The sequence below is a fragment of the Anguilla rostrata genome, chromosome 18, assembly GCF_018555375.3.
Source record: "Anguilla rostrata isolate EN2019 chromosome 18, ASM1855537v3, whole genome shotgun sequence".
NCBI lineage: Eukaryota > Metazoa > Chordata > Actinopteri > Anguilliformes > Anguillidae > Anguilla > Anguilla rostrata.
Genome location: NC_057950.1, coordinates 31,306,044 through 31,378,132, shown reverse-complemented (window position 1 = coordinate 31,378,132; position 72,089 = coordinate 31,306,044). Strand labels below are relative to the sequence as shown.

At 41.1% G+C, this 72,089-nt stretch overlaps 1 protein-coding gene and 2 long non-coding RNA genes across 4 annotated transcripts; 1 reads left to right on the top strand and 2 right to left on the bottom strand.

Moving 5' to 3' along the window:
* Positions 1-21,540: 21,540 nt before the first annotated feature.
* LOC135245059 (uncharacterized) lies at positions 21,541-22,945 on the top strand. Of its 2 annotated transcripts, none has more exons than XR_010327137.1 (3): positions 21,541-21,654; positions 21,760-22,018; positions 22,730-22,945. It is a non-coding gene; the product is annotated as an uncharacterized LOC135245059 (long non-coding RNA). The 2 variants fall into 2 exon arrangements; XR_010327136.1 differs by having other exon boundaries at positions 22,461-22,945.
* Positions 22,946-25,639: 2,694 nt separating this feature from the next.
* On the bottom strand, positions 25,640-36,568 carry LOC135244783 (uncharacterized). The gene is made up of 4 exons (XR_010327057.1): positions 36,525-36,568; positions 28,631-28,763; positions 26,717-26,919; positions 25,640-26,499 (listed from the first exon to the last, which is right to left on the bottom strand). It is a non-coding gene; the product is annotated as an uncharacterized LOC135244783 (long non-coding RNA).
* A 2,107-nt stretch (positions 36,569-38,675) lies between these two features.
* Positions 38,676-68,850, bottom strand: abcc2 (ATP-binding cassette, sub-family C (CFTR/MRP), member 2). The gene is made up of 32 exons (XM_064317344.1): positions 68,410-68,850; positions 66,477-66,650; positions 65,812-65,958; positions 65,361-65,501; positions 64,692-64,814; positions 64,154-64,209; positions 63,582-63,807; positions 61,912-62,099; positions 60,722-60,899; positions 57,720-57,974; positions 56,929-56,994; positions 55,953-56,090; positions 54,969-55,115; positions 54,551-54,635; positions 54,214-54,280; positions 53,740-53,866; positions 52,759-52,935; positions 52,418-52,585; positions 51,837-52,020; positions 50,522-50,669; positions 50,268-50,364; positions 47,366-47,585; positions 46,287-46,441; positions 45,637-45,792; positions 45,073-45,272; positions 43,974-44,100; positions 43,587-43,688; positions 43,059-43,202; positions 41,607-41,765; positions 41,114-41,280; positions 40,003-40,197; positions 38,676-39,296 (listed from the first exon to the last, which is right to left on the bottom strand). Exons 1-32 carry the CDS (start codon positions 68,449-68,451, stop codon positions 39,167-39,169), a joined length of 4,689 nt encoding a protein of 1,562 aa, XP_064173414.1. The 5' UTR covers positions 68,452-68,850; the 3' UTR covers positions 38,676-39,166.
* Positions 68,851-72,089: the final 3,239 nt, after the last annotated feature.

Here is a 72,089-nt window from a genome sequence, read left to right as displayed (position 1 = left end):
TAAAGTAAATCTGATAATAATGATAATTTCCCCTCTGCTATACATGTGGTGTTTGATGATGCAAAAATTGGTAAAAATCAAAGATCAGAAGCACGTCAGATGTTCTCAATTTTACTGTAATTGAAGCACAGGAAGATGTAGTGACATGCTGGTGGAATTAGACATCAATTTCCTCTTAGACTAGCATGGACATGCACAGTTCACAAAGTACAAGGACTTACAGTGGATAAAGCTGTAGTTGTACTTGAGAAAATATTTACAGTAGGACAAGCCTATGTTGCATTGAGTCAAGCAAGAAGTCTCAGCAGACTAATTATTAAGGATTTCAGAGATTCAGCTATATTTTGCAATGATAAAATTGAGGCTGCTATGAAAACTATGCCTAAATTTGTTTGAGATGAACAGTTTCAGAAAGCCTACCACTAAATTCACTATAGTGCTTCATAACATTCAAAGTCTGAAAGCTCATTTTCTGGATCTTCAAGCGCATAAAAAAACTGATCAGTGCTGACTGTATTTGTTTAACAGAAACATGGTTAAGTTTTGACGACATACAAAATCCACCACAATTGCCAGGCTTTTTGTTTTAGCACAATCCAAGATTTAATTGCTATGATGTCAGCAAACCACTTTTTGCTAAATTAACACAACAGCGAAGTGGTGGAGTTGGAACATTTCATTCTGAAACAAGTCATGTTAATGTCATCATTCCACAGACCTGTAATTTAGAATGTATACATCTTGCTGTCCCACATATCAGTTTGACTGCTGCACTTTTGTACAGACCTAATCTTATACTGCAGACCTGTTTCAACAGCAGCTCCTGAAAGTGCTCTCAGATCTGGAGAAGTATCCAGGACTAAAGATGCACAATGGCCACTTGGACCAACATTGGCTCGGGAACCCAGAGCCCACCTCTGCATGTGCCTGCCCCCATGAAAATTATCCATTACACATTGTTACGTGCCAGGTTTGTTTTTTTTCTGTCGGACTCATTATCCCGTGAGGTCTGTTACGGGTCACTCCGCCATTGGTGAAGAAGGAAGAGTGCGCCGTTTCCCCCCCAATCCTCTTCTGCGGACCTGCCTGGCGGCCAATGAGGAACAGACCCACACCTATAAAAACCTAACACTGTCAGTTACACCTCGGTGTGTGTCTTGGATTTGAATGTTCGTTCACTTCTGTATACTCGTGTGACTTAGTGCTATTTTTTTTGACTTGTGTAAACGATCGAATTTCTGAAAAGACTTTGAGTTTGGATTTGCGTCTCTGGTTTGGTTGCTGGTTTTGTATATATATATTGGGAGTGGGATTTAAGTAGGTGTTTGTTTCCTTCACTGTCACTGTTAGTTTCACTTGTGTATATATATAGATACGGGCATGTACCACCCTTATATGTTTTTGTTCAGTTTAGAATAGTTAGAGTAGTTACTAAGGTTCGGAAGATTTTCGGGTTCAGTAAGTTAGTTTCTTTTATTTCTAGAATTGTTAATAGCTTATATTTCTGTTTGTTATCTTCTTTTGTTTGGTACCGCCCAGTGTTTCCCCTCCTGTTTGTTCACTGTATAGATAATTGTGTAAATAAACTTTAATCTTTAATAATCAGTCATTTTGTTACTCCCCTGCACCCCGAGACCACAACGGGGACGTAACAACATTATGAAGCTGCTGGTCAGTGGACTGGCTACTACTTTATTTTATAGCTTTATTTGCCTTTGTTTTGTTTCCATCTTTGTTTTTAAAATACAAGTGTTAGCCTATGTCTTTTTGACATCTCAGATGAAAGAGGTGTTACCTAGACGTATTTATTCATTCACCATATGTACAGTAAATTAATAAGAAATTAAAGAAACTAATGTATTCAATACCTAAAGAAACTAATTTGCTACATTAAATAATTACATAAATTCTGTATTTATCTATACATTTTAATATTTTAGGAAACTTTTGTTTTGTTGCTGGCCAGCGAGTTATCTATTTAAGTATCTACTTATTTATCTATCTATTTATGTATTTCTGCACCTTTATTTGCCTTCCTTTTGTCTTTGAGATCACAGATGATAGAGCCCTTACCTACATTAATAACAAATAAATTAAATAACTAAATTGATTAAATGACATTAATTAACTAAGTTAAGTAATGAACTAAATTACTAAGTAATTCAATTCTGTACTTTTAAACAGTTTAAGAAACTTTTGTATGATGTCTTACGTGTGTTGAGGGTGCTAGCCATGGGGCTATGCATTTATTTATCTATATATTATTTATTTATTCATGACATACAACTAGAAGAGTGCATTCAGTAGAGTGCAGATCTCCGCCAGGCATGTTAGCTTTGCTGATGCAACAATAGAGGCTACACAATCAATGCAACCACAGAAATACAATATTACATGTTTTTACCATGTGCCACTGGAAATCCCAAAAACACTGATTCAGTGAATGCTAAAGGTGGTGACATGTTAGCTAATGTCATTCATATCAGCCATGATGTGTTAGACAGAGCTAACGTTGACGTTATAGTCTGGCACTTTTGTTTCAAATCTGGACAGGAACAATCTGGACGGGAACAATTCCAAAAGACCAGCGATGTAAAATATCAATTTCAGTTGTTGATCACTTGCGGCCCCTTCCGGCCGGTTATGAGGAGTGTGGACAATGATGGAAATTAATTCAAATAAAATACTTGTCGTTGACCGATTTGCAAAATATTCAAGAATTCAGGTCATTGACCTGCTGTCCGCATGCACAACAAATATTAGGCTGATCGGCCCAGTAGTATACGAGATTGACTGCGGACAGATGCACACACAGGCATGCACACACACACAACCAAACGCATAATCCCCTCCAGGCTCTCGCCTGGCAGAGATAATTAATTACCTAATTTTGTATTCATCTACATCTATTAACTATAAGAAACTTGTTTATGATATCTTTCAGATCACAGATGTGAGAGGTGTCAACCAATATTTATTTATTCCTTCATTATTTGGACACCGAATTCACGACAACATTCTGTACTTATGTATGCATTTTAACATAAGAAACTTTCGTATTGTTTTACCTACCAAGACCAAAGCCTGGCAATGATGCTCATTTTGCCAGCACCACATGGTTACCTGGAGCACTACAGCTTGTCAGTGCTAGACCTACCAGTCAAACCATGGGGCATTCATGCTCCTACTTTTGTACTACCAGTCCCACAAGCACCATCCTTGGGCCTGAAGGTCTTCAACTCTGTAGTACCAGATCTGCCAGTGCTACCCATGTACCTGAATGTCCTCAACTCAACACAGCCTGATGTGCCAGCACCATTCAGGGGCCCAGGAGATCTTGGCTCATCGCTGACAAACCCACCAGCACAAACTTGTGGCCCCTACCTCAGCACTACCAGTTCTGCCTGTGATCACTTCAGGTCTGGAGGTGTTCTGCTCAGCAGTGCCTGTCCTGCTAGCACCAGCAACATGCCTGAAGGCCCCCATGTCATGTATGGCCAACTCACCAGCACCACTCTGGAGCCCAGACTAAACACTGTCTGATCCAGTGTTCCCATTTGGTTGCCTGGAGGTCGCTCCCTGGTTGTAGTCATTTTTGCCAGCACCACCTGCAGCCTGCAAGCCCCTGACACTACATGGCCTGACCTGCAAACACCACCTGGGTACTGAGATTCCCAGCTCACCACACCCAAACCTGCTGGTGCAATCCTTGGGCCTGGAGGTCCCTGCCTTCCTGCTGCCTGCTGCCTGACCTGCAGAGGCCCCTGGTTGTCCACTGCCTGTTTCTTGACCTGCAGTCTGGAAGTCACTGGCTCTTCCCAGCCAGTTCAGTCTGGCGCTTGATGGTCCCTACCCGATTACCACCACCAATGGCATCAGCCTTGAACCTGGAAGCCCCAGCCTCTATGCAGGCCGTCCTACCCATACCACACTAGTGTCCAGAGGGCCTTTATTAACTGTTGCTAGTACCTAGGCTACAACATGCTTATACATAAGCAGTGTCATAAAATGCAATGTGACTCCTTGGGACATTGCAACAAGGAGTTCAATCTTGGCATATTTGAAAAAATCCAAAATTGTGGGAAAAAACTGGCATACATACTGTATTGGCTGAATAAAACATGTCCCTGATCATTGGCGTAGGAACCAGGTGGGACAGGTGAGACGTGTCCCCCCCCAATGTTTGTAAAGAATCGAATTGTCCCCCCCAACCATAACTGATCCCTCTCCCATGTAAAGCTTTCATACAATAAAGGCTGCAACAGCAATAAAAGATGACTTCAAAATTTTGCAGAAAGGTCTGTAACACCTGTAAACAAGGCTCCAGAGTGCGACCAAAAATCTGTCAAGTGCGACTAAACATTTTCATTGGTCGCACCGGTGCGCCTGACATTTAGCAGGTCTGTCTGTGTGTAGCGTTATTTTCTTTCCCCACCCACATTCTGCGAAGACCCGCCCCTACTCTGCCTCTGGTTGGCTCTGACCCTGATATTCTTCTTCGCTGAATGCGGATGGGGAAAAAAAATAAGTGTGTATGTGTGTATTAGTGATGCGTGTATCGCATTTATATCCACGGGCACCGCGGTTTATCTGCGGATCGGGCAAGCCGAGTCACAAAAATGAACATTCTGATTAACAGCGGATGGGTTGCAGGTGGGTGAAATAATACATGATTAATGAGGTAAATATTAATTACGTGAACATGTTTTAAGATTCATTTTTCGTCAGGCACGAATTAGCAGACTAGACTCTTTGCGCCAATTGCGGTGTCCATTTGTCTTAAGCAGCAATTGAGGCAAAAAAAGATACGAGAGAAAATTTAAAAAAGGAGAATTAAAATAAAAAAAGGAAGGGCAGAAAAGTTCCATGTGGGAGCGATTTAGTGAAATACTTAACCATGACGAGTCAAGTGCTGGGTATGTCATATGCAACAGCTGCGAAATAATGGGAAATAGTGGTAGTGTGTGATCGGTGCATGGTCCTTTAAATTAAAAATAAATAATTTGTTCGGGTGGGTGGGAGCAGCGCACACTTTTGAGTTTGATTTATTTATTTGAGTTTGTCAAACACTTTAAACAATTTAAAATGTGTGTTGAATAAATGACTTATTTATAACCACATTCACATTACATAGCTATATTTTCAAATCTCAAGTCAGCTTTTAGCACTGACTTAATGTAAGGCCCTATGGAATCTGTGTTATAGCTTTATTAAATTCTCAATTCTGCAATTCCGTCGGTGATTCTGTTATCATAGAAACTACAGGGCCCTACCTTAATGCTGCCATCAGTCTTGTCACTGGCCCGCGCCGGGCCCCCATCAAAAAAAAGACACTTGGCCGCCGGCCCGCGCCGGGCCCTGTCAAAAGATAGCCTACTTGCCACCGGGCCTAACAACTTTTCTGGGGGAAACCCTGAAATACATACAATAATGAATTATTACACATTTAGGTACTGTACCGCATTGCGTGACAATATTTTTGCATTATTTTTAAATCTGATAGCAATGTTCCATCTTAAACCTTCATAAAGGGCTTGTTTATATGCTTTATAATGGACAAAAAGCATTTTATTCATTTTTGGAGAGATTTTGGATATGTTTCTGGACCCCTAGATATTTTAGACCACTGTACTGACGGAAAACTTGTAATTCTCACTTGAAAATGATGCAACAGTGAGTTTCTTGAGACAAAATATTTGATTTGCAGTGAAATGCGTAAATTTACAGCAATGCAAAATTTAGACATTTTGTTTAGATTTGGCGACGCTGGGTACACTGCTTAGTTTTTGCTTCATGAATCTATAGTAGTTCTACATATCCACGCTTGGATTTTATGAACTTTTGGTCAAAAAGTTTTTGATCCAGCACATGTATAGTTTAACCTGTTGTATAGATGCAATTGCATTGGTATTGTAAATTGTACAAATGTCTTGCTTCATTTAAGCCATTTTTCAAGTCTCTGTGGTGTTCACATCTGGAGTTATAAGGCTTTAAATAGGGTACCCCTAAATGGGCAAGGATTGGCAAGATTTGGCATGTGCGCTAAGGGGTTAATGTGTCCCCCCCAATGTGTAAACGAAACCTACGCCACTGTCCCTGATTATAAAAGGACCCCCATTTTTCAACACCTGTTTTTGGTAACAGACTTTTTGAAGATCAAATATATATATATATATATATATTTTTTTAATCATTTAATTTAATATCAATTTAATAAATCACACTAAATAAAACAAGGTATGGTGATATATTTTCTACATCTTTTAGATGAAATTGCCACATTTAAATAAAAATAAAAATCATATTTTCAAATGTATATTTTAAATAAAAATAAAAGTAAACTAGTCTACTGGGATTTCTAATACAACTGAACAATCTCCTAGTTAAAGCAACCATTCTACAGATAGCCTAAATGGCAACATCTGCTGTTGTTAATGTATAATGACATTAAAAAGTCTAGTCATCGAATGTAAGACAACCCCACTTTTCAGATATAATTTCTGAAGTAGAAAAAAAAACCCTCTTACATTCAGGCCAATATGGTAAGTCCAAGTGTTTCTTCAACACTATTTAGTGTATTAGTTGTGGCAGTAGGTCAAAAGGTGCAGGAGATGTGCCTATTTTAAGTGCTACAAACTGATTGTATCTTAGCAGCCATTCCATTTGGACATTGAACTATGTGTTTATTTCCCAGTTAGGACCTGCCATGTAATGACGTAATGATCTACAAAAAATTGGTCGTAATATCATAGTTCTTTGTGTGGTCTGTGCCTTGTGATGCCCATTGGAACAAAATGCCATTAAATCTAAGTACATGGATACATTGGTGTTTAAACCTGGTTTTCAGTATAGCACCCCAAAGTGGCCAAATTTCACTAAACTTGGTGTGTGCCACCCAGGCCTCATGGTAAGCATGTGTACCGAGTCTTATGCCAATGAACAAAATCATTGCAGCGATTTGGCCACTCTTCCTTTATGGCACCTTCATGGGCAAATTTGTGGGTACACTGACCATATTGTTCAACCTGGCAACTATCCTTTAACAACTCTTAAAGTCAATGGTCCAAAGAGACACAAAACCTCATTGTGCCATAACTCTAGGAGATGGTTAAACGTGTTTGACAAAATCAAAGACAGATGAAACACAAAATGGCTGACTTGGAGGTTTCATAAGTTCCCAATTAGGATCCTTAACTCTGATGAAGCACAAGAAATTTAATGGAAATATCTGCTTTCGTGCCAAAGTAATGGGGATTTAAATGTTTTTTTTCCATGGTATAGTGCCCCCAAGTGGAAAAATTTCATGAAACTTGGTGCATACCCAGTATTCCTAATACCAACAAAGTGTACCAAGTTTGGCATCACTCCAACAATGCACTGCTGAGATATGACTCACTTCCTGTATTGGAATCTTTTACCATCAAATTTCATTTGATGACTGTGGCTATATCAGTTGACCCATCACGATTCCTTTGACAACTTTTAGTCAGAACCCGCTCTTGATGATTCATGCCAAATTTGATGGTTATACGGTCAACAGTCTAGGACTAGTTTGCAAAAGTAGGTTTTTCGAAAAATTCAAAATATGATTTTCTTTTTAAAAATCCAATACAGTGGATGAGTATATTCAATTCACCATGACCCAGGGATTCAGGGGACATAAGGATCACAACCCTAGGACAAACAGTTCAAAAGTTATAAGCAAAAATGTACCTTGAAACTTGGCCTGTTGGTGGCGCTACAGAGATTGATGGATTGCCCCAAATTTGTTACCTGGATACATTGGACTGTCCTTTATCAATGTGCCCAATTTCATTAACATCCACCAAGGGGTTCTATGGGCTGCCATAGACTCCCATGGTGGAAAGTATAATAATAATAATAATACTAACAATTAAAGCCGCAAGCGGCGTTGGGAGGGGTCCAAGCATTGGCACTATCGCGGCCCCTATGGAGCGATTTTAAAATGGCTTTGTCCTCATGATCATATACCTTCACCCAACATATCTACTGAATATCATAAGCAATGGATTGGAATATGTGTCTGACGTAGTAAAATATTGATGACTTATGCCAATTTTGTGCTAAGAGACGCTGGCGGATGACTTAGTTGTGTCGCCATGGATGTGTCCTGGCCGCTTCCCGTGAAGGTCTTTACTATGTTGTAAAACTTAGATGGCATGTCGTAACACTTAGATGGCCCGGTGTGTGTGTACAGCTGCAGCGCTTCCATGCCGCAACTAAAAAAGGCGTCACACTAATGTTGTCACGATACCAAAATTTTGACTTTGATACCGATGCCAGGTTTAGTATCATGATAATTGATACTGAAACAATACTGATTCAATACTCGGTACCTAACGATACTGAAATTACCTTAATTGATCAGAAACGTAATGTCCACAAGGGTTGACCTCATTTTCGGTTTATTAACAACCTTTAAGTTGAAGCCTGTTCAGCATATCAATAAGCATAGGCCTATAGTGTTACAACACTAAACCATAGAAAACTATATTAAATATATTTAAAAAATTAAACAATTGCAAAGTAAATTATCTTTAAACAGGTCTTTCACTTTTAAATAAATCTAAAAACAGCATATTTCAATAACAATAGAGCATCTTCCTATAATAAAATTTTTACAAATTAGAACACCTATTGCTACTGAAGTCAACTGAGTCTAAGCTTGCGCTGTATCAACCATGAAGAATGCACAAGCGCAGGTCACCTCACTTGGCAACCTTAGTTGCTACTACCATCTAGCGAAGATTCTGACAAATTACACTTTTCATCCTCTCAATCAGTAATGTGGGAGACAGTTCCCTGGCGTTTACATTTGACACAAAACTACCGAACGTCGGAAAATTCTAATAGCGAACCGTTTTTTATTTAATTTAAGTACCGAAAAAGTGCTGAAGTTTCGGTATACCGTGCAACAGTACGTCAGGCACATATTCCAATCCATTGCTCAGCTTAGCAAAGAATGCACATTTCAGAGCGCCTCAGAGACAGATAGAATAATAACACAAATACACATTTCAAATAATAAATATGACATTGAGAAAAAACTAAACAAAAGACGAGATATCAAGTCGCGACCTACGCGCAGAGCAGCCTACCGTTTTATTTATGTAGACACTGGCATAAGAAAATTTTCGGTTACGCGGACCTATAAAACGCTATTCCAAAAGCAAAATCAGACATGTTATACATCGTTAGAAAGCTTATACTCTCACCTACTGAATAAATTAATTGTCAATCAAGCCAAATTGCACTAAAAAGGGCGACAACGCCGTAAGCAACAGGTGTGGTATTACGCACAGCTATTTTTGAAGATAGCCCAGGCGTCACAAATGCGTGTAGCCTATTCTTCACAAACGGATTGTCCAAGACAATATATCCACTCATTCGCAAAAGGGACATCTCTACGCATAAAACCAGTGTTAAGAAAACTTTGTCTCGTTTATTTCGTTATTCGGGTTTATCATGTTGCTATGGAATATTACATTACATTACAGGCATTTGGCAGACGCTCTTACCCAGAGCGACGTACAGCAAAGTGTATAACCATAACCAGGAATAAGTGTGTCGAAAACCCTAGAGAGAAATACCGTTCCAAGTGCAGGGAACAACCGCATAGTTCAACTTGGACCCAGTAGGTTAAACTGATTAACACAAACAAGAACAGCAACAACGCAGTCTATGCAAAAATTCAAGCAATAGTTAAGACGAGTGCATTAAGTCACCTACGAAACAGCTACCTAGTTACAACACTAAGCTTACAGTCAATTTAGAGATTAAATTGAGAATATGATTACTCTCAGCATAATGACGGATTCAAAGACGAAACAAACTCACCCGATATTGTCTTCAGATGGATCCATGCCAAAGAAAAGTAATGATTCGTCCTCTCAAAGCTTTTTACTAACTTTTAGTAGCAAAAAACGAAATATCAACTCTCCATCCATGCTAACTGCTTCCTACGCTCAGAATACCGTATTATTTATTTAGACATTGGCAGAGTACACCATAAATTGCGTATTTTGTTTATATTCAATATTAGTAATTGCAGCGAGAAACTGCAGCTGTAGAGACAAGATAGTCTGTTATGTAATGGTAGCAACGGAACGAAGCAAACTATATATGTATTACCATCATTGTTTTATTATACCAGCGTGTTTTCGCGCGTTTGCACAGAAACTCAAATACTATCAATAAAATGGTTTAGCTATGTCTCAGCATAATGACAGATTCAAAGACTAAACGAACTCACCCGATACGGTCTTCAAATGGATCCAGGCTCAAGAAAAGTAATTATTCATCCCCTCAAAAAGCTTTTACAAAAAAACTTTTGGTAGCCTAGCATGCATTCTGGCTGGCACTGTCTTCCATTGCCTCCCCAACGTTCAGACCCTCCCCTCACTGATATGAACTAGACCCTACGGCAGGGGTCCTCAATCTTATCCAGAAAGGGGTGCAGGCTTTTGTTCCAACCAAGCAGTTACACACCTGATTCTGCTAATCAAATACTAGAGTCTTCTTTGCAAAGGATCTTGATTAGTAGAATCAGGTGTGTAACTGCTTGGTTGGAACAAAAGCCTGCACCCACACCGGCCCTTTCTGGATAAGATTGAGGACCCCTGCCCTACGGTGTCGGATTACTTGCGTCGCCATGGATGTCGCTTGCCGTAAAAAAGTTTACTAGATGTCGTAACACTTAGATTTGGAGATCCAGCTCTTCCGCACCCCACCTAATAATAAAGTCCAAATGGCGGGAAAACAATATGGCAGACATACGTGGTCCCAATGGCAAAGTTGTAGGGCACATTTACATGCATCGGTCGATGAAGTTTTGTGTTGATCTGACTTACGGTGTGGGAGTTATGACCTTTTAAAGTATGACCCTTTGTTATAGCGCCACCATCTGGCCGACATAGGTGATTTTTAGTGCCTGAGCAGTGGGGGGCCATAGGAACCCACCTGCCAAATTTGGTTGCTCTAGGACTTATGGTTGCTGAGCCTCAGACACTTTTAGCGGAAAAAAAAAAAAATAAATAATAATAATCCTAACAAATACAATAGGGTTCCACCAGCTTTGCTGCTTGGACCCCTAATAATAATCCTAACAGATACAATAGGGTTCCACCAGCTTCGCTGCTTGGACCCTAATAATAATCCTAACAGATACAATAGGGTTCCACCAGCTTCGCTGCTTGGACCCCTAAATAATCCTAACAATACAATAGGTCCACCAGCTTCGCTGCTGACCTAATAATCCTAACAAATACAATAGGGTTCCACCAGCTTCGCTGCTTGAAAAAAAAAAATATTCATAAAAATACATGTTTGAAACTGGAAAACTGATTTTTTTAAATTAATTTTTTATAGATGGCTGGAAAAGAAGAGTAAAAGCAAGGTGTGGAGTTATTTTGATTTCACGCACTTAAAGATGGTGTTAATATATACATTTAATATCATCTTTTACTTTTTCTATCTAAAAGTTCTGTGTGTTTATTTTTATTTGTTTGCTTATAAGTTAAATGTTCTTAAATATAGAAACTTTAATAAAATATAAGTTTTTCAAATTGAAAATGTTGCACTTTGACAAAATATCGGTCAAAACATCGGTAATCGGTGGGCTAGGATTCTCCAAAATTGGGATCGGCATCGGACCCAAAATCTCTGCAGGAAAATCTGGGTTTGACAGCGTTCAAGAGCAGGTAAGTGTTTCATTATGCCTTTATATTTTTAACTGAATGTATTAATGCAACAATACTGGATGCCAACCGCCATAAAAAGCTAACAAGAACTGAATGTATTGCAGACCTTTTCAGTTAGTAGTATTTGCAATGTAATGTTGGAGTCCTACTTTCAGCATGCATGTTTGCAGTTCTAGCTGAATGTTGCTACAGCTTTAAGTTAGCCGGTGAAATGGCGATGTTCAGACTTGGCGTCTGTTTGGGACTAATTTGAGTTTAGTGTTCTGTTAGATAACATATTTGCTAGTTTGAGTATTTAGCACTAATAGCCCAGTGCAAATGTAATGTAAGACCAGCTAAGATTACCTAGCTGATCTCGGCGATGGCCTGTTTAGTTAGCTAACAATTGAGCTAATTCGACATGTATAAACGGTGCTCCGTAAAGCACCTTTATGTCCTTTTAGCTAGCATTGTTGCCGGCGCCTCTTTTGAAAGCTAACATATGTGGCGCTCTTTTGAAAGCCGTAATTCACCTTGTGTACGTCCTAATGAGATAAACATGCTGGTTAAAATATGCATCATAAATATGATATAAAATAGTGGTGTGGTGTTCATTTGGTTTTTGGTATTTGACAAACTGGAGCTAGCAAGCCTTTTCAAGCTAGCATTGTTGGCGCCTTTTTTGAAAGCTATTTTTGCGCTCTTTTGAAAGCATTTAGCTAAACATTATTTCCATTAGAAATACAAAAACAACTTTTTTTCCCCCAAATCCTCTAGCACTATTACTCTATACCTGGTGTAATCGTGGCCTTAAAAAAAAAAAAAGACAAATACATTTACTTGGTCCAATTTCATATCCTTTCAGCTCCTACACATGGCCTTATGACTGTTGCCCCAGTGAAGAACCCGAGGTCCAGCCTTCCCCACAAGACATGCCTGAGACAAGAGTGACTGGATTCCAAGTAGAACAATGCATGGGAATGCCTGTGAATTTGGGCTGTGTGATTTGGAACTGTATAGTATATAAGACTCTATTGAGCTCTTAAAACCTTATTAAATAGCTAACATGGAAAGCATTTTTGAAAATTAAGTTACATGAAAAAATGAATGTGACATGTCTTCTAGGGTGATTGCAAGCCCTTAAAGTCTTAAACTGTCTTAAATTTATTTTTGTTCATAAAATTGTCTAATACATCATGACAGTTGAATATATCATAGCGTATTTATCTGTGGTTACAATGCGTTTGTATTTGAATGGTAAAAGTCCGCAATGTGTCCTTTTCTTGGACCAAAATAAACACTAAACACAAAATAGACAATTGTAAAAAATGTCAAGTAGCTAAGAGTACAACTTGCCTGTGCTTACTTGTGGCAAACCGTCTTAAAATGTTATTCTAAGAAGCATTTAAAATGTCTAAAAAGCCTTAAATTTAACTTGCTAATGCCTGCAGACATCCTACTTTAATATGTGGGGGATCCTAACTGAAATGTAGTTCACTGCTTGAAAAAGACCAAAATACTCAACACTGTTATAATGTTGACATCATTAGTCTATGGTTATTACTGTCCTAAAACTACAACAATGCAAGACAATGTTTATTTTATTGACAAGCAGTTTTGGGTGTTTTAATTTAGTTCTTGTGCACTTCAATCTGTTGACAAAGAAATTGTAATGATGGTAATGCCATCATTTTATCAGAAAAATACTCTGGAGGATGTAGTCATGATATTCTGTCAATATGCTGCAGTTGATGCTTATGATGGTGGTGGAAGTGATTATGGTGATGAGGAGGTACTGTATATTATACTAGCACATGCTTTGGGGGACCTGCTATGGACATTGCACTAGTGCAACTCACCCTTATGTTGTTTTTGTATCTAGTTCTGTATGTTTGTCTCATCTTCTGTACCATAAGTATGCTTGCTGCAGCACATATTGCCTACCTAGAAATGTAACTTGAACCCGATCTCAATGGTATTCTATAGACGCTTTCAACGGTAACGACAAACAAACATTACTGCGCATGTGCGTTGTTCTGGCCCTAACTTAACTTCCAGCAGACTTCCGCAAACAATCAATAACAACAGTCCCTTTTAGACTATTTCTGATAACAAACAAAATAAATAACATGTAAATTATGTTAGCTAGCTAGTTAAAACTGTCAAGCCAGTATTATTTGGGGTTACCAGTCAAAGAAAAGAACCATTACTTGGCCAAACTCAAATGCGAACGTTACACTACCAGAAAAAACAAGCAACAGAAACAGATAACTGTTGACAGTATTGCACCTTGCGGAGCATCATACATTCCTTGCATAATCCATAACTATTCTGGTTGCATGCACATTCTTGTGTAAAAAGTGCACTCTTTCTATTACATTGCTTAAAAATGATGATTACATGAGACACACAATGGGGCTAGTGCTGGGCAGCATGTGTAGCCAATGCAACTACTATAGGCATTTATTTGTATAGCATGCATTGATGGAAAAAAACATCGTGGCTCTAATAGTTTGGGTCATCTTGCTAGGTTACCATAACAAAAAATGATCAGGCAATGTAACATTGTCAAGTCATTGGAAACAGGTATCATAACGTTCGTTCAAAACGTAGCTATAGCGTATCAACTACTAGCATTGATCTAACGTTTCTGTGTATAATTTATACAATGTTAGCTACGTTTAGCTAGCTAGTTAGCTACAATCAATTTAGTTAGCTAATTGTTCATAACTATTGAAGGCTTGTTACTGGTCAGCTAGCTATTAGCTATCGCTTATCATGAGTTTGTTACCTGAAACAAAGTCAGTGCTACAGTGAGAGCACCTAATCGACAACCTTCGTTTGACAGACAGGAAAACGTAAACTGATTTGCAACTATATATGAAATAGGTGAAATATCGGTAACAACCTGTACCTAGTTAAGTAGTCCTTGTTATCCTACCGTGGTTATTTTTTCAACACTTTCACAATTTTTTTCTGCGCCGGCAAATAAGTCAGAGGTGGTCCAGCGCTAGCTTTTGGTTGCTAAGGGGACGTGTACCCACAACCCTATATAAATGAATGTAACTTAAATTTGCTGGCATACTGTATAAGTGTCCTGTCTTGCGTATTTGAGGTTAATATGAGAAAGGGTGGTCCCTATCAGCACGTCTAGGAATCCTTACATATTCACTGTTGTAACTCAAGTCGCAGGACGCAAAATAGCCATTGGGAAAGCAGTTTGAAAGTGTGAAGCAACGTCTGCGCCATTGGCTTTACTGGGTCACAACGAGAATTACGAGCGTGTTGCTTGTCTTAAAGTTGATATCGTGAATAAGGCTGTATTAGTATTACTAAATATGTATGTATGAAGTTGGTTTATTTATTTATACAGTTTGATGTGTAGTTTTACAGGACTTACATTTTAAAGTTACAATCTCAAAGATTTCGGTTTCGTTCTCTTTGGCGGTACCAATGGCGAAAAGAAGTAATTGCAGGTGTGTTTTTGGACCTCACTTCCCAGAGATCCAACCGGATCCAACCAGTGTCGCCTGTGTGACGTCAGTCATTTGGCACCTGGGCTACGCCGACTATAACACTTAGCCTACTATTTACTGAATAAAAAATGGTTGTTAAAAAAGTAACGTTATGTACACACTCATTCATTGTCTAACATTAGGCTAACTTATGCTGCCTTTACACTGCCGAGCTGGGTTAAAATGCTGTAGCAGACCTGGGGTAGAATTAGCGATGATCAATGTCCACAGGCGTTCTTTATCCACCTTTTGCCCGGTATGAACATCTTTACCCTGCAGAGAAGAATTTGCGGGATTCGCTGCGGCTCCTATAATTATGTATCTCGTGCACACTAAACAGTCTCTCGTGAATGATTGTTGTGATGTTTTTGAAACTGCCTTGCAAAATGTTACCGCTGGTATTTCTGGTTTTGCTAGCAAACTGTTCGAGAATAAAGCGGAGCTGGGTGTTCAATTAGCAATCAGAACAAGAATAATAAAACAAAAACAAAGGAGATTTCATCAAAAAAGGACAAGGCTGAAGGACCATATGAGGAAACGTAATAAAATAACGCTAATCCATACTGCTGTATTCTTTTATTTAGTTTTCTCCAGTTTGACATCTTTACACTGAAACCATAGCTGGCTCTGCTCCACCTATACCCCTGGTTAATGCTCTGTGTAAAGACGGCTTTATTCCGATCATTATAATATATTGATGAACTTGATGGCAATGTAAATAACGGTAATGTTAAGGCCAATTCAGATCAATGATTCGCAACGAGACAAAACAGTTTTAGAATGTTGCAGAGAAAATTGCAGCAGTGTGAACTGGTTAGTTGCAGAGCTTCTGAAGCCGTTGCCTGGGGTCTCAAAAAGACCCAGGCCTTGTCAAATCGCCAAGTGCAGTTAGAACGTTTACAATCAGACGTCTTGGAATTTTGCAAGTTGCATCCAGTCTCGTTGCGAATCATTGATCTGAACTGACCTTTAGTTAGCTACATTGCAACGTTGCAACAAGGCAGCATTGCATTCGAGAGACGTTTTGCGAGGTCGGTACCAGTCGGTAGCATTAGCTAGCGTTTTTTTCTAATTGTTAGCTGACATTAAATTGTGTTAATTACATTAGCTAGCTAGCTAACGCAACGTTAGCTGATATGAGATGGATACTGTGCGCAACGTTGTCTAAACTAATGTTGCCTTTCTTGACATGGTCCGGTAGCTAGCGTTAGCTGTGCAAATAGCTAGGCTATGTAATTTAGTAAGGTTACATTGTCATCAAATGTAATACGAATCAACATCATCTACATCAACAAATAATGACCTCTCATGTTACACAAAAACTTTTAGGGTTCCAATAATAAACAAACACAGACCGGAAGTTAACTTAGGGCCAAGCGCACAACCTTGGCTACGCGCGCAGCTCCGATGAAAGCGTCTATACAATGACAATAAAGGCTTTCTATTCTATTTGGGCTTGATGTGTGTACACTTTTTATTGCTGCACTGAGTATCTTTGAAAATAAATTTTGATTTGAATTACAATAAGATAAGATATGATATGAAAAAAATGATATGATAAGATATGAATTACAGAAGCAATGGCATTTCATTGGTAGGATAGAATGGAGATCAAAATTACAACACCATGATATACCTTTTTTTAATACACAAAATCTAAATGTATGGTCAGGGTTTATTAAGTAAGTGACCAACCGGCAATGTTGCGGAAAAGGTAAATAACGTAATAAAGAAGTTTAAACAACGTGTCAGCGACGTAAATCTAAAACGTTACGACGGATGACTGCCTGGCGACGTAATCACAACGTCGGGGTAAGGTTATTCTATTACATTGTCAAACGTAAAGTTGTAAGGAGGTAATTGTTACGTATCCACAACGTTGTTTTGCGACGTCACAGCGACGGGGCGCTGGTCTCACGTTTTTACGTTAATACTAGCCTAGGTAATTTGATAGCCTACGTAACGGGGACGTTAGGAGACCATACAGAGGGCGTTAATAGTACGTCGCCACAACCACATTTTGTTAGTAGGGTTAGCAATTAAGCTGTCCAATATTATTTAAAACACTGTAATATGTATACAATATAGTATATTTCAATAATAATGTTCTATTAGCTTCAATACGTTATACTACTAAGTTCCAATATTGATATAATCCATGCAGGAATGGCTACTACAATATAAAACAGCTTAATTTAACAGCAGTGAAATTACCACCGCGTTCACCTTCAATGCAATTCAATACAATTGCAAGCACTTTGATTTGTCTTTAGCCGGAAATAGTAAAGAATAAAAGAACCCTGTTGCAGGGCTGATCGAAATGTGCTTACTGTGAACGATGCAGAGATTCTCCCTTGTTGCTAGAGGTGCTTCCGTGCTTTTCCGGTCACAAGGAGCGCTGTCGGGTTTCCCGGTGCCATAAAACTAAATGCAAACTGAAGCAACACTCTGTAGCAATAGCAAGCTAGCTAGCTCCGGTAATAATTAACAGATGCTCACTGATGCGGATTCCACTCGAATCGCTCTGATAACAACAACACTTTGACAATGACTTAGATTAATATAACGTTATTCTATTAAAACCTGCACCTTTACTAGCACTATTACAAGCACTTATGGATGTAGCTAGACGCTACAAATTGAAAACAAACGCACACAACTGCACTACAACCTTCACACTGCTCTGACGATAAGGAAAGAGAGAGATTCTCATTGCTCACGCGTCTTTTGATACAATAATCCCGCCCTCCTGACCTATCATAATTGTAGAAACGTGTTGTCTTGTTGTATTGACAAATCAGAGGTGCAGAAAAGAAAACTTAATCCAGTTAGGTTGTATGATCGTGTATAGTGGGCTGTGCCCAGAGACTGTAAAAAATATGGACACAGCTACTGTGACGTCACCCATTGACTCTCCGTGGGTCTCTAAAACACGTTTTGAAGCTCAATGGCGGGCGCGGCCATTTTCTCGATTTGGAGCCAAAACCATAGAGTTAAGCGGTCTTGTGATTTTTACATTTTGATTGACAGTCCGGTGCGGAAAAGCCCGTCAACCTGAACGAGGCTAGCTGACTGTCTGCCGTTATGTTTTAAAATATATTATCAGATGTTTACGGAGTTTAATTTCCATCCGTGACTGTACTGTCATGTAATCATGTTATATGTATGACATTAAAAATACAATTAGGCTATGTTCAGTTATCTTCAATTCATGTTTCTCAGCAAAACGAATATGCTTAACTAGCATATCAGCTTGCCAGTGAGCTAGGTAGGCTATCCGTGGTTAGCTCACGCATTAGCAATATGAACCACAGGGGAAGAACATTGACTACACTGATGGTCAATCAATCGGAGATGTGTAGGCTACTGGTGATTTGACTAGGCTAATTTTCGTATAACTGTCTGGTAGATCTGCTGTTAACCGAGCAAGTTATCGTCGTAGGTTTTCGCCAGTCAGTTAATGAGCCAGTAACTGCTACTACTAGCTACTCCATAGCCGTTTGTGGTGTTCACTTGCTGGGTGACGCTAGCTGACCGATCGTTCGCAAATCACTTTCTACCGAATAAAAATTAACACTGTCAGCGGTGATTAACAAATCTACCAAGTATTTTAATAACTGATCTGCAGGCGTGTAAATATGACAACGCACTTTGTACAGCAAGTTTTCCACCTGGTGCATGAAGACAAAAATAATGTAGCCTACGTTGAATTTCTAATTATTATTAGGCTATCATTTTTTTCTTGTAAATCATCAAAACCAATGGAGAAAAGCCAATATACGCAAGGAGCCCCCAGAACCGATTCTGAGAACCACTGTCTTAAATGCCTAGCTTGTCGGTCTCTAAAAACATATTCCTTTCTAAATGCCAAGATGGTTAATTTCGTTATATTCTGTGTGTGTGATTTCATCGTGTGTTGTATATTCAGCAAATGAACCTTGAGACTCTTAATTCGCTTCGTGAAACTGAAAAAGTGTTTATCCCAAAATCGGGATTATAGTAGCTTTGTCACATGCTTGAAGCATGGCCCAGGTAGACATTTACGGAATGTACACGGCTGACAAGCCGCCAAACACGTCTGACAGATTGAATGTTTGCCGGTTAAGGTTAGCTAGCTAGTCAAATGGCTTGGTAGCCGAAGTTGCGAACTGTTTTAGCATAGGCTACTACTGGACTACCAAATATAGCAAGCTGATTACGCTTTCTGCCAACTAATTATTTGGTTAAGTAGGCTAAAGGAAATAGTAAAAATGACTCGGCTACCGAAAAACTTAAGAGGAGGATTATTTTATGGTCGTCTAGTGCAGCTGTAAATAGCACACGCCATAATTAAATCACCACGAAATGGGATGCCTGCATTTTCAGACTTAGCACAGGCGGACCGTAGCCGGAGCCGCAATGGCAAGGCCAAGAAGCGCCACCGCCCACCCCAGTTACCATAGACTGTAGCCCCTACTGTAGCTGAGTCCCCCGCAGTAATCCGGAAGTGACGCAAGCTGTACCTCATTGGTCCAGAACAAATATTGGCACTGTGCCCAAATGACGCAATAAATCATGAAATCGACCCATGGACAGTCATAAGACCAATAAAATACACCTATTATGACTATTTGTTCTTTTGAGAAAAAATTATTGACTTTGTATTTTGATCGCATTTGTACCGTAGACTTACATGGAAACCGGATATGAAAACACCTATACTGGAGCCATCCGTAGTGGCGCTAGTGAGCAACCAGGAACTACAACACCAGGAAATGAGCTTCAAAAACGAAGTCTGGTTTTGGCCGCTCGGCTGTGCCTTTCAAACTTAACTATTTTAAATGTGAGAACTTTATTTAAACTATGGTTTCTCAACGGGGGCGCTGGTGGAGGCACGATGGATGAGAGGGGGTCGTTGTGGCCATTACCGGGGGCGTTTGCCCAATATTAATGTTCAATGAGCATATTGCAGGTTGGAGATCTCAGTGAAACTGCATTTAGCTTTATCATTGCCATAGATAAAGCTAAATGCAAACTGAAGCAACACTGTAGCAATCGCAAGCTAACAGGTGCTCACTGATGCGGGTATTCCACTCGAAAATGATAGTAGTAGTAAAAAAAATGTGTAGAAAAATCATGTAGTCCTAGATTTTAATTTTTTAAAAACTATATTTATACATATATACACTACACTACAGTGACTACTGGAGTCGTTTTGGTGAGAGAATTTTACTTCCACGTCTAAAAACGCCAAACCAAAAGTGACGTAACAGAATGGAGAGCGGTTAAATTGAACAATAAAGAAGAATGGATCTCAACGCTAATCTCTGACACTGAAGAAGTTGTGCTTATGCAAACGCACATGACAGACCACAGCCTTATAATTATGAGCCTGCTAGGCGTCCAAGAGACCAGGAACAGACCAGGGTTAGAAGGAACAACGGTCAGAGGAGAGAAATTGAGTTGTGGTGTGAGGAGAACCAGTGGAGAACTGGGCGTCTTGGTGAGTGACCAGCGTTAGCTTATAGATATATCCACGTTATATAATACCACTAACCTATTTAAAGACACTCAATTAAAAAAAATAACGTATATAACCGACATATTTTGAGCAGTAATACTTACATAGCAATGATGAAATATTATGTTTTCGTTAGATAGAGACAGTAAATCAATGATACACTATCCGCTTCAGTCTTCCTCCAGAAAACGATGTCAGCTAGGTCTGTCAGCAAACAAATGGCTTCGCTATGCCCAGAAGTATTTTGTTCAGTGTATGGACTGGAGCTACATTGCGCATTCCGCAAAATGTTTACCTCATCGTTAAACGTATGAATCTTTTTGTACAATTTCGTTTAATTTTATTTTCAGGAGGCCTTCATCTTATAAATTTATAAAAAAAATAAAGCAATACAAGTGGTCCATTTTTCATGACAACACATAATTGTGCAGAACGTTTGTGTGTATTAATTTAATTAATTAAATAGTAATTCGTTTCAATATAGGAACTTACTTATTAAAAGCACGTAACAGCTTAGAAATCCACGGTGGTGATAATAATGGTTGTAATTTATCTCGTAGAACAAAACGTGGACCTCGCCTAGACTTACGTTAACCACAGACCTTCTTTTCGGCAAAAAATTAAATCCCTATGGGAAAAATGTAAGTTTAAGTCGGAGCATCTGTATTAAACGACTAGGAAAAGCTCATGCAGGAATGCACTGGCTGAATTATTGCAGGGTAAAAGTCAATAGATTTGGCTCCCTCTTGTGGAAAAAAACGCACTCCTAACAGAGTAGCCTCTCATCCGCTCACCTGCCATTAATCACCATTTAAGCGCAGAAAAACGCAGATCTCAGCTATTATGCACACTAAAATCAGAGTTGAACCCGATTAAGGCAATACTCCAACTAGGGAAGTTCTTATGTAAACAGCTTTTTGATTATCTTAATTGTGGAAAGGTATGAATCTGAGAAAACATTACTGGATTGATACACCAATTTTAATGCTGCGCCCAATTTGAGGAAACTAAGTTTATGTATTTTGCTTTGTTTTTTGTATTTCAGAAAAGCTCATGCAGGAATGCACTGGCTGAATTATTGCAGGGTACTAGTCAATAGATTTTTCTTCTCTTGTGGACAAAAAACGCACTCGCAACAGGGTAGCCTGTTGTATGCGCACCTGCCATTAATCACCACTTAAGCGCAGAAAAACAGCTCTCGGCTCCCTTCAAATGCGCACTAATAACCCGAGCTGAACCCGATTAAGGCAATACTGCAACGAGGGAAAATTCTTCTGTGTACCACTTTTATTATATTCATTATGGTAAAGTATCAATCTGAGAACATTACTGGGTTAAGACGCCAAGATTGTTGCTCAGTCCTTAGAATTACTGACGGACATAAAAGTATTATTTCGCCTTTCTAAAACTGCGCGTGCGAAAGATCACCGGAAGCAGTTAACTAGATGTTGTTTGTATATCTTTATGTCGGAAGAAAGGATCAAAACAGTTAAAAAAATAAATAAATAAATAAATAAATAAATAAATAAATATATATATATATATATATATATATATATATATATATATATTAAGGTTGGGGCACTGTGGGTTAAATCGATGTTTATACGTGGTAGGAAAACACAGATGGGCTATGTGGGAGTGTGGCATGCCTGAGACAGTTGAACATGTTAATATACGTAAAAATACAGAAAAGAGACGTTATTGAAAGGTGTTTCAGAATTAGGACTTTTCTTTCTTCTACAGGGGAGTCCAAACATGCTTGTGTTGAAATCGTTATGTCACTATTGTATAGCAAAACGCCGATCAAAGCAGCACAGGAAAGAACATGTCCATGCATTACCATAATATGTAGATTGTTTACATATCTTTGATTATGAATTCGTTGTATTGCACTTCCTATTTCTCCAGGTTAGCGAATCAATAGGTGTCACCGTAATCTTAATTTGATTTTGTATTTGTATTATTTATTTATTTATTATGCATGTTTAAACTGAGCCCAACTTTGTTTGCAGGACGCTGTAGTTTACGGGGGTGTGCATCAGTGGAATTGGTGCAGGGAGCTACAGGTGAAGGGTTTGCTTCTCTCTGCTGGACAAAAAATGGCATTACAGCAGAGCAAGTCGGGTTTAAAAAGTTCTGCACTCCTTCGTTATGATCAAAAATATTTTTTGTATGAAGATTTTTAATGCTGCGCACAATTCAGAATAATAAATATCTACTGAAATTAACTGTTCTTATTGTGTATTTTTTATTGAGCAATGACCGCACATATTTCAAAGATTAATGAAACTGCAGAACATACACTGAGTTATCTTTCATTAAATAAAAATAATGTGCATTTACAAGCCCTGTCCCTAGCACACATCCACAGCACTTTATGAAAGCAGAGGAGATCAGTGTTCTCAGAAATGTAGTACCGGCTAGCTTAACCATCTCATTTTTAATCACGGTGAAGGAAAACATTCAAAGGCATCATTTTAAACCAACTAATTACCCGCAGGCACACCTTTACCCCAGTAATTAGATCATCTGATTGGATGGGACTTCAAATCACTTGTTCAATACACAAATAACAACAGCACAAGCATTTCTTACATATAACAAAAGCTTCACAAAGTAGCTTACATACGATAAGCTGTGGGTTTATATTTCGCCACAGCCTCTTCTACGTGTTTTAGGAACATAATTCTACGTGTTTCTACATTTTAAAACACTTTAAAAGAAAGCAAACACATATTAGAGTTTTTAATGAAAGTGTTTGTGTTAAAGCTATAAGCATGATGACTTCTCTTGTCTGGCCTTGCCTGTCTGCTCAAGAGGGAGAGCACCTGCTCTGGATCTGTGACTCAAGGCTGACCTCTTCCTGTTTGTCTGTATAAACCTTGATGAGCTCTGTGGTGCAGGGAACAGGACCTCGCTCCACAAAGCAGAAGGATGTAAGTTCAATTTCCCTCCCTCTCCTTTCCCCCCATCCCCTGAACCCTGCCCCCTGCCCCTCCTCCCACAGAGACTCCAAAACCATATCAAAGATAATTGTGTCGTGAAAATTGTCGTCTTTGGATGCAGAGTTATTTGGTTAATTCAGAGCTCTTCCCTATTTTTGTCCCTCTGGGCTCATCTTCTATCCAAAAAATCACCGCCAAACTCGTTAATCCCACCGTGGCTTAATGGTAGTGTCTCCGCCTCTGGCTACAGAGATACAGAGTTTGAGCCCAGCTCTCTCCTTTTGACTCTCGTCATCTGTAAGTCTCAGCCAATTGATAATGTCTGTAGAGCACTGGAAACTACCGACTCAAAACATGGTGGTGTGGTGGCATTGACATGGGGTTTGAATGCTGAGGTTGAGTGTTCAAGCCCTGATTCCTCTTCTTCCCTTTTCCATTTCTGAGGAGTCAGCTTCTTGATTTCACTGCAAGAAAGACAAGCAAACATGTCAAAGATGCGGTGGCAGAGAGGAATGGTCCTTGTTTCACAGCGCCAAGGTTTGGGATTCAATCCCCCGTCTCTCCTTTCAGTTTGTGCAGCTTTTGTCCATTGTTCTGTTTAAATGCGCAAAAAAATGAAAGACAAATGCAAAGGAGTATGTGGCGTAGGGGCCTGGACCGATCCTCAGGAGCTAGAGGTTGATGGTTCGATTCCCCGAGACCGCACCTGAGCAACATCGGTGGTCCCCAAGGACAGGGGTGGTGTGAGTGGAGGGCTAGGCAATCTGGCCCCCTGAAATTTCCAAGAATACAACATGGAGGTTATAATATTTTTTTTGCAAATTTCAAAATTTTCTGAAGGTAAAAAAAAAAAAAAAAAAAAAAATTTTGTCTGGGCCCCACTCTCCATTAGTGCATTACTACTGACAGTCCCCCATACTACTACGCAATCAAATGAACTCATTTGATTGCAGATAGGTAGCAGTATGTAAGACTGGCAGTAGTAATACACTAATATATGCCAAATGTGGTGCATAGAAACAAAAACAAACAAAACCAAACTCATGCTTACACAGTGTCGGCGGAGGAAAACCTTCAAAGGCATCATTTTAACCAACTACTTAACATCAGGCACACCTGTCACCTTTGTCTTTTGTTCTTGTGTGTTTATGTGGTCATGTCATCTTCTATCTACTGCAGAACACTCAGAATCGCATAGGAGACATTGGCACTGAAGCAATGCGTTCGCTTACAGTCACAAAGCTTCCTGGTTCTTTACTTTACTCATATTTCTGTAGTCTTACCTTCTGTGCACTGCTGGAACCAGAGAGAACACCAAGATGATGGTGGTGTGGTGGCACTGACATGGGGTCTGAATGCTGAGGTTGAAGGTTTGAGCCCTGTTTCTTCTATTTGCTCTCTTCCATTTTTGAGGACTCACCTTCTTGATTTCCCTGCAGGAAGGACAAGGGAGCATGTGAAACTTACGGTGGTGCTGAGGAATGGTCCTTGTTTCACAGCCGAAAGGGCTGGGGTTCAATCCCTGCTTTCCCCTTTCAGTTTGGGCAGCTTTTGTCCGTTGTGCTGTTTAAGTGCGCGAAAAAATGACTGATGCATGCGAAGGAATCTGTGGCGTAGAAGGTTAGACCGATCCTCAGGAGGTAGAGGTTGATGGTTTGATTCCCCGAGTGCCACACCTGAGCAAAGTCAGTGAGAGTGGGAGTGTGTGGCTTGACTGGAGGGGGAAAAGTAGTGTGTGGGCCTTCATCAACCCATCATGGGGTTATACTACTTCATTGGGAGGATTTTGTGCATTTAATTGTACAGGCCCCGCTCTCCATTTGTGCACTTCTACAGACAGTCCCCCATACAACTACTCAAATGAGTTTTAGTCATTTGACTGTAGAAAGGTAGAACTATGTAAGACTGGCTGTAATAATACACTAATCTACACAAAACGTGGTGCATGGAAACAAAAACAAACAAAACCCAACTCAGTTAGATGCCCACAATACTACCCAGATGAGTACTGTGGGAAAAAAGTGATTTAATGGCGTTAATAATGAAAAAACAAACTTTCAGCAACAATAAGGTATTTTAACAATGTATTGTGTATGTTCTAAACCAGTGGTCTCCAACCCTGGTCCTGGAGAGCTGCAGGGTCTGCTGGTTTTCATAGTGACTCTGCACTTCATGAATCAATTAGAGCAGTTGATTACACAGTTAACGCAACTCACCTGGCGTCTTGGGTCTCAATTGGGTGCTGATTTGAAGGTGAAAACAAAAACCAGCAGACCCTGTAGCTCTCCAGGACCAGAGTTGGAGACCACTGATCTATACAAACGAGTCCGCTCTCATCCAAAGTGCTAGTGAAGCCAGCCTGGTAGTTTTACAAAGAACGATGTCGTATAATGGTGGCAGCGCAGTATAATGGGTAAGGAGCTGGTCTTGTAACCTAAAGGCCACACGTTAACTTTCCAAGTAGAACCAGGTTGTACCCTTTTGCAAGGTACTTAAAGCTACATTGCTCCAGTATTTATCCAGCTGTATAAATGAATGCAATGTAAAAAAGCTGTGTCGCTTTGAATAAGAGACTGCTAAATGCCTGTAATGTAATATGTAATGTAATGTAATATAATGTAATGTAAAAGCACAGAAGGGTAAATGTCTGCTCATCACACAAGCTGAGGATTCAGACCCAGAGGAAGCCACACCCTGCACTGTACCCACCACTGTACCCAGCCGGCCCTGCGCTGCCCTCGCTTCTCCCCAAAATGATGCCCGACACAGAAGGGAGACCCTGGCCCTGCTCCAGATGGAGCTTGCAGAGTTTAGAGAGCTCGCTCTGGCCAGGCTCCCTCCATCTGCAGCGACAAGAGCACAGCGAACAGCATTACATTACATTACATCACATGCATTTAGCAGAAACTTCTAGATTTACACAACTTTTAGATAGCATTTACATTGCATTCATTTATACAGCTGATATATTGCAGCAATGCAAGTTAAGTATCTTGCTCAAGGGTACAACGGCAGTGTCCTACCCGGGAATCAAACCTGTGACCTTTAGGTTACAAGACCAGACTCCTTACCCATTATACTGCACTGCTGCCCTTTCTCGCGTGGTCATTTCCACACTGCTGCCACTGACCGATGTCCCCCTTCATGTCATCTGGGACATCAACACAGAGATCGCCAGAGGCTGCGCTGCGCTTCCCAGCATGCACCTGGCCCGTCGCTCCACCATCGGCCCCTGGTACCTCTACAACGGGCTGCGTCTAAACAAAGAGGGTGTGGAAAAAGTCTTCACTAAAACGCTAAAAGATGTGGCACTGGGACGCAACCCATCAGCTCCCCCCCCCCCCAGTTCCCCGCAGCCCCCCAAGAGTGCACACCCACTAACACAAGCCCAGCTACACTGGCCCGGGGCCCTTACAATGGCCCCTGTCCTACCGGCCCTGCCCCTGTCCCACTCGCCCTGGCCCCTGTCCCACTTGCCCTGGCCCCTGTCCCACTCTCACTGGCCCCTGTCCTACCGGCCCTGGCCCCTGTCCCACCCACTGTCCCACCTGCCCTGGCCCCTTTCCCACTCGCCCAGGCCCCTGTCCCACTCGCCCTGGCCCCTGTCTTGCCGTCCCTGGCCCCTGTCCCACCCACTGTCCCACCCGCCCTGGCCCCTGTCCCAACCACCCTGGCCCTTGTCCCATTCGCCCAGGCCCCTGGCCTACCGGCCCTGGCCCCTGTCCCACTCTCACTTGCCCCTGTCCTACCAGCCCTGGCCCCTGGCCCCTGTCCCACTTGCCCCAGCCCCTGTCCCACTCGCCCAGGTCCCTGTCCTACCGGCCCTGGCCCCTGTCCCACTCGCCCTGGCCCCTGTCCCAAACGCCCTGGTTCCTGTCCTACCGGCCCTGGCCCCTGTCCCACCCGCCCTGGATGCTGTCCCACCCGCCCTGGCCCCTGTCCCACTCGCCCTGGCCCCTGTCCCAACCGCCCTGGGCCCCTGTCCCACTCGCCCTGGCCCCTGTCCCACCCACTGTCCCACTCGCCCTAGCCCCTGTCCCAACCACCCTGACCCCTGTCCTACCTGCCCCTCCACCTGAGCTAGGTGAGATCACACACCTCCTCAGCATCCTTTGTGACAGGCTGCTAAACTAATATGAGCTTATGAATACATATCAATCTTAATCAATTTAATCAATTCCAATTTGAATTGAACTATACAAATACTAAATAACAATATCAGCATAAATGAGTAGCATCTTGTTATCAACAATGCATTTTGTTTCACTGAAAATACAGTCAATGTTGTTTTATGGAAAATGAGTTCATTCCAAATTAGCTGTAGGGACATACAGGGTCTGTAGTCCTCTGTGTTTGGGCTGAAAAGCACAGGCCCAGAATTCCTCAAAAACATTTCTAACGATGACATTTTGATTTTTCTTGAAACTTGGTGCCGAAAAGATGCCCTCATCCACACTGCCCCAGGTTATGGTGAAATTATAGTGCCCTCTATAAAATTAAGAACAGTACGACAAGGCAGAAACTCAGGAGGAGCACTGGCGTGGTACAAAGTGGAACTTGCAGAACACATGACAGTTATTAAAAAAGAACAATCTCACTTATGGATATAACTGAATAAAGAAATGGCGGATTGGGAAAATAATACATACCTGTGTGTAAGCTTATGAATTACACATGAATCTCCATACTATAATGAGCAGTTTTTTTAACACTCTGCAAACAGAAATATGCCATTTCCACGCCCAGGGAGATGTGTGCCAGTGTGGGGGTTTTAACACCAGAACAGGGACAGAACCGGACTGTGTCGACACACAGGGAAACATTCACACCAACCGCTACGAAAAAGAAATAACCCCAGACAATATAATAAATAAGAACGGTAGAGAGTTAGTGCATCTCTGTCAAGCCACAGGTCTGTATATCCTTAAAGGCAGGATCAGAGGGGACTCTTTAGGAAGGTTCACTTACTGCTCAGCTCTCGGGACGAGTGCTGTTGACTACGACGTCACTGACATGGACCCCTCCTCCACCAGCGCATTCACTGCCAGGCAACAAACCCCCATTTCAGGCCATAACAAATTCAGGATATTTCTGAAAAGAACTGGAGACTGCAGAAATTAATACACACAGCCCTGTAAGCTGTAATCTTCATCAATAATACAGATGGGCTGAAACAAGTGCAGATAAATTCACCAAAGCAAAGAGATCAACTGAATTAATTAACTATTAACAGAAAATGCTCAAAGAAACCTAAGAATATTATCAAATCATAAACATAACAACTCAGATACACTCCACAGGTACTGTCAAGCTCTAAAAGAAATCAAAAATACCCTAAAATAGAAACAAATAAATGACATACATAAAACATTTAACGATATTGAAGAATCCAGTTCTGGGATTTGTGGAACAATTTAAGCACAGCAAAACAACAAGAATTAGCCACTAGTGATGGAGCTATTTTGGAACAATACTTTGAAAATCTATACTGTGAAATCAGTCAAAAAACACATCATATTGCAATTAAAGAATGGCTAAATAAATTGTAATCAACCGTAAATGACTGTCAAAATCCACTTGATAAACCAATAGAGACTGTGAGTGTGAGAGAGGAGAGACTTTGTGTCTGTGAGAGAGAGAGAGAGAGAGAGAGAGAGAGAGGAGAGACTGTGTGTGTGTGTGTGTGTGTGTGAGAGAGAGAGAGAGAAAGGAAAGATTGTGTGAGAGAGAGAACATTGTGAAAAATATTCAGAAATTAGGACACATTATTTCAACAAATTCTCTCTAATTATAAAGGACTTCCTTTCCCAAACAAATGAGACAAAAATGCAAATCCTGCTAGGAGAAAGGCCAACAGCTCCACTAGCAGCAAAGTACATCTTAGCCTGCCATAATCTGAGGGACACTGGTTGACCACCACGAATATATTTATTTAAATTATTAATTCTTTCTTAACTTTTTTTTTTTCCATTTTCTTTTTTCTACATTATTATTATTATTATTATTACTGTTATTGTTATTATATAGCCTACTCGCTGTGGCCATTACCACACTGTTAATTGCATTGTTGTCGTTACCACAATGTTGTTTGTATTTCACTGTTGTTTGTATTCCTATTCCTGTTTGTGTGTGTACGCTTTGGCAATAAGTACAAATGTATTTCATGCCAACAAAGCATTTTGAATTTGAATTTGAATTTGAGAAGAGACTGTGTGTCTGTGCATGTGTGTGAGAGAGAGGGGAGACTGTGTGTGGGTGTGTGTGTGAGAGAAGAGACTGTGTGTGTGTGTGCAAATGTGTGTGTGTGTGAGAGAGAGAGAGGACAGACTGTGTCTGAGTGTGTGTGTGTGTGTGAGAGAGAAAGAGAGAGAGAGAAGGAAAGATTGTGTGAGACGGAGAAGAGACTGTGTGTCTGTGCATGTGTGTGAGAGAGATGAGAGCCTGTGTGTGTGAGTGTGTGTGTGTGTGTGTGTGTGAGAGAGAGAGAAGAGACTGTGTGTGTGTGTGCAAATATGTGTATGCGTGTGTGTGAGAGAGAGAGAGAGAGAAAGACAGAGTCAGGGTAAATGAATATTCTTTTAACAATCCACACGTCTCCATATCTACAAACGGCATAATTCTCATCCATTCAATCTACATCCAGGCACAAAACAGGGTTGTCCATTGTCACCACTACTACTTAAGCTAGCAGTAGAACCACATGCCTGCAAAATCAGAATATTAGATTCCACCACCAGTTTACAAATCAGCAATCAAGAATACAAACTATCCATGTATACAGATGACATATTGTATAAATCTGTAAACACCTCACAGCTAGACCAATGAGGGTTTGTAGCCGGAGGGGAAGGCACCGCGTGTTTTCCTTTGGCTGGTGTGAGTCAAAAACGAAGATGTTGGTTATTTTTCCTCTGTTCATAAGAACAGGGCACAATTACACTTAAGAATGCACTGGTTCCCTCGCCGCGGGTTAGATATGAAGGCGCTGCTTCATATCCCGCTTAAGACTGGCCTGAAACGGGCCAGTAGCATTCTGGTTACTCTCCGTTCGCAAACGGGGCTATGCTGTCATCAGAGATATATCTGATCTGTCGCCGGACTGTCAATATTCCAATCGGAGCATCAGAATATTCACAAATGCGTGGAACAACCCATCAAATATATTCATGACCAAAGCAAGTAAGCATAACAGTTACTATGTTTTACTCTCGTGATAATCTGACTCCAAATGAAAGTAGAATTTAAAATTTGGGTTTAACTATACGTGGAATCTTGTGCCATCATTCCTCAATATATGCTCCTGGGTTTAGCACTATTGTTAAATCTCAGTTCGGTGAAGGACCCAGAGGGTAGGAGGCTGACCACCATAGTACATGCCTTCCTTTGTGCATAGATAGTTATGAGCCCAGGACAGTGTGTATCTATCGGGCTCCTTAAGGCGAATTTGACAAGAACCGGCGTATAACGCCCATGGGTCCTCTTAAGCTAAAACACCAGAACCAATACCACCAATCCCGTTAGCGGGCAGATCGTGGTCGCCTATCTAACTTGAAGACCTCACTAAAGACGTTCGCTGTACTAGACCCCTGATCAGTAGGTCCTAGTCATAATTGTCCCCCTGAGTATTTAATCGGAATTTCGGCTGAAAAGAAGATAAAATGGATTAGAGTCATGAAGACCACGCAAGTTAAAAATAAGAAGAATTTATTTAACAGGCAGGTAGGTCATTAGCGTCAAATACACAATCAATTATAAGGTTTAAAAACATAAATACAGAGTAAAAAGTTCTTACCCAGCCTGTTTGGCTACACACAAAATCACAGAGTCTGCGCAGTGTGGGAAGTCGATTGCGATCTTCCTCGACAGGATTGTCTCCCTTCCTTTTAGGCCAAATCCCGTGTTTGATCGAGGCGGCATTGCCATAAATTAACCTGGCCGAATAATAAATCTCGAATTTCGGCCCCCACCATTTGGAGGCTGCTATTAAAACAATTAGTGGGGAAATCGGGAAAAGGAGATGATTACCAGAGAGGACATTCCATTGTGTTAGTTTTTCCCTGAGTTTTCTGAAACTATGTTTTATTAAATTTTATTTGGTATGAAACATATTTCATTCAATTTCTTGAATTTCCCTGAATACGCCCATACCAAAAATGTCCAGGGGATGTAATATTATGGTGCATTTGTCATGAAAATACCCTTTTGTTGAACCATTTTACATGGTTTAAAGTCCAGATCGAGAAAAGAAAATAAAAAGTGTAATGACAGAGGGGACCACATAAGGGCACTGTGGTACTGTCAAGCGCAGTTGCCCCACCATTTTGCCAGAGGCCTGATGATCTTTTTACCATTAATGACCCCGACACACACACCCCCACAACCATAGACAAAAGCCGCGTTTCCACCAAAAGTACCCAGAACTTTTAGTCCCAGGAACTACTTTTCAAGGAACTAAAAGGTTCCTTCAGCCCATGGTTGTCTGCGTTTCCACCGCGGTCTAAAGTCCCGCGAAGATTAGGCAAATTAGCCCACTGACGTATGAAAAAGCGATGTTGTCGTCGGTCCATCTGTCCTATGATTTCTTCTGTAACCCCATACTACCACCGAAGTAGCCTACATTATTTTCTAATAACCGGGACAGCCCGGAGGGGTTTATTCCACTTAAGCCGCGTTTCCACCGCAGGAACTATACCCCGGAACTAGGAACCTTTTGAGGAACTCAGTGCGTTTCCACCGCAGGAACTAGGGTCTAAATTTAGTTCTGGGGGCTTTGTTTTACCCCCCAAAACGTTCCTGCTCGGGGGGTAGTACTTTCCGAAAGTACAGGAACCTTTTGGGTGGACCTTGCAGCGCTGAACATTTCTGATTGGTCGAGTACTCGTAGCATTTGTGTTGTATTTATTTTCCGCCATTACCCGCCATGTTTGAAAATATGCAGCGGCAAACCAATTTATTTTCATAATAACTTCAAATCAAACTTGTATGTTATGCGGCGCAGTAGCCTACTTTTGGTTATAGCCTGTCAACGTCTTGGAATTATAAGGTGTGCTCTTCTGTTCTTTTCTTGCTTTAGTATTCGTTTTATAAAATGCTAAGCATTCGTGCTGGGATAGCATATTACGTAGGCTACCAAAACATTCAAACGAATTAGGCTAATTCGGTTGCTGAATATTTTCTTCCGGATTTTCTTTGTTAGCCCGTTGTAATTGACTCAAAACGTTTGATACAGTTATGTGAGGTATGCGGTAGTTCTGCATAATTTAAATTGGCGATACAGTACAAGCAAACTGGAAATTACCTTCCGCACTTTTTATCCGGGTAAAATAACAGGTTAATTCTAGTAATCTTCCCTTTAGCTTTTTCAGACTGCCGTAATTTTACTCATTTTTTCAATTCCACGAAAAGACCAGGAAGACTATGGACTCATTTATGGTGCATGGTTCGCATCTGGAGGGCACACTTCGCTGCTCGGCTAGCAGTAACTTCGAAGGGAAGCAAACGGTGGCTGTACCACTACTCATTTACATTTTCACGCAAGTCCGAGTTTTCGTTCTATTCTTGTCATTTTGCGATTAGCCTATATGGAATTGACGACGAGAAAGTAATAAAACAGCAAATTGTTTACAACGTGTGCATGTTTTCTGCTGTTAATGAATGTGTTTGAGAGGATATATGAAAATCAATAAATACAAAAGTAACCATATATAGTCATTGTTGGTAACCTGTTGTATATAAGTGGAATAAACCCCTCCGGGCTGTCCCGGTTATTAGAAAATAACGTAGGCTACTTCGGTGGTAGTATGGGGTTACAGAAGAAATCATATGACAGATGGACCGACGACAACGTCAGTGGGCTAATTTGCCTAATCTTCGCGGTACTTTAGACCCCGGTGGAAACGCAGACAACCATTGGCTGAAGGAACCTTTTAGTTCCTGGTAAAGTAGTTCCTGGGACTGAAAGTTCCGGGTAATTTTGGTGGAAACGCGGCTTTATATACAACGGGCTACCAACAATGACTGTATATGGTTACTTTTGTATTTATTGATTTTTATCGATTGAATCACCTGGAATTGAAATATTCTTCTGCAGCCGTTTGGGCATATTTTACCGTTGTCAAGCAAAACTGTCGTTGGTAGTTGAACTTGGACCGTTGTTATGCAACAAATAGGAAATAACAGGCCAATAGTCAGATTGTAACTGTTTTATATAGCCTCTCAAACACATTCATTATGTTTTTATGCGAACATTCACTTTCATGTCTTGACATCCGAGGCGACAGAATGCATTCACATTTCCAATATAACTGGCAACAACAGCAGAAAACATGCACACGTTGTAAACAATTTGCTGTTTGATTACTTTCTCATCGTCAATTCCATATAGGCTAATCGCAAAATGACAAGAATAGAACGAAAACTCGGACTTGCATGAAAATTTTTAAATTAGCAGTGGTACAGCCACCGTTTGCTTTCCTTCGAAGTTACTGCTAGCCGAGCAGCGAAGTGTGCCCTCCAGATGCGAACCATGCACCATAAATTAGTCCATAGTCTTCCTGGTCTTTTTGTGGAATTGAAGAATGGCAGAGTAAAATTACGGCAGTCTGAAAAAGCTAAAGGGACGATTACTAGAATTAACCTGTTATTTTACCCTGAAAAAAGTGCGGAAGGTGATTTTCAATTTGCTTTTACTGTATCACCAATGTGAATTACGCAGAACTACCGCATACCTCACATAACTGTATCAAACGTTATGAGTCAATTACAACGGGCTAACAAAGAAAATCCGGAAGAAAATATTCAGCAACCGAATTAATCCGTTTGAATGTTTTGGTAGGTAATATTCTGTCCCAGCACGAATGCTTAGCATTTAATAAAACGAATACTAAAGCAAGAAAAGAACAGAAGAGCACACGTTATAATTCCAAGACGTTGGCAGGCTATAACCAAAACTAGGCTACTGCGCCGCATAACATACAAGTTTGATTTGAAGTTATTATGAAAATAAATCGGTTTGCGGCTGCAGATTTTTAAACATGGCGGTTGAAATAAAAAAAAATAACACTGCAAGTAGTCGACCAATCAGAAATTTTCAGCGCTTGCGTCCCACCCCAAAGGTTCCGGTACTTTTCGAAAGTACTACTCCCCGAGCAGGAACTTTTTTGGGGGTAAGATAAAGCCCCCGGAACTAAATTTAGACCCTAGTTCCTGCGGTGGAAACACACTGAGTTCCTCAAAAGGTTCCTAGTTCCGGGGTAAAGTTCCTGCGGTGGAAACGCAGCTAAAGAGACCAGTTCCCCTTATCTTAGTTGTGTCCAGATGGCAACATTCCAGAGAGCCAAATGGCCTGCTCATCCCGAGGAAGTCCGAGTAACTTATTGTTTTAGCACTCGGCTCTGGGTTTTTTGAAGTCCAGGATGAGTCCCAGCCTGCAGGCTCATTCAAATTCCAGCCTTTTCTGAGTCCCAGTTTGACTCCCCTCAACAAATTTAAGGTTTTAGAATCCAAACCTTCTCTGTGTGCTTAGGAATCACAAACAATAATCATGCATCCGTCTTTCTGCTGCCGCGGAATATACACGCGGAAGACAGAAAGCACAAAAGCAATAGTGAGCTCTCTGCAGCGCTGCTCAGAGGACGCGACCCCGGACCCTGCCGAGTATTGTGATGTCACAATAGACTCAATTAGTTTTTGGATCGATACACATGTGCCAAGCAACAGAGCTGAACACAGCCCGACCAAAAGCCTTCAATAGAAACGTGAAAGATAAACTCAGTGCGCGTTCAACTGCTTTCAAACCAGCCGACGGCTCCTTGTACAAAAAACCTTATCTTGAGAAAAGTATCAGGGTTGCCAAGCAACAGTACTAACAGAAACTAGAATGCCAGTTAAGTGCACAGGACCCTAGGCGACCGTGGAAAGGCTTAGGAGCTGTTACGTTAGGAGGCTAATGTTAGCTAGCTAGCTATAAATGAATATAACCAACCAGAGGTAGTCTAATAGTCCTTAAAAGGCACTCTAATAAGTGAACCTAACGTTAGTCACAGACGATACCAGTCTATTAAGGCTACCATCAGCCGCCTGCGCCACCATGGTGTGTAGTCTCAATAATAATCACTAGTGCCTTTTACTCAGTAGTAGTAGTGGCTGTCACATTGCTTTTTTGCGCATAGAGATTATTCCTATTTTTCCACAATACATTTTTTTAAATTTACCTTATCTAATGCCTGCTTTTTTCTCTTTTGTGTATTGTCTGTATTGTAGATTGTTTTAAAAAAATCAAAAAATAGATAAGAGGGCCTTTCTCTTTCTCTATAAATCCATTTCCCCATCTTGAATTACACGTAGGCCTACATTAAAACACTTTCACTGGCATTCACCACATGCAGAGGCTATAGAAAGCTTAAACATCCTTTCAACTTTGTATCTTAGTTAACTTCATGAAAATAACGAATCAATTTTTTCTCATGCTAGCCAATGGAGCGTTAAATACTAGGGCAGGTAGCAAGAAACAAGATACATTTATGTTGGACTGTACTTTGTAAATAGTAACCATAGAAGACTTATACGTGACAAAATACTAAAGTATAAACTAAAGCATTAGCTAACATTTACGGGGTGGGCAAGTTACATCCATACTCATTAACTGATGGCTATCTAGCTAATGCTATCTACACAGCTAGCTAGCTAGCGTGTCCATTCATCGATGTAAACTTGTAAACATTGATTTTTCTTACAAACTAGGTTAAATGTATGGCGATATTCGGGTATCAACACTAAGAGCTGTGTTCCGAGTAAAGTTCAAGTTTGTTGGAAGCCATTATTACATTGTTAACGTCGGATTGCTGCAAAATTTGTAATTTACCTTCTTCTCAAACGCTGTAGCTGTGGAGAACATTCACAAGTTTCTTCTTCTTCTTCTCCTTGTCAGTTTTCGGCGTATTACTGCCCTCCACAGGATAGAAATTTAACAATTGCAGCTCAGGTCCTAGGCCCTATTATCTAGGAGCTATTGAACTTGAAAGCATTTGTCAGCTGTATTTCTTTCAAATATCAGTTTAAATTCATAATTGGAAATATTCCTGTAAAATTGCATGAGGCAATAATGCACAAAGCATAGGCTCTGCATCTTGTGGCCATTGTTTGTGAACAATTTAGAAGTAGTTTGATGGTCCTAGGCCCTATTCTCTAGGAGCTATTGAACTTGAAAGCATTTGTCATCTGTATTTTTTTCAAATATCAGTTTAAATTCATAATTGGAAATATTTGTGTAAAATTGCATGAGGTAAAAATGCAAAAGCATAGGCTCTGCATCTTGTGGCCATTGTTTGTGAACAATTTAGAAGTAGTTTGATGGTCCTAGGCCCTATTCTCTAGGAGCTATTGAACTTGAAAGCATTTGTCATCTGTATTTTTTTCAAATATCAGTTTAAATTCATAATTGGAAATATTCGTGTAAAATTGCATGAGGTAAAAATGCAAAAGCATAGGCTCTGCATCTTGTGGCCATTGTTTGTGAACAATTTAGAAGTGGTTTGATGGTCTAGGCCCTATTATCTAGGACCTATTGAACTTGAAAGCATTTGTCATCCATATTTTTTTCAATAATCAATTGAAATACCTAATTGGAAATATTTGTGTAAAATTGCATGAGGTAATAATGCACAAAGCTTAGGCTCTACATCCTGTGGCCATTGTTTGTGAACAATTTACAAGTGGTTTGAAGGTCCTGGGACCTATTCTCTAGGAGCTATTGAACTTGAAAGCATTTGTCATCTGTATTTTTTTCAATAATCAATTGAAATACCTAATTGGAAATATTTGTGTAAAATTGCATGAGGTAATAATGCACAACGCATAGGCTCTGCATCTTGTAAATTGTTCACAAACAATGGCCACAAGTGGTTTGAAGGTCCTAGGCCTTATTTTCTAGGTGCTATTGAACTTGAAAGCATTTGTCATCTGTATTTTTTTCAAAAATCAATTGAAATACCTAACTGGAAATATTCGTGTAAAATTTAATCAGGTAAAAATGCACAAAGCATAGGCTTTGCATCTTGTGGCCATTGTTTGTGAACAATTTAGAATGGACTGGGCGACATAGCTCAGGAGGTAAGAGTGGTTGTCTGGCAGTCGGAAGGTTGCCGGTTCGATCCCCCGCCCTGGGCATGTCGAAGTGTCCCTGAGCAAGACACCTAACCCCTAATTGCTCCCAATGAGCTGATTGGTACCTTGCATGGCAGCCTTTCACCATTGGCGTGTGAATGGGTGAATGAGAGGCATCAATTGTAAAGAGCTTTGGATAAAAGCGCTATATAAATGCAGTCCATTTACCATTTAATGAGTTCGAGGTTTGCTTCAGTCAGGGGCGGAATTTGAACCAGGCTCTCTCACTTGTCCAAAAAGTTCCAAAGGTAAATGCGCAACCCAGTGAGCTACGATGGGGGCGCAAAGTTTTGCCATTTTAAACGTGTGCACTTGTATACAGTATACGTCCATTTTGTGTCTGTATCCAGTGTTTTTATTGGCTGATGTACCCAAATTTCCAATGGGGAGACATATTCTTTGTGAGCTTGGATCATTTGAGATGATGTAATCAGGCAGAAAAAAGAAGAAAAAATGCCAAATACCCTTAGTTTGGGGCTTTATTGTGTGGACATGTGAAGTTGTTTATGGATTCTGTCTGTTGAAATGGGTTCAGTAGATACAGAAATGAATGTTTTTAAGGGCTGAGAGTCTGTGGTTATTGTGGTTATTTCTGTAGGGAACCTATAAAAGTGCCAAACTCTCGGTGCTGTGTAGGTATGGGGCATGCTGCCCCACCAAGCCGTAACTTGGCAGGCATACCTGCCATCCCAATGCTACCATGCAACCGGTTGTCGCAATCTGAACTTCGTTAAGTGTGAGGGGGCATTGGAACTCTCAACATCGCAACCTGTGAGGAAATCGTAGAATGTCGGCCCGGTCTAAATCAATCGAATATTAGGGAAATATACATAATTCTGACACAATAACATACATAAAAACACCCATAATGTATTTATTAAGCATCTTGACGTTTTTGCACAAAGAAAGCAAACCAATACAGAAAGTAATAATATTTTTTACAATAGTAATAGTATAGTAATAATACTATTACTAATAGTAATAATATTTCATTTGTATTGAAAGGATAATGTTAATTTCATTTGGGTAAACATTTATTATAAAAACATTTATTATAAAAAGGTATCCAAAGATCATGTTTATAAGCATAACACATATTACTGACAAAAACAGCCTTTATACTGGAAATACCCTAAACAATAATTAAGCAAAAATAAATGTATTTGCTGTTCAGTACAGCAATCAAATTTGGGAAACACATTTTAGGCATTTTCAAGCAAAATGGTCATGGTACACCTTCATCAGTGACTCAGGGGAACCCTGGGAAAGGTAGTTCCGGGGAACATACATTTCCTACATTATTACTCTGTCCATACACCCATGGGCTGCCCTAATGAGTGTTCATAGGGCTGTGCTGTCTAGTGAAGTAATCCCAGCATCCTTTGCCATGGCGTAAAAGTGACCTTGTCTCTTCATCAGGACACTGGGAGAATCGAACTCCACAATCTTCCCAGCATCCAGGACCATCACCCTAGAGGGGCAAAGCAAAGAAAAGATACAAGTCAGTGCCAGAACTACATTCTCTTCTGACAAGAAAAAAGGCATATTGACATTATATAGTTCAGTTCTTAGGGGTGTGACCCGACCCCCCACATACATTGTGTGGATTTGATGAGATTTAAATTGTTGCGTCCTGTCCTCAGAGCCTACCAGGTTGCTGGAGGGTTATTTGATGTCATAATAATGACAGGCTTATGTGCTTTTGAGACAATATAAGTACAAATGCATATTAAGAGCTATTGTACCCAATATATATTTATTTTTTATCCATTTATTTCTGGCCAGACAATGTTTTAAATTCCCAGACTTTCCTCATTTTAATAAGTCAAAACCTGGCAAAGGCAAACTCTGATCCATACATACACTTATCCATCATTCATTCATTTTTATACAGCTCTATAAAAAGTCCCCTTCGTGACAGCACGATAGTCTCCAGGAGGTGAGGGGGGTGTCAGCCAAATATATGGGCAAACAGGCAAATGCTAAAAATATAGTCCTGCCAAAATACTCATTTTTTTCTTTCTCATGTGCATAACTTTATATTTAGCTACACTGGCAAATTACATATGATATGATGTAGCAGTTTCACCTTTTATTTTAATTCATTTTCAAAACATAATTTTTCTTGTTGACCAAACGATCAGAAAAGGTATTTGTACAAGCTCTTTTGCCCTTACCGGGAGCTGTCCAGTATGGTGTTTATGCGGTGGGCGATGGTGAGGACCGTGCAGCTGGAGAACTCCTGGCGTATGGTGGCCTGGATCAGACAATCCGTCTCCAGGTCCACAGCGGCCGTGGCCTCGTCCAGAATGAGGATGCGCGACTTACGCAGCAGAGCCCTGGCCAGGCACAGGAGCTGCCTCTGGCCCACGCTAGAAACAGAGCCAAAGAGAAACAAAAACACATTTACATATTTAACACACTGCCCTGTTAAACACCACAAAAGGTTTTATCGGGACAATTGCGGCGTGTTTCAATTTGGTGACTAGCATAGGATTTACTGGAGACCTTCTGTATTTCCTGGATATAGAATAAGAATCAAGACCAAACTGCTTTATTTCCGATTGCACCCTGCTCTCTAAAGCCTAGTTTATACTTTGTCATGGGACACTTCTATACTTTGATGAAAGACAACAGAAAGGGTTCTGTTGTCTCTATGGTAACGAGAAGACAAATGCCTGACCATTTATGTTTACATTTGAGAAAACATGGTGGCACCCTATGAAATAATTGAGATTATAGATTTAAAAACTAAATTTTAAAACAGCGTGAATGAAAAGTAGGAGGTGGTCAGTGTCACACATACATTGCAATCGAGCCCATTCAACTATTGCAAGTACTAGAAAAATAATACATGATTCACAAAGCACCCACAGTGGGGTCAAAGCACTTGTAACTGCACTTCCAGGGAAACAGCAACACGGTGCACCCTCCGGGTCATGCATATATAACTTGGATCATCTAAATAAACGTCATTGCCAGAATGACTCATCTCCTGCATTGATCTCCAGCTGCATCAAAATGTGTGATTCAATGCCAATAATGTAGTAATAACGTGGTACCTTATCAGACCTCCAAAAGAGTTTTTAGGAAAAATATTTCAGGTACAACAACAAGGCAAACATTCAGACATATTCTATTAGATTTTTGTTGCCAATTCCAAAAAAGTAACAGGACAGGAATACCAACAATATTCCCAAATGTCATCACACATAATTATGGCTTCATTAACCTTTCTCATTGTTATTCTCAACATACGGGAAGGTGAACGAGGTGTGCAGACCATACCTGAGGTTCCCGCCCCCTTCGGTGACTTCATGGTTTAGTCCTTCTTTTAACCCCCCCACATATGCCTTCAAATGAGACAGCTCGAGCACTCTCCAAACATCCTCATCGCTGAACGTCTCGAAGGGGTCAAGGTTCATCCTCAGGGTTCCTGAGAATAGGACCGGATCCTAAAAACAGGCACATGGAGAACGTGAATGTCCAGATGAAATCGGTCATTCAATTTTTATCATGAATTACACTCATCCCTAAAAGCACTCTCCTTTAGTGAGAACACCTATTAACTTGAACTGGTCATTTTTATATTGGAACCATGTCATAACAAGAATACAATTAATCCTTGGCTTTCAAACATTAAATTATCCCGTCAAAGCTAGAAAAGCACATTTCATTTTCTCACTCAATTCTATAGCTGGAGAAAAAGGAGAGCAAACCTCTAAAGCATTCATTTAACAAAACCATAAACGTGTTCGAACAGAATTTTTTTTTCCTTCACCTGAGGGATGATAGTCAGTCGGCTCCTCAGATCGTGCAGCCCCAGGGTGGCGATGTCCACTCCGTCGATAAAGATGTACCCGTCAGCTGCCTCGATGATGCGGAACAGGCAGTTAGTGAGACTGGACTTCCCAGCTCCTGTCCTCCCAACAATGCCAATCTGAAACACAGACACGGTCACAGTCACTGCAGGAGAACTTCCAAGTCACTGTCACTGTGGTCACTGAAAGGTGTGGATTAAGGGTGATCAGATGACAAGGGAACAAAATCATGACAACTGCATGATGGGGCAGGAGATTGCGATTGTGATCTTGGACTCTGGGGGGTGGGGGGGGGGGGGACTGGGGTAGAGTGGGGGTTTAGGGGTGGGGACTGGGGTGGAGTGGGGGTGTAGGATCACAATTAGTTAATAAAACAAAAAAAACAAAAAACATTTGAGTGACTCATTTGCCATAGGAAGGGTGTCCTATATCTACTAAAATATTTTAAGATTCAAAAAATACAAATATCACATTTGGTGAAATTATCTTAACCACATCTGCCACATTTAATGTCAGTATGTTTTTTGATGTTATTGAGGTGCCGTGCTTGATGACAAAGATGGCAAAGGCATTAGGCAGCCTATGTATTGTAAAGTATAAAACACAACATCTCTCTCTGTAAAAGATAACTCCCTGGAATAATGAAACAATGGTGAGGCCAGTAATAAACTTAATATCATTACAACTAAACACATTCAGTGGCATATTTTCAATAAAGCAATACTGTAAGATTTCTATAGCAAATGAACACTGAATAGACACAAGTACATTAATCAGCAAAGCAGTATGTAGTAGTAACATTTATCATAAGCTATTGCCATTTACTGTGAAACACATTGAACCTGTTTACCGTATATAAACAGTGCCTCCAAGAGGCATTAGCATATTATAGGGAACACACCTCTGTATTCTCACATGGGCTAACACTCATAAAATTACAATTACCTAAAATAATAACCATAAATTTTAGTTAATAATTAAAATGACCAATGGTAATGGTCAAAGGTAAATAAATCTAAATTTAATACATAACCTAAAAGATGGAGTTCTTGGATAGATTGTTTTGGCTCAGATTTTCATTCTTACACAACATCGAAACGGACGCAGGTTTAATAATATAATTTATGAATGAAACATACAAAAATACAGAGCATACGTGCTAATCTAATGGGGAAAGTCTACACTAACTGTGGGAAGGTAGGAGAGCTATGTGCATGTGTGCCTCAATAATTATCAGAAATATGTTGACTTTTCAAGACAATATGGCCGCGACATGTTTGTTCTCTCTGTTTTATGCATGTTCTTATCGTTTTAAATTGTGATGAATTGCCCATAAAGGACCATAGAGATTTGCAGATAGAGTTCCTTCTTGGACTGATTGCAATCACAGCTTTCTGGGCCGCGTGCGTTACCTTCTCTGTGCTTTCGATGTTGCAGCTGATCCCGTGCAGCACCAGGTCCAGTTCAGGCCGGTACCGCACCTTGTAGTCCTTCAGGCATAGCGCTCCAGAGTCAGGCCACCCCTTCGGGGGCTTAACGTCTGTGATCCAGGGAGCCTGCGAGGGGGAAACACCAATTATGCATCAGGCACTATGGTTAGAAGAAGCTATCCTATGGCTTATGTCATGTTTGTGATTTATGACTAACTATGCTGTTCCACCCCCACCACTCACTCCTACTCCATCTCGTGTCACCATGCACCACAACATATAAAAAGTCAATATAAAAGTGCAGTAAAATACATATAAAAAGTGTTGTCATTTCTAGATGGTGAAAAAATAACCTTTAATAAAAGCTGAGTATCTGCCATTTGACCCATAATCATAAGCTTGTCAGAAGCTATACAATAGCTTATGTGGTTGCTAGGAAACTGTAGATCACACACAGCAATCAGCATTTTGAAAACATGGAGGTCTTTTGTAGGGTCAACGCAGACTCACCTCGTTCTCGATCTCAGTGTACTCGTTCACCCTCTCCACTGCCACGATGTTGGTCTCCAGCTCAGAGGTCATCCTCACGAGCCAGTTGAGTGTCTGTGTCACCTGGCAACCACGCAAAGCAAAGACATTGCAGCAGAGCATTAGGCCGGGAATCTCAATCTTAGCTCCTGGAGGGCTGTAGTGTCTCCTGATTTTCAGTTTGTTTCTAAATTAAATGCTAAATTTTAGTCACTGATTGGCTACGGAGTCCATGCCTCGTTTTTCAAGGCTTATGTTGGCTGCTGATTTAAAGAAAATCATGAGAAATTGCGAGGCCCAGGGACTGTCTTTGGAGATGCCTGCATTGAGCTGTTTCCCGTTCCGTGCATTATGAAAGAGCCGTCTCACATTTAGGGCGTAGGAGATGGACATCCCGACCAGGCCGCTGTACAGGGTTTCGCGGGAGATGACTGCAAACAAAGCCGCAAAGAAGACCACCAGGTTGCCCAGGAACTCCAACCGAATGGCGAGCCACCTGCAGCAAGATGGCACAGAGGAACTGAGAGTAGTGCATCGGAAATCACCTTGAAGTTGTGATGTCCAATTGGAAAACAAAATTGAAAACTAACATTTCATGTCTACATCAAAAACATTTGGGAATGCTGTATAATATCCTAAGATCTTAAGAGAAAATAAAACCTTGGGTCGGGGAGAAGTTCAGAAATGTTAACTATTTATAAAAATCTGACTGTAGTTAACATGGCAACGTCAAGTTAATGTGTGACTGGTACATGAAACGGAACACCATCTCTGTGGTTTACGTCCTTGTAATGGCTGATCCCCCCCGTCTCCCCGCCCCGGTCAACATGAAGCTCCAGTCAGATGTAGACCTTAAGTAGGCTTCCAAAGCTTGATTCTGCCAAGTCATATGCATGCTTAATTTTCTGCAGCTATATTACATTTACAACATGCTTCAGTGTGTTTCCATCTTTTCTGTTTTTGATCCAGTTAAGAGTGCAGGTTTGCCTGATTTCCTTCTGTACGTTTTATAACCTCATCTTTGGCAGACAGATGTAAAATCTGTGTTACCAGGGCTCTACTCTTTCAGCATTTAGAACTGCTATGTGACTCTGTTTTGACAATCAATCAACCAATTAATTGATCCCATTTCTGCAGCCCTTTTTAAAGACTATGGGTCAAATAACATCTCGTTATTGATCTCTTTTAGGTGGAACAAAATATACATGTGCAGGATTCCACAGGATTGAGTTGATGAATCTACTGGTAGCATGTTTGAGCATAGAGCAACAGGGAAGTCTCTGTGCCACTAGCGTTTGGCTTTTCTGTTGAATTTGTCTTTCCTGTGATTGGCTGTTAATGATAGCAAAAGCTCTTGATGAGTATGCCTATGACAAAACTAAGTTCTTGGCCTCTATCGTTCATGGTCAGCATTTCTTGATTAATCAGGAGCAATCACATCCTTCCCCCGTTCGGACGCGCCCCGGACCTGTTCGAGGCGATCCAGGGGTACACGCTCTTGAGATTGTGGTCGATGGTGGTCTCATTGTGGCGGAGGAAGCGGTCTTGGTGCCCGTAGGCTCGGATGACCGACAGGCCCGAGATGGTCTCGCTGAAGTGGGAGAAGATGGGAGAGCGCGACACCGAGTCCAGCCTGCGGAGCTGCCGCGAGGTCGCCACGTAGAACCTCTGCGGGCAGAAAGAGAGACAGCGGTCTGTAAGGTAGTCTCCCATGTTACATTACACTACAAGTTATCCACAGCTTATCCACACCATCAAAGACACCAACTTAAGGTTTAATTAATGCTGATCCAGTAGAATGTTTAACAACTGCTGTCATCTTTTTAGCAAACCCTGCCAACTGCCTGTCCACACTGTTTCCCTTTGATGGTCTGATAAGGGACACACTTCTGTAAACTGCTCTACACAACCACTGAGATTAGACAACCACCTTGAGGTTGACTAACTGTCAGATTAAGTTACAAGATATAATTATGAACCTTGCCCTGGTCTAAAGTACAGTGAGCGCTCAGGCACCGGTGGACTTCCTCACCTGGACAAAGTAGTAAATCACAGCGAGGGGAACGAGGACCACAATGAAAAGGGGCGTAGCCAGACAGATGACGAACAGGGTGCCGACCACCCCCAGCAAGCACATCAGCCAGGAGCGGAAGGACATGGGGATGGACTCATCTACAGTGAACATGTCCTGCAGATATGACATCAATGTTATGACATCACATTCGACACCACAATCATATTTTGCACCCTGATGACATCACAAACATGTCCTACAGAACCAAGCCACAAGACAACCAGAGATAATAGAAGATGTGATGTCACCTCAGTGGTATAAAACAGAAGAGCTACACCAATCATAGAGTACATGGGTAACAACCAATAGAGGGGGAAAAAATTGACAATGGTTGGTTGATACTTTCTGATATCACTTCCTGGCTCCCTGGGGGTTGTAGCTAGGAAGTAGACAAGGCATTCACCAACGACCATCTGGGCTGTTTCATTGGTTGTTATTCTTGTACTACAGTGTACTATTGGTAAATCTTTACTATGTTTTCTACTAACAAGCCATTCCAACAGCTTTATCCTTATTTTATTACCCTCTGGAAACTATTTAAACAGAAAGGCGGCCATTTTTCACCACTTGGGAACACAGACAAGGCATAAACGGGGCGGGCCTCCCACCTTGGCGAAGCGGTTGACCACCCTGCCCAAGGGCGTGGTGTCAAAGAAGACCATGGGCGCGCGGAGGACGTTGGAGAGCAGGCGGCTGTGCAGGACCCGCGAGGCCGAGATCGCCCCGTTCGCCATGAGCAGCGTTCCAATGAAGACCAGAATACCTGTTCGGCATCACACACAGGATACAGCAATCAGGCTTTAACAGAGTATTCTGCCATTAACAAGCAGGCTTATAACAGCAGATACTGTAAAAAACATTGGATAATGTAATGATGTCATAACCTAATGACTTTTGCACTTACAACGTAAAATAAGCAGATATGACTTGCTGCATAAAGTAATAAACTTGGTGAATTAAGTAATAGTGCATTATTTTCAGGTGAGCTACAACTGTCATTGTTGAATGGGGCAAAGTGTCACTGTATTAATGATCTATGCATGATCATCTGTGCTGTTTGAAACAGCTTTTCAGTAGCAGTAGTTAACTGTAGCGTGTACTTACAGTAAGTGACTAGGTGTGGTCAGTTGCCAATTAGCTAGTTTTGTTTCAGTTGAGGTAGCCTACACTGACAGTTGTTAATTAGTCATTTAGGGTAGTATAAACATTTGATTTAGAGGTAGAATAGCTGTAGCAGTCGCCTAGGTTGTGTGAAATCTCAGTTTGATTAAGACTAAGGAGTCTTTTCGGAAAGTCCATTGAGTGAGAATAACAAGGCTGCTGCTTCATTGCAGGATTCAGTGTGCTTTCTCCTCATCCCTGTCTGCTCCTCCCTCAGGAGATGTTGCTATGGTCATTCAATATGACACAGAATGCTCTCCACCTTCCTCTACCATCTCCTGTCCCCCTCTGTGATAGCCTTACAGCAGCAGGGGGCCTGTAGAACTGGGGCCAATCTGCCATTCGTAAGGCCGTCTCTCCCTACGCCTCCCTGCTCTCCCTCCAGTTTCTTGCCCTTATTGAAACATGGCCCTTTAAGAGCCCTTGCAAGGGTCTTTGAGGGGCTACTAGAATGACTACTTCACCTAGGCAGAGACAGGGGTCCTGTCTCCTTAATGCCAGAAGAGACTGAGTGATGTCATCATACCTTGCGACACTCCGAGGGCACCGAACACGCCCACCCTCATGTCCCTCACAGAGGCGGGGTAAGTCTGATTATAGTAGACCACCGAGTCCCTGGTCCAGTCGCTCAGCCACAGGTTCTGGCCGATGAAAGCAATGTTCTGGAGGAAGTAGACCACGAAAACCATGGTGCAGTACCACCAGCCCATGGCCCGCAAGTACTGCAGGTACATCGAGAACTTCACCTGGGGGGGGGGAGACGTTCATTCCGTCAGTAAGCAGGCCAACCAAAAATTATATTTCTGAAAATCGATTTAAATATTAATATTGATTAAAATATTAATTGCTAAAATAAATGCTCGTACATTGAATTTTAATATGGTATACGTTCTATTTTTCTGACTTTAAAACTCATAATTCACAAATCCATCAATAATAACAGTAGGACCCTGACTGCAGCGAAAACTGCCAGATTTGACTGAGAATTCCATTGTTAAGGCTTATCGGGTTCTGGAACACTCGCTCACGTGCAGCTTACCAATGGCTCTTACTGGATGATTTTACGAGCTAATTTATGGCAGTTGGTTCAAGTCCAAACTCTCAGGATTCTGACAGACAGCCAGGTCAATATTTTCCTTGGGCACGTCATGTGTCCTGTCTTACAACTTAAGTCCCAGCTTACCGATGATTTAAGTGATTTCTGAACATTGACATTTCAGGCTCCAGTCATGTTAAACCATAACAAGTGTGCAAAAAAGAATAGGTAGCAAATAAGATAAGATAAGAACTTTATTGGTCCCACAGGGATTTGTCAGCAGCAGTGTAAAATCAAAACAGTGCACCACTAAAAACAATTAACAATTAAGAACAGAACAAGAACATATAGGGACAAGGCAAAAAACATAAAAACACCAATTAAGCTAAAGCTAAAAAGCACTAAAAAGTACTTCTTGCAACACACTACTAAAAAAACATAAATAAGATAAATATACAGCATATGGCCACAGGCAGGAAAGACTTCCTAAACTTGGAACACCTGGACGTAATGAGGTGACCACTGAAAAAACTTGTCTGCCTTGACAAAGCCTGGAGAGAATGTGAACAGTGCTGCATAATATCCTTTTATGTACTCTGCACCCTGACCTACAGATGTCGCGTGCCACACCAGCAGTGGTGCAATGTCTGCCCCCAACAGACAGCGGCAATAAAAAAAATAAAATTAAAAACAGCTCACACCACAGCTCATGAAGCATTGGCAGTATTGCAGGCAATAACAGCCCTCAGTTTCCTTAAAAACTAAGCTAGGTTGACCTTTTTTCTACCGGTCCGGTCTGAATTACCCAGGTAATCGTAAGATTGCACGACCTCAAAATCGGTACCCTGGATGCAGACAGGCACCAATAGCTCCTTCTTCCTCCTAAAATCAATTCTAAGTCCCCTTGTTTTACGAACGTTCAGGAACAAAGCATTTTCCTCACTCCAGGGTTATAACCCCACCCCCTCTTTTAAGTCCTTGGAAACAGAGTTTGCATTTTCACATCTTGTTGTGAAAAGCCTGTATAAAAGTCTGTATAAAGTTAAACTGTTAAAAAGTCATTAAGCTCATCGGCTCTGTCCATCGGGCCCTCAGGGGCCTGTGCTACTATGGCCTGCCTGCATCCAGTGATCAGTTTCATTCCCTTTCAGGCTTCCTTGACATTACTCCATTGGAGCGGTGCCTCCAGCTTCCGTCTTTACTCATCCTAATCTTCTGCATTATTTTCTTACACCCTCTTAAGCCCATCCCTACCAGCCAACTTAAATGCTTTCTTCTTCTGCTTGAGTAGAGTTTTATGCTCCTTGGTCACCCATGCACAGTCCAATCCCAGTTGGCTGTCACAGTTTTAGGTTTTTGACGGGTGACAGGCTGGTATTTTGGGAGCAGGTAGACCATGTTATGCCCGAAGTTGCTGAGAGGCGGTAAGGCTCCTTACTGCTAGCATGTAACCAATCCGAAGTTTTGTTATTTGTTGTTGAATGCGTAACATACTGTTTGAATGTGGGGAGGGTTAATGTAAAGAAGCAGTGATTATGGTCATCAGCATCAAGAGAGAAAAACCAAAGTCATTGTGACACTGGAAAACTCCCTCGACAGATAATGGCCTATATCTGATAGTAATGAGTTCAATGTGCATGTAAACAACTCCTTAACGCACACACGTCCACCGTGATACCATTGGTTTTTCACACATTGTACAAATAGAGCCTTTGTCCTCTTTTTTTCTTGATTTGGCTCTGTACTCCGCAATGTTAGATATATAATTTAACAATTCACATGTAGTTTAAGTGTGCATTCTGAGCTTTTATTAAAAGGTAGTTTCATACATTTTGGTTTAACCATGTAGAAATTACAGCACTTTGTATACATAAGCCCCCATTTCAGGGCACCAAAAAGCTTGGGACATATGAATGTTACGTAAATGAAAGCACTTATGTTTAGTACTTTGTTGCATATCCTTTGCAAGCTTGAAGTCTGTTTTTGTCTGTTTGTCTGCCTGTTTTTCATGGCTTCCTTGGCTTTCATTGGCACAACTCTGAATATCCCATTGACAAATGCCAATAACAGACCCCAAGGGCAACCAAAATCCTAGAATAAAGATTAGACATTGAAAGCTCTGTCATACCAACACTAAGGAAGCAATTGAACACACCTGAGTAATCAGAAACACCTGTGAATTAATTTGTCCCACACATTTATACCCTAATTTGGCACCCCTGATTCTACTAATTGGCTGTTGAATGAGGTGTGCTTTGTTAGGGATTGAGTGAAACCTACAGGACAGTAGATCCCCAGAAAAATGGTTGGGAACCACTGCCATCGATAAACTGGCATCCATAACCGTGGTGTTTCTTATCCTGGCAAAAAGTAAAGCGAAATGTGGTCCTACCTGTCCTGTTTCCATGGCTTCCTTCTCTATCAACTGCTGACCCTTATTTGCTGGAGGCAAGTCTTTGAGCTTCTTCACTGAGCTGTGTTTTCTTAACCTGATAAACAGAATTATAAGAGGAGATGCTGAAAAACAGACAGTAAATAAATTTGGCACAGCACATGTGCAATACAATGAGCACTTAGCAGGGAAAAAAGTTTAGTGTTTATATATACCATTGTACTTATCAGAGAAACGGAGTTCAGTGTGTGTACCTGCCATTGTACTGGCTGTGCCGCAGACTGTTCTCTCTCTTCAGCGTCACGGAGACCACGTCGTCGGGAGAGCAATCCGGCTGTTGTTCTTGGGTATCCGGAACAGCATTCACCTCCTCCAGGTCTGAGGCTGACGTCACATCTGAACCTAACCTCACACACACAGACATCAGCTCCATAAGCACAGAAGATCTCACACAAAATGCACGTTACAGAATATCAAATCACAGACCACCTCACACAAATCGAACATCACAGAGTATCCAAAATCTAGTTTGGCTGATGGAAGCTGGTGGAGAGGCTTTCTAACTGGTGGTTGGTGGTTATTCAGTGTAATGTAGTCACGTGCAGTCAGTATAGGCAAGTTAGGCACTGCCTACCCAGTGCAAGGAAACAGAAATTTGCTTTTCAATACAAATAAATAAATATGAATATTGAGTGAGATCTCCCAGCTATCTGGCGCATGTGCTCTTTGATCTTGCAATACTCCACAAGGTGCAGCAAAAGGCAGAGCTCTTCAATGCCTTCATGTGTAAATGTGTTAATACTGTTGAAAAACTGTATGACACGGGATGCATCAAGTGGCTTCATAAACATCAATCAGAATTATGCGCAATATGTCACACAGGCAGGAGTTACACAGCAACCAGCAGCGAGGAGGGATGTGCGGGTTGACTGAGAAACATCGGACCCCGCTGTTTATCTGTGGATCAGGTGGGTCGGGTCATAAAAAAATGACATCTGATTAATAATGGATGGGTTGCTGGTGAGTGAGAAAGAAATTAGTAAAATAATATTGAGGGCTTTCTCAGCCCAGATTCTAGGGATACACCGATATATTGATATATAAAACAACCGATGGTCAGGTCAGATTATGTCCCAGAGTTCATTTGCCTGTCAGATACAAAATAATTGCTTTGTTTTCCATATTCAGTGTTTCCCAACCACAGCCCTCACCACACATCATTGCTGTAATTGTAATCACTGTGGAGTCGAGGAGGAGCTGCTTCTCCTTTTAGGCCACTGCAAGCTGTGTCTGTTCCCTCCCACAGCCAGGGAGGCCTACAGGACCTTGGACAGCAGCTGTTCCTGTTCCCTCCCACAGCCAAGGAGGCGTTCAGGACCTTGGACAGCGGCAGCAGCCTCATGTTCAGACATGTTTACCTAATCGGCAATCACCTGTGCTGCGCTGTCAGAAGAGTGCACTATATGCTCCTGTCTCACAGTGCGAGCGTTAGGCTGAGTGTCCCGTTGTTCTAATTAAGTATTCTTATGCCATTTCAAGCTCATGATGCTGCTCCATGGTTACACCCACCTGGCTGGGTGTGGGCCTGGTTGTTCTCCTCCGTGGCGTATGTGCGCAGAAATTCAGAGAAAGCGCCCCCACTGGCCTTCAGTTCGCTGTAGGACCCGGACTCCGACACCTGCCCGTCCACCAGAACTACGATCTCGTCCACCTGCGGCAGGAAGCTGACTCCGTGCGTTACCAGGATACGGGTCTGTGGAGACACAACGGCTGCTGAGAGCACGGTTCCTACACATGCCATGTGTGCTATGCACCAAGAACCACCGGCATGGCTTCACCACGAAACAAAAACACATGGAAAGCTTTCGGTTGGAAATCCTTCTAAAGTTACTGACCATTTGCTTTCTTGTATCTGATACCTGCTCCGCATTTTTGGCCCAGATTCAATCTCATATAAAAACTGTTTTTCAATATAATTATATTAATGTGCTAATTACAAATATACATAGATAAATATACACAATTAAAATCTACCTACTGTAAGACATAAAATGTAAAGATAAAAGGGTTTATATTTAGATTCCATTGCTACAATTAATGTGGTTATTTAAGAAGTTATTTAATTTTTTTTTTTTTTGAGTACTGCTGACCTTGTCCTTGAGCAGCCCGTTGGGGCCCACCACTTTGGTGAACAGGTGCTTCCCCACGTGGGAGTCCACAGCTGACAAGGGGTCGTCCAGCAGGAAGATGTCCGCTGAGCTGTAGACCGCCCTGGCCAAGCTGACCCTCTGCTTCTGCCCACCACTCAGATTTATCCCCTGCAGGACACCACATGAACAGGTATGACATACCTTGCTCAAGGGCACAATGGCAGCAAACCAAGTGGGGAATGCATATTTCAAACGTGCATTCTGAAGTGATCATCCTCATCAGGTCTGACCTCCCTGACCTCTGCAGGGCTCAGACGTTCCCCTGGCAACACATATTCTACCTTTTCGCCAATCTCTGTTTGGTCCCCTCCAGGGAGTAGCTCAAGGTCGGGCCCCAGGGCACAGGCATCTAGAACCTTCTGGAAGCGGATGTCCTCCAGCGCTGATCCAAACAGGATGTTGTCTCTCAGTGTGGCATTCTGGATCCAGGCCTGCTGGGGAACGTAGGCCACAGAGCCCTGAACAGAACAATCAGATTAAAATCAGGAACTATGGGAAATGGAGTCCCACAAGGATCGGTGCTGGGACCACTGCTCTTATATCAATCACCTTGACAGGAACATAGAAAGTACATTAATCAAATTTGCAGATGATACAAAACTGGGAGGCCAAGAAGATTTAAATTAAATCCAGAAGTGGGAAGAATGAAATTCAATATAGCCAAATGTTAAGTTCTGCATGTGGGAAATAAAAACATTAGGCAGGATTAATTTATGGGAGGTACAATTGGAATGTGCTCAATTTGAAAAAGGCTTGGGAGTAATGGTTGAACAAAGCGCACTGTGGTCTAGCAGTACAAAAGGCCAGCAGGATGCTGGGATATATAGCCAAATGTATGAAGTACAAATCAAAAGGAAGTTATATTTATCTTATAAAAATAGGAATGTGACAGGGCAGGGGAAGTTATGTTGCATGACAGTAATGAGTGGAAGGTTCCAGAGCCACTTGTGGATGAATTTCATGTGGAGGCCAGTCATTCAACTTGACTGAGACTGCTAACATATGGCAGCTATTCTCTCTATGGGGTCTCTCTATCACTACATTTTCACTCTATTACTTTTTCCCATTTTAAAATCACCAAAGGTGCTGGATTTTGAGCACACCACTGTACTCTTCAAATCATCTGATCACACAGAAAGGACTTTAAATTTCAGCATGTGCACAAAACAGCCAGGGATTATTTTACACACCAATGAAGACCATACAACTATAAGATGGATCTCGCTGAGTAACATGGTGCTGATTATGTGCATTGTTGTCACCTTGATATTGATGTATCCCTTGAGGCTGTGCAACTCTCCTAATATGGCTGAAATCAAGGAGGACTTCCCAGCTCCCACTGCACCCACCACTGCCACCAAACAGCCTGGCTTTATGTCCAGGGACACACTGCGAGACAGGAGCATACAATGCATTCTGTTAAAGGAGATGAACATGCACACTCACATACACATATTCAGGCATATGCATGCATGCATACACACATGCACATGAACATGGCCGTATACTTTCATATGTGCACGCACTCTCACATGCACTATAGGACTCCGTGAACTGGACCAGAAAACGAAATTAAAATATTGCATTTTGTTAAAAATTTCCTGTTGAAACAAAATGCCAGTTAATGGATACATTTTTGGGGAGGCATTTTGTGTACATACACAAATATGAGCGTGAATGCATCTGCCAAGCACTGAAAGTAAAAAGTAAATAAATGGCAACAATAGAGTACTCACTCTTTCAAAACAGGATCTGCATCTCTTTCCCAAGCAAAAGTGCCATTGCACACACTCACAGCTGTGTCTAATGGGCCAAACAAGAACTTCCATCAGTTCACATACTGCAAGCAAAAGCTTCTGTAAATATACATAATAAAAACACATTATTTGGCATCCTAAATTATATTAATCTACTAATTCCCATTCTATTTTTTCTATTATTCATATAATGAAGACATTTATGTGACTAAACAAGCGATACTATTGGGTTTCATAGTCTTTGAACTTAGCTAAAGGTCTTCTTTGCAGATCTGCTCCTTTATAAGATGGCTGATGGCCTTCTTTGCAGACTTACTGAAGCTGGAGTCGTGGGACACTGTTTTGGGGTCCAGGTCATCTCCTCCTAGGAATTTCTCCAGACGTTTTTTAGACACGCTGGTCTGGAATCAAATACATGTCTGTGAGGGACCTGTTCAGTGTGTGTGTGAATGTGTGTGTCTTTGTGTGCTTGTGTTTTTGTGTGTTGGTGTGTTTGGGTTTGTGAGTGTGAGCGTGTGTGTGTTTGTGTTGTGATGTGTAGTGTGTGTGTGAGCATGTGTGTGTGTGTGTGACATATGTGTGTTGTGTGTGCTGTGAGCTATGTGTGTGTGTGTGGTGTGTGTGTGTGTAGATGTTGTGTGTGTGTGTGTGTGTGTGTGTATGTGTGTGTGTGTGTGTGTGTGTGTGTGTGTGTGTGTGTGTGTGTGTATGTGCACAAGCATCTCTGCATTTACCTGCACCATCCCAGCGATGAGCATGGGCAGCATGGCCAAGGGAAAGCGCAGGATGTTGAAGAGAGAGATGGAAGTGAAGGCCTTCTCAGCATCCAGAACATTCTCAGAATTCACCGACACAAACACAGCAAAAGTGGCCAGAGACACCTGCAGAACATGCAGCGAAAATGTGTGTCAGGCTCACGGCTGAAACAGTGGCTCACAGGGGTGGAAAAATCGAAATCTTTATGGTAGTCCTCTGGGCCAAGTGTCCTAGCCACGTTTTTGGTGGCTCAGGGAGGTCTGCCAGCCCACGGAGGGATGGTGCAGATACACAAATATAAATTATATTGTTTTTACACACTAAAATTGATTGCAGCCTCCAGAAACGGCATCGATGCCTTCCACCATTTCCTCCTTCTCTGGGGTATAAATATGAGGTGGCTCACATGTACTATCCCTTTGTCATCCATCAACATGTGGGAAAACTAAAGAGTTTTCAACTTAAGAGGCAGATGGTTGTTCATCTACACTAATCAGGTAAGGGATATGTTATAATATATAAACACACAATTGAAAATACCTCTAAGCACAGTCAGGGCAATAATCAAAAAGTTTCAGAAGTCAGGGACAGGTGCATATTTGCCAAAAAAGAGAGTGAATTTCCTTATTGCTCACTCACACCGAGTCTTCTCAGTTATGTCTGTATGAATTTAGCATATTTGGATTTTCTATATTTTTGCTTATTCCTCCATTGGCTGAAATGCTACCAAGTCGGAACATCAACGCACTTTTTTTTCACCCCATATTTTTCATGCAATTTGAGTCTGGACTTTGACATGCTCATTCCAGAACACTAAATGTATCATTTTAAGTCATTCCTTTATAGTTTTTTTCAAGGTAAAAACCAAGTTTTATCACTTTATGTAAAACACAAGGAAGAAAAGCAGACAGAGCAGCAGCTGGTTAAGAGGCCGGATGAGCTGCTTGCGGCTGGACACTCACCAGAGCGGGGGCGCAGGAGAATATGAAGGTGGACACAGAGGAGAGGTACGCAAACTTCTTCATCACCCCCAGCTCGTCTTCTCTGATCCCCTGCACCTGTGCTTCATATGGGGGCTCCCAGGCATACAACTTCAGAGTCTGAGAGGGAGGGAGGGAGGGGGGAGAGAGGGAGAGAGAGAGAGGGGGGGTGGAGAGAGAGAGAGGGAGGGAGGGAGGGGGGAGGAGAGAGAGAGAGAGAGAGGGGGGGAGGTGGAGAGAGAGAGAGGGAGGGAGGGAGGGGGGAGGAGAGAGAGAGGGGGGGAGGTGGAGAGAGAGAGAGAGAGAGAGGGGGAGAGAGACTTAAAATTGATATTCCCCATTTGTGAACACTGTAAAATCAAGGCCCCGAAAAAAAATTAATTATTGAGATATTGAGATGAGATATTTCTAGCAAACAGTAGAGACCTGGCCAGATATGACTGAATATGACTTTGCTGTTGGAATTTTACATAAAGACTGATCAGATGTGGTCCAAAAGGAAAAAGCAGTTACGCATTATTTAATACTTTCGTTTTCTTGCCCTAAAGCAAATTTTTTTCACTGTAGAAATTGTTTGTACAAAGAAATAATAAAAAAAAAATATATATATTTTTAAGTTTGCCTCATTTGGAAAACAAAGATAACAAAATTACCGGGTGATATTTCAATAATTTCTGGCACCAGATGAGTGTAAAAGAAGGACTGGTCCTGCAAGTGATGTCAGCTTGGCATCAGTTTAATCATCTTCAAACTTAGCAAAGCAAAGACCAGATATCTCAGCCTGAAGAGAAGACATTTAGACTGGACTACTGCAATTCCACGTTTTCTGGCGTGTCCAGTTCCCAGAAAACTTTTCTCCACGTTTTGTTTTTGTTCGATAAATACGGTGGTTTTTCAGTGAATTTTGTCATTGATTAAATGGTATTCATATAAAACGGATTATTTCAAAATAGCTTACCTTGATTCCATTCAGTATCTCGTTCATAATTTTCATGCGTTTATCTTTGTACTTCATGTTCTCCATCTGAAAGTCAATAAATATGTTGAGATGGAAAGGGCCTTTTATGTAAAATTGTGTGATCAATGCTAAAGCCAAATGACACACTAAAATAATGTGATATCTTGTAAATGAAAGAGAGAGAGAGATACAGTTTTACAGATTTAAAGTATTCAATTGAAAAAAAAAACAAACAAAAAAACAAATTGAGAGAATATTATTAGTCTTTTGAGAGGATTATTAGCAAATAACCCATAGCCATCAAATATGCCTGCTGGACAAGTGACACATGAAACTGGCTTTCTTGATCCTCATTTTACTTGTGACTCACGGACCAATTAGCACCTTCACCAAAACCCTTTTTCCCCTCAAACACTCCGATGCTGTTTGTGAAAGTGCATTGCACAAAATCAACCCAATCAAATTCTCAGCAACCATCAACATGCCACTACATCATTGTATTGCTCAGCTTCCTGTTTTGCTCTGTGCAATTTTGTGATTGCTGGACCTAAAGTTGCCAAAAAATGTAATCTCTGAACATGACTCCTATGGACCTGGGGAATGAGGTTGATTAGGAACCCCCCCCCCATCACCACTGCATTACATCAGATGCACTGACTGAAACCCCTCTGATACTCAAATGAGAAATAGAGTTAAGGCTGTTTAAAGTCCATCAGCTGAGGAGGCTGTTAAAGAGCGTGAGGTAGAGTGATAAAAAAGGTGTGTGACTGGCAGACAGGGAGGTTGCGGACCTGGAAGCCGCGGGACTTGGTGGCCAGCAGCCCATTGATGGGGGCCATCAGCACCATGACGGCGAGGCCGGCCAGGGTGGCGGGGCCCAGCTCCATCCACAGGAACAGGATGGACAGCGCTATCTGCAGCGGGCACGACCACACCAGGTGGATGAAGTTGGTCACGTCGTTAAAACGCTGGGCGTCGGCCGACATGAGGTTGACCGTCTCGCCCACGGTGGACTCCTTCCGAGCATCGTTTGACACCACCAGGGCCTGTAGTGGGAGATGTGAAACACAGCATCACAAACAGTCCCCATATTTCTGTACACGTTAAAACAGGAGGTCACACACAGTCCCCATAATTCTGTACACATAAACACAGGAGGTTAAAACATGGCAGCCTAGGATACAATTGGATCGAGTGCCACTCAGAGTCAGGAGGGCTTCAGTTGGCTGGAATGACAGGATGTCATCCAGCACCAGATGCCCTCTAGTGGCCCGATTTGGCACTCACAGGTCCAGCTGTTAAACTGCACATTAAGGGACTTCCACCAGCTCTAGCCCACTTGTAAACTCTGGCCTGATAGGAAGTGGTGGCTGACATCATGTGCTTTGGAGAAGAGTAAACTCTAATCTGTGCTCTCCCACACTGAAAGCTGAGGCTGTGGCAATGACTGCCGATAAAAATACAATTAGGCATTACAAAAAGAGGACAAAGGGGTAGAAAAAGCATTAAAAACAAGGCCTCGCACGTGTTTTACATCACTGCAGTCAGAACACTGATATGGTAACTCCATTAATTTCTCACAGACACAGAGGTTTGCCTCAAATTTGCTTCAGACCGAATGGTGTTGACATATATAATATAATCGCTGTTCCTATCCAAATAAGTCATTCTGCTTATGTTATCGGGAATTTACTGGTAGACAGATTTTAAAACATGCAATGGACTTGGTCTGTTACATCTGAATGTATGGTTTCTAAGATAGCTCTGATTAGAATTTGGACACTTGATACGGTTGTGGATGTTTTTAATTATATCTGAAACCTGGCTAAATAAATCATTTGTAGATGTCAGTTTGGATGGCTATAACATGTATAGCCCTGGCAGAGTCAAAAATAAAATAAAAAGAAAACTGAGTTGAAAGCTGTGGGTGTGTATCACACTCTGCCTCTGCATGCACCCTCAGCTATTTAGCTGATTTACTGTCGACTCTTGCAGTGAAAAAACCTAATTATGGGTGATTTTAACCTGGACTGGATGTCACCTGTTTTAGGTTCAAAGACATATGCATTCATCTGAATTTGTCCCAATTAATAACGAAAACTACTTATCCCAACATAAAAAATGTACCTTGATCGACATTACCCTTACAAATAGACCTCTCAATTATACAGAGTTTTTGCCTATGATCATCGTGATCACTGCCCACAGCTTGAGTCAGAGATACAAGATCACAAAAATATTGTCCTCGCATCATAAGAGAAACTGCAGAAATTTCAGTCAAAGAGGATTCCTACAAGACCTGTATCTATGTCACATGGCTAGTGCTTCCTGCATACCTGACCCAAAATTGGCCCTTGAACACTTTTCTTCTGTTTATCTGTCTGGCTGACAAACATACACCAAATAAAAAGCTTAGGGGGGTCAAGAATAAAGTTCAAGGATAGTTCCAACACCTGGCACTCACAACTGTCAGAGCACATTCAAAAAATAAAAATAGCTTGAGCCAAACAACTGACATCACTTCTGATTGGCAATCTTTCAGGCAACTTTGAAATAGATGCTTAGTAATGATTAGGAAAGCAAAAATCTGTTTATTACTTAAATTCTTTGTCTGATAGTAGTAGCAGTGCAGCTGATTAAATCATTGAAATAACTCCACTGAAGTTGTACTGAAGCAAGAAATTATAGTAGACTCTGGCCCTATTAAAGACAAAATGAGAACAAATTTAGCCTTTTCAATGGCCATTTTGTTTCAGCATGAAAACTGCTTTGAGAATCTCATTTATACAGATTATCTTGAAGGAGGGAGATAGAGTTAATTCATCCTTCAATGCTACAGAGTTTTGTGATCCTCTGTTCTCTTTCAGCCAGATTACTGATAAGAATGTGTTTGATTGTTTAATTAATACAGATGTTTTTTTGATCTGCTGGATCTGGCTTGGCAGTTTTACAGCGTGCAGCACCCCTGATAGTGCAAGCCTTAGCCCATATTTTTAACCAAACAATAAACCCGGGATCATGCCAAAGGTGTGGAAGGCCGATCATGTGATCCCATTCCACAAGGGTGGGGACACTTGTGACACGAATAACTATCGACCAATCTCTAAGCTGTCAAGTCGAGCTAAAATCTTAGAATCATTAATAGACTGTAAACCTTTTTATTCTAAAACTGTAAGTTATAGCACTATTATTTATTTTGCATCCTCATTGTTGTTAATGATATGGTATGCTCTCTGGATAAAATGCAGCATAATACTGCTCTCTCTATTGATTGTTTATTGTTTAAGTTAATAGCGTATAATCAATCAGGATCTCTTGAAAATATTAATTGATGTTCTTTTTTATATTAGCTAATCAATACATACAAATCTCCTTTGCAATGACCCTTTTTTGAAAAGGTAACATTTTATTCTATAGCAATTGAGCGGAAGTCCCTTCGTTTCACAGTCCACACTCTTTCAAGTATTTTGATCAATGGAAAAATGTGCTCATTTCAATTCGATGCTCACGTTTCCACCAGCAGAAAAAGCTATATAGTGATCAATAACTATTGTATATTATGCTACTTCCTGATTCATGTGAGAGTTGGCGGTAAATTTTGAAAGTGGCGGCAGCGGAGGGGTAGAGGCACCTTGTACACAGTAGCCAGAGGTTCATATCTGAAATTTGACGGTACGTTTTGAAAGTGGTAACAGCGAAGGGGTGGAGGTACCTTCTTGTATACAGTGGCCAGAGGTTCATATTTGAGATTCGGTGGTGCATTTTGAAAGTGGCAGAGGAGGGGTGGAGGTACCTTCTTGTACACGGCGGCCATGAGGGCCGTGCGCACGTGCGTGCCCAGCACGAAGCAGCGCTGGAAGTACTGCTGCAGGAACAGCGACTGCAGCACGGTCAGCAGCAACAGCAGCACGGCGTACATGTATCCCTTCCAGGCGAAGATGGTAGTGTCCTGAGTGTAGGAGACCAGCAGCCTGGACCAAACCAAATCACACAATTGGGGAGGAAACCTGGTTAGGGCTAATGAACACAAAATAAGCAAGCGTGTCAGAATGCCCAGGAAAAAAGAAGTCTGCTCAGCCTACACAAGTTCATCATTAATTCACGACAATGGCATGGCTTACTTAAACTGAACTGAACTGACCAATTGGAGGGGAAAAGTGTCAGCCTTTGGAGGGTTAGTTGCAGCTTGCATACAGCATGTTGCAGGCGACTTTCTCCATGGTTATTATTTTATCTCTGATCCCAAAGAACCTGTAATAGTTTTAAATGGCACTCCTGAAATTACAGAAGTTACTATTTTTCTTGGCACCTCCATTTCGAATGTATAGCATGACCCAAACATGAATTTTATATATAGCTACTGCAGTTAATGCATGTAGCTTGCATGTAACTATTATTTTAACTAAAGTGTATATCAAATTCAAATTTGAACAGCAAATATTTGGCGTAATGCTTGGGAAAGCCCCAAAATGAGCATCTTCTATGACTGGCATCATACACCTGATCTAAGCAGGTGGGTAGCGCAGGCACAAATCACAGACTACGCTCAGAGCAAAATTGCAATGCGCTGCACCAAAATTGTAGCACACTGCTTGATCTTCACTGACACACCCCCAACAATGTCTGTCTTCCCACTTTGGTACATGGCAAGTCACCAAATGGGTCAAAATCCATGATGAAAATACCACTTCACCAGTGCAACTGCTTACCACACACCATGCGCCAGCTGGGAAAATAGAGCTCCAAGACTTCCAGGAGCTGAGCCTGTATTTCTGTGACTCGTCCTTGTGACTATCACTGAAATATCCCCTTTGGGAGTTGAGCCTACATCCCTGTTACTCATCTCTGAAAGGCTCACTTCAGGCCCTGGGCCATCATCTTTATCTCTTCTATGACTTCTCTGAAACACTCACTTCACAAGCAGAGCCATCATCTGTGTGTCCCCCTCCCTGTGATTCTGTGACCCGTCTCCGAAACACTCACTTCAGAAACTGGGGGCTGGTGAAAGCCAGCAGGTCTTGCAGGAGTTTAAACACGGCCGACTCTATCAGAATCCATTTGTAGGTCTTCGCGATGGTGGTCACCAACCAGGACTTGGGGTACTCGGCCTCTTTTTCTCCATCCTTCTTCTTTTTTTTCGTCTTCTTCTTCCCTTCTTCACCGGTTTCCTCCTGAGGATAAGAGAATAAGGCTCCGTAAACACAGACAACCTTTCCCATGAACTCTCTGAGGAACAATTTCAACAGATCAAACAGGAGTTTTGAAATGTACCCATAGAAAGGTACAGAATTCACAAGGCCAAAAAAAAAAAATAATGGTGCAGGACATTAAGCCCATTCAGGCTCCTAATTTACCTACAGAATATAAAGTACAGTATCCATATCCAGCGTTTCATCAAGCTTAGACTTGAACACCCTAATGGTCTCTGCCCTTACTACATGAACTAGCAAGCTGTTCTGTGTATTGATAAAACTTGAACTTTTGCAAAATTTTTGCACCTTTGAATTTCCACCTATGTTTCCACCTTCATTCTACTGACAGCACCCAACCCTGAGAAATCTTTTGTGGTTCACACTGTGAATACTTCACACGAATTTAAAAGCCTCAGTAAAATTGCCCTTGTCAGTCTCCTTTTGATAAGCCTGTAGAAATTGCATTCATAAAGTCCTTCCTCATAACTTTTACATAAGTACCAGGAACCATTTTAGTTGTGTGTCTTTCAAGAGCTTCAATATGTTTTTTTGTACTTTGGAGCCCAGGAATGGATACCATATTCCAACCATGACAAAGACTGTGTATAAGACCAATTTACAGTCAGGTCCAGAATTAACTGGCACCTTTGATAAGGATAACAGTAAAGGTATCAAATGAACAATACAGGTAATAAGCTAGAGCCCTCCATAAGGTTTAGGAAAAAGATAAACTTTTTCTTGATTTGGCTCTCCACTCCACAATTTTAGATTAGTAATCAAACAATTCAACATGTGGTTAAAGTTGGACAGCGCCTACTGCAAGACAATGATCCCAAATGTACTGCTAAAGCCACAAAGGAGTTTTTTCAAATAAAAAAACTGGAAAATTCTTAACTTGGCAAGTCAGTCACCCAATCAGAATCCAATTGAACATGAGTTTCATTTGATGAAGAGAAAACTTGAAGCAACTAGCCCTTGAAACAAGCAGGAGCTGAAGATGGCTGCAGTACAGGCCTGGCAGAGCATCACCAGAGAAGATATTCAGACACCTGGCGATCTCTATAGGTCACAAACTTCAAGCAGTCACAGCATGCAAGGGATATGTGACAAAAAGTTCTAAATATGACTGATCATGGTTAAAGTACCATCTCTGCCTCATTTTGAGCAAGGAAAAACCCTGTGTTGGTTTAATTTCTGTCAAAATATTCATGAAATAAAATTAATTACTTATAACCTGTTCCAAATTCATTACAATTCACACATCATAAACAATATTATGTTCACAGTCTAAATGTTTTTTTTTAAAGTGTGCGTCTGTGCATGCGCACGTGCATAGTGTGATTTAAAGCCACGGGAAGCAGGCCAAACCCATTCTTTACTTTCCTTAGATGCCACTTGTTTGGCAGACACACGGTCATGTGGCTGTGTAGCAGTGGGAAACAGCTGTGCACCAGCCCTTACCATGACCAGCACGTCCCGGCTGACCCCCTTGGCCAGCCCGTTCCCATGGGCCTCAGCTCTCTGGCCGGCCTTCCTCCTCCTGCTCTTCATGCGCGACCGAGCCTTCGCCAGCTCCTGCTTCATGTGCTCCTCAAACGCCTGGCAGATGCTATCAGAGCTGTCTTCCTCCTTCAGGTCCCAGAGGTCCTCCTGAACCAGTGGCCTCCTGTAGCCATTCACAACCATGCTACAGAGAGAGAAAGAGAGAGAGAGAGAGGCTGCATTAACGCCAAGATTGTGTACTGTCGTACAAAGCATCTTATTGCTATCACTAGATTATGGGGAGTACACTCTCAGTTTCTCTCTCCCTGGAGGAGTGGGGGGGTATCTCTTGGTGGTGGGGTAGGGTGTTACAGGGCTGTCCCTGTCCAGACCTTATTTGGGCAAATAAAGGGAACTGTGGGTATAGAAAGCTTGCTCAGGATTGCATTTACAGGTAATCATTCAGGGATAATCTGCTTAACAGCTCTGGTACCATAAACATGTCTGTACGAAATCATGTGGTTACATACTTTGGGAGTCATCCCGCCTACCTGTTAAACCAGTTGAATGTGATTCTACTGAGAAATGATGCTCCGATCTCTGGGTTCTGAATCAAATAAACCATAGAGAAACATGTTCATATATAATTAAACCAGAAGTATATTCACTGTATTTTAATATATACTGAATACTCACTGAAGAATACTACAGTCAAGAAGCACACTCTATGCAGTGTTTTAGCCCACAGAATTAAAGTTCAAAGTTTGTTTCTGTGACATTTTAATTGCACTGTATTGTTATTTATGCGCCTCCAGCTATCGGTTCCCTGGTCTGTGATTGCTTCCACCACACCCTTCCCCCAGATTGAGATTGCGTCCGCCACCAATCCAACACCCCCCCACCCCCCCCCCCATCAATCCCCCATCCCCAAACATTCCAGTTTAGGGCCACCAAAATCTGTCTCTGTGTACTGTAATATGAATCTGTCAATGACATATTTCATATTTCAGAGGATGTGTCACATATCCTCAGCCCCAACTCCGATGCTGCCTGTCTCGTGTGGAAGTGAGAGCAGTCGGGTGTATGCACCTTTTTAACGGTGTTCACAGCCTCTGGGGGAATATCGGCAAAGGCTGACAGGGCAAGGGCCAGCACCTGCAGACCAAAGGACATGTAGAACAGGCAGAAGCGTGGAAGGTCTTCTATTTCACCCTGAAAGAGAGCAAAAGAGGGAGAATAGACTTAGAGGACAAAAGATGGCTGATGACCATCACGGCTTTGTTTATTCAAACCAGCTTTCTACTCCACTGGGATGGATTGGTTTTGGCCCTTTACTATAAAAATAGGCCTACAAATTAATACAATTTATAGTGAGGACTTCACATTGAACAAAGTCCAGAAACATATGTGGCACTCAAGGACCAGGGTTGCATTACATTACATCACATTTATTTAGCAGATGCTTTTATCCAAAGCAACGTACAAAAGTGCATATCATGGTAATTGGACAACTACAAAACACAGGTTCAATAAGGTACGATTACGAATAAGGTTGTCTACACCTTTCCAGATCAATTGTTCTTGTTCTTGTAATATTGCCCTCATTCTTCATTGTGTACTTGTATATTCCATTCCCCCCTTTTACAATGTGGAAATGGATAGTTCTCCACAGATGGATGTAGAACACTTGTAAAATAAAATGTAAATAAGAAACACGGGGATACTCTTGCACATCCGCTCCCTCCCAAACACACCCACCGTTCTGAGCGCTTCCCGCAGAAGGGTTTGGAAGGAGAAGACCTCGCACACGACCAGCACCAGCCAGAAGAGAAAGAGCGACCCTGAATCTACAGCTCCCGGTTTCCTCCGCATACCCTCCTGACAAAGGATCACCAGGACCTGGAGCCAACAGAATGGTAGACAAAACAAATTATACCCACAACATACCAAAAACAAAAAAACAAAACAAAAACAAAACAAATAAAGAACACTTCAGCCCATTTGGGCAAAACTGGCTCATGAGGAATATGATATTGTTGATACAATTCATATTGAGCCACTCGGGCCTTTCCTAGTACAGCCTTTAATGTTTCTGGAATATGGTATGTATCAAATACGGTAAATGTAAACACACACACACACACACACACACACACACAGAGGTAGATATATATGTATCAGAAAATTATTCTCTGCCTTAAATCCTTACCCAGGAAATGGTGAACAGAACAGGGTTTGTGTAAAGGACTGCTGGATTTGCACCATTTGCATTTCTGTCACTTGATGGCCCATGATCCTCTCCTACAGTGACTGCAAGTCCAGCAATGGCAGTCAGTAAAAGAAGGCCAGCCAGGACCTGAAAGAGAACAAAAACAGTATGTACATAGGTGTAACTGCAGCCCAGCTATGCAGTAAAAATGTGCTGGCCAACTGCAGACTAGCCTAACTCATAGCCTTGTAAACTTACAGTACTGAGAGCCTGACACGCTCATAAAACAAAGTAGTTTCGACCAAATATAGCGAGCTAAAACAAATTTTGTAACATGTAGGCCTGTTCTATGCTTGAAAATGTTTCCAAGTCAAATTTTTTTAGCTAAACTGATTATGAATTAAGGGAACACATTATAGCCGTTTGTTATATGCCAAATCCAGGTCATCTAAGCCCTATTTGGGCAGGGTTTGAGTTACAATTCTTGAGAGCCAACATGCATAATTTCAACATTGGCTTTTTCAAACCACCTTCATGTTTGTCCTCAAACTTTCCTTTCTAGTTACCTCTGTGGTAAGTGTCTCCAGTGATCGAGTGTTATAGGAACTTAAAATATCAGAGATTCTATGTTGTTCTCGTCTATACAGTATCCTATTTCAAATTACCTGTTTGCTCATGTAGAGCCTGGAGACATGTAGTTTCGAGAGCCCCCGTTTGAAGAGGGGTGCGAGGTGCCAGGGGGCAGTGAGCCACAGCAAAGCCAGAGGCACCCAAACCAACACCGTGCGCTCCACACACACCGGTAGGTCCGGGTCAGGACGGTCCAGGAAAGAAGCATTCTGAAAGAAGCACAAACACCGCCGGAGGGATTTACAGAAAAAGTAAGAACAGAAGAACAGCTGAATCTTAGGACATTTGTGGCCCATGAAATTCAAAAATGATTTATTTAAAAATATGAATAAATAAAACGTTGTTATTCTATGGGGTACCGGACACAAAGTATGGCACATGCACAGTGCTGCTTATCAGGACAGTCACAGGTTTTTTTAAAATCCAAATATGAATAAAAATAATTTGTTGGTTGAGCAAATACAGCTACAAATACAAGTAGTGGCATCTCCCCCTGCCCCTGATCAGGAATAAATGGGTACAGATGATGGATGTATTTTTAAAAAATTGTCTTTCATTGTCTTATCTTATTGTATTGCTCGCTACCACTTGCCTGAAAGATATTAATCTCAATGGGACTCCCCTGGTAAAACAAAGGATAAATAAAAAAATAAATAAAAGTATAAAATAAAAATAAAAATAAACTAAAAAGAATAAATTGATGTACTCAAAAATAAATCCTCCAAATCAGCTAATGTATGAGGGGAACGTCATGTTGTAGTGTATAATATAAATATTGTTGTGTATGAGGTAATGTTTGTCATATTTGCGGGTCTGATAACACCTGTCTCCTCCTCTTTTGACTCTGGTAGTGTACTTCTTGGGGGAGGGGCTTGGTGTGTAAGGGGAGGAGTTTTGGTAGGTACGTGGGGAGTGTATTGGACCAAGGAAAGTGTTGTACAAGTGATTTTGGGAAAGCAAATATAGCGGCTAAGTGCTAACTGGAGTAGCCATAGAGTATTGTACATAGTGTACAGAGATGTAGACTTGTTTAGGGGAATCCCTGCGCTGAGCACTTTGTTACTTTGCGCTGTAAATAATAAACACACTGGCACTGGAGGTGCTACCATGTCCTTGCCATCGTTTGAAGACCTAATGGCACCTTGGTGGTTAGTCTTCTTTCTACTTTCACCCAGAACCTGGCGTGACAGGGGACATATCTCAACACATACAACTTGTTTTAAAAAAAAAAACAATTATTAACTTCCCAAGCCTTTTTAACAGACCTGTTCTGTTTTAAGTCAAACCCTACCATTAACTTGTGTGATCCAATTTAATAAACAACAGTAATAGTTGATAAACTGATATTCAGTGCAAAATATTATCATTAGAGTACTAAGATCCAGCTCAGATGTGTAATTTTCTTGTGAATTAAAATAAAATTTTAGGAACACTGTAACATAATTCAGAAGGATGAGTTAATATACAGGTATGGTACATAAGAAAATAGAATTGCAATTTATAAGACACAGCTTCGACACAGGGTTGACTTATATAATCCTCTAAATAAGCTAGTGACAAAAACGCTCTGAAACATGTCAGCACTGCTAGACTTGATATTTCAAAACCCTTGGAACTGAGGTCCACAATTGTACTTGTTTACTTGTCCAAGATTTAAGATTTTACATTTAATGCTGTCTGTGGACCATATAACTGGGAAAGTACCCAGTTTATACAATTCAGCCTTGGTTTATGAATAGGGTAGTTTGCCTGGATTTAACTATATATTGACATTTTTTAACTGAACATTTTTTTTTTAAACCTTAAATTATTAAAATCAAAAATAAATTGCAAAAATGTCACTTTTGTTAGTAATGTAAGAAAATTATTGAAAACTTTTCAAAAAAAAAAAAACAGTTCTTGGTATCCTCAAAGTATATACACAAAAGTCAAGCTCTTCAAGTATAAACTCTCATCAAGAAAACTTACCCAAAATGGTGAGCCACAGAACTGATCCAGTGCAGCGGGCATAACTACACGATCCTGGTTCTTTCAGGACGAGACAAGATGGTTGTGTTTCAAAGTTAGCCAGCAGTATAGACAAGCCTTCAGGGCTAAAGGCAAAGCATGATTCAGCAAGAATGGCAAGTGCTCAAATCAAAAGCAAATGACTGTCTCTGTTCAGGCATCCACACGGGCATCTGTAGTAGTAGTACTAGTCTGAATGGGAGAGGTTAATTCTTAACTCTACTTTTGTGAAGCACTTGTAGCTGGCCTATATTCAAGGAGGCCCTCAGGAAGTTTTTAATTTAGAAAAGTATACAGAGGTTCGAGAAACATTTTCTGGCAGAAATGCACGGTGTCTACTCCAGTCATGAACATGGGCACGCGCTTCTTTCCCAGAATCCCCGTTCCTCCTCTTTTTCATCGCACACTGGTCCAAAGTCCGGACAGAGAGAGAGAGAGAAAGAGAGAAAAGTGGGCGGGCAGGAGTACGCAGATGAGCAGAGTCCACTGAGGCAAGTCTTTCTCTCATATTCGCAGCTGAGAGAGAGGTCTCATTAAGTAACTCCGTACATTCCTTCCTGTAGTATGGCGATGGGGAAGCTCCTTGGCTTTCTGGTCACATCCGAGGAACATCGTACGTAAATGGGCTTTGGATGTGACCGTGGACAATCCAGCATGCTGCAAAACTAGGCCAGTCGCGGTGGCACAGAACCAAAATGTTTTCACACAACTTGGTCCCATTGTGCCAGTGAGAACACACAGGGCCCAGAGAAACTCCTATGAATACTGTGTCTTTCTAGTGGACTACTGTTTTCTCTTCCTCTTGTGGAAGGAGTTTTTGTCTTGTTCCAGTTTTTAGCTTTTGCTGGACAATTATTTTAATGGACCAATGTGAGTTACGCTATGTTTGAAATAGTTTCATTTATCAAAAATATTATTCCAGAAATTGAATCACTGGGCTATTAAGAACTATCCGATGTAACAAAGCATCTGTAGCCTATAAAATTACTCCCTTTTTCAATGGGAAATTACTATAGCATCTTTGCATATCCTCCTGAACAGATGCGATTCTGTCAACAATTAATTTCTCTAGTTACCTTTCAACAAGAGAAACCGATACAGATTCAAATTACATTTAATTAAGATTATTTATGAAGATATACAAACAGGAGTATATTACTCCTGCCACAAGACATGATACAATTAAAATTGTCCTTGTGTAGCCTACATAAAAGGTGGCACTTTATCTCTTTCTTTCAGCATGTGTATGTTTTAATTATTTGAAAAATTAGGTCAGGAATAAAAACGACACATTAAATTAAACACATGTTGACTGCATAGTAAAATCTGTTGCTCTAATAAGTAGCTCTTGTTTTTCTTTTCATTAGGTTGAGTGCGTTGTTGAGCTGAACACAAAATAGCACAGCTGAAAGAGTTTATCACAAAAATAAAATTGCACAGCTGCTTAAGGAGAAGTTTGAAGTGGCAGTATCTTTCTTCAAACCAAATGAACGACAAAACACCTAACTGACCGGGAGTGCAACATTCAACAGAGCTGTGGGTGTGATTGGCGGCTGTCACATCTACGTCAAGCCTCCAAGAGAACAATACCATGCTTAAATAAAGTTGATTTATTCAGTTCATGTGATTTAACTTCAAGTAATTTGCAACTTCAAGGGATGTTCTTGAAAATTTCTGTGGGGGTACCTTGGGTATTCTTTTTAAAATGCTTGTATCCATTACTTTTTCTGGATTACATATATTTCACATGATGGAAGAAAAAAGAAAAGGCAAAACATTTAATAAAGTATAAAAACAATCACTCCATGACAATCACTCCAATTCATTCTAGTGCAGTTATGGAGTACGCATTCACAACTTTGAGTATATATGAAAACAAAAGAGCAAGACCACATAAATACATTGTTTGCGACTGAAGAAATAGAAATAATGACTGGGAAAAATGACTTGGAGCTGCCTGCAATTCTCCAAATATATCTACTCTGTCTTCTCCTGGTTGAAGTGATTTCTCACTTCTGTGTATCCTAAAAAGATCATTTTTAAGCAATCACATGCCTGGGTGTTTGTTTACTCAGTTCAGTATCAGTTTTAGTATATGAAGTTGTTTTCCCCATCCCTAAGATAACCATGTTTTGTCCAGAACTGATTTAGTGGGAAGCAGAAGAATGTGTATGTGACTTAATGAGTCTAAAAGATAAGAATAAGAATATAGGTTGACATAGACACCTGTGAACTCTGTGAACTCAGTGAACCCTAAACCATCTCTGAGCTCTTGGTTGTTCTGTTGGGCTTGTCTTTCTTTGTTGTTGACACCTTATTTAAGGAGCTGTGCCTAATTGGCTGAGGGTTTTTTTGTATGGGAAGGATAATGTGGGTTGATTAAGAAAGTGAATTTTGACGGGAATAATTTTACAATTAATAAAATATAGACCTAAATTCATAAAATATATCAGTACGAAGGCAATGAGTAAATGAGAGGAGGCGTGAAGAAATATGAGCTGATGGATGCAGTAATGCTAAAAGAAATAAAGAATATGGTAGGAATGGTAGCAGTCCCATTCGATTGGTGTTCCCATGCATTTTATGTTACAATGGAACAATGTTTGTCTGTGGAGGAAAAGTACATGCATGGGTGCCCATAGGACAGGGAGGGGTATGTTATGTTGTGTATGTGATTCCTGCCATACAGCATTGTGCCACCCTGTATCCAGCATCATATAGATATAAAAGAGACATTTCAGAAACTGACAGGTTGGCCTCCATTATGGTTCCTGTGTGTGGAGTAAGTCGAGCAATAAAAGAGATTAAACAAATGGCTGTGATAATTGAATCTGCAGCTCATGATGCAGCCAATGCAATACAAAGTATCACCAGAGATACTGAGATGTTAGCAGTGATTTTGCTAAACTGAGCAGCTCTGGATTGTGGTCTGGTATCTCTTGGAGGCACAAGCTCTGTGGTAAGTAATGAAAGCTGAACTTACATGCCTGATAACAAAGATGAGATTATTAGCTTTGGATAGCATATTCAAAAAAAAGACAGTAAAAATTTATCAAACTCCTTCATGGACTTGGGATATGTTCAAGTGGTTGAAAATGCCTGGTAGGCATTGATACTGTTGTTGTACAGGGAGTCCTGTTGATCTGTTTCATACTGATGCTGATAAGCAGTGTTTTTGACCTTTTTACCGTGTGCCCAAAAGACTACCCCAGTAGTGGTTGTGCTGAAAAGACCCGGCCAGGGGTATCACGAGAGTTCTACAATAATGATGATGATAATGGTATTGTGACTGAAATGATGAAAGGTCACAGAAGGTGGGTGACGACTGAGTGTGTGTTGTGACTCACTCCAACGACAGGTAAGATCTCTGAAAAAGAGACAACCTAAGGCAGGGTTGAAAAGACCCCTCGGGTCACTGAGTAATATAACTTGTGTTTCAAGGCTAGTATGTGCTGCATGAGCGGGCATCGTGATGGTGCAGTGGCTAGCACTGTTGCCTCACAGCAAGAAGGTGCTGGGTTCAAATCTGGCCTAGGCCTTTCTGTGTGAAGCCTTTCTGAATGTTCTCCCTGTGTCTGTGTGGGTCTTTCCTCCCACAGCCCAAAGACATGCAGGTAGGCTAATTGGAGACTCTAAATTAA

Bases quoted from the DNA above. Each gene is read 5' to 3' on its own strand.
- abcc2 (XM_064317344.1), bottom strand. From the start codon at position 68,451: ATGCCCGCTGCACTGGATCAGTTCTGTGGCTCACCATTTTGG. The intron at 50,365-50,521 runs GTACACACACTG...TCTGTTTATCAG, and splicing joins CACAGCCAGTACAATGGCAG to GTTAAGAAAACACAGCTCAG. The intron at 43,203-43,586 runs GTGAGTCTGCGT...TCCCCCTCGCAG, and splicing joins ACACTGAGATCGAGAACGAG to GCTCCCTGGATCACAGACGT.